Source organism: Rana temporaria, chromosome 5, assembly GCF_905171775.1.
Source record: "Rana temporaria chromosome 5, aRanTem1.1, whole genome shotgun sequence".
Lineage (NCBI taxonomy): Eukaryota > Metazoa > Chordata > Amphibia > Anura > Ranidae > Rana > Rana temporaria.
This window is the reverse complement of record NC_053493.1, coordinates 416,346,490-416,418,578: the sequence shown is the minus strand read 5'-3', so window position 1 is coordinate 416,418,578 and position 72,089 is coordinate 416,346,490. Positions and strand designations below refer to the sequence as shown.

At 44.9% G+C, this 72,089-nt stretch overlaps 2 protein-coding genes across 2 annotated transcripts; both read left to right on the top strand.

Annotated features, from left to right (window-relative positions):
- Positions 1-4,472: 4,472 nt before the first annotated feature.
- LOC120941644 (E3 ubiquitin/ISG15 ligase TRIM25-like) lies at positions 4,473-6,472 on the top strand. The gene has a single exon (XM_040355173.1). It carries the CDS (start codon positions 4,514-4,516, stop codon positions 6,086-6,088), a length of 1,575 nt encoding a protein of 524 aa, XP_040211107.1. The 5' UTR covers positions 4,473-4,513; the 3' UTR covers positions 6,089-6,472.
- A 44,308-nt stretch (positions 6,473-50,780) lies between these two features.
- Positions 50,781-71,493, top strand: LOC120941643 (E3 ubiquitin/ISG15 ligase TRIM25-like). The gene is made up of 2 exons (XM_040355172.1): positions 50,781-50,877; positions 69,369-71,493. Exon 2 carries the CDS (start codon positions 69,371-69,373, stop codon positions 70,940-70,942), a length of 1,572 nt encoding a protein of 523 aa, XP_040211106.1. The 5' UTR covers positions 50,781-50,877; positions 69,369-69,370; the 3' UTR covers positions 70,943-71,493.
- The last annotated feature ends 596 nt before the right edge of the window (positions 71,494-72,089 follow it).

Genomic DNA, 72,089 nt, shown 5'->3' with positions numbered 1-72,089 from the left:
AAAAAATTGCGAATTTTCGCTAATGCGAATGCGAAAATGATTGCGAATTTTCGATAACTGTGGTAGGAGAACTCTGATTGTCTCTGATGCAAAAGGGGGGGGGGGGCTTTGTGTATGTTTCTGTTATGAATATTTGTATGTTTGATATTATTTTTTTTTGTAAGAAGGAAAAAATTGCGCATACCTTAAAAAAAGGGGAGAGTACAGCAGCAACTCAAAAATGTTATACAACATAAATTAATACAAGACAGAAAATGGAGTCGCTCTACAAGAATAAAAAATATGTCTAGTGACAAGACATGTGGGCAAATTATAAAATAAGCAAGCGCAAATAACTTGTGAAATACACAGTGAAACAAATATATAAAGAAATATAGTCCCAATAATAGAAAAATAATCTTTCATAAAAATGTCTTTGATATGTGAAGTGAAAAAAAGTCCAAAGCATGCAGCATGAACGTGTTCAATCTTCAAGGTGTTTGATTGACAAACGGCTGTGACAGATGGATAGAGTAAAGAATCACCACCAATGCAAAACACTTTTTATTTTCTATTGTAAAATATCACGAATATTCTGAGCCAATCAGAGTGCTCCTTCCGCATTTGCCAAATATTCGCAATTATTTTGTATTGTAAAATATCACGAATATTCTGAGCCAATCAGAGTGCTCCTTCCGCATTTGTCGAAATTTCGCAATTATTTTGTATTGTAAAATATCACGAATATTCTGAGCCAATCAGAGTGCTCCTTCCGCATTTGTCGAAATTTCGCAATTATTTTGTATTGTAAAATATCACGAATATTCTGAGCCAATCAGAGTGCTCCTTCCGCATTTGTCGAAATTTCGCAATTATTTTGTATTGTAAAATATCACGAATATTCTGAGCCAATCAGAGTGCTCCTTCCGAAATTTCGCCATCAATATCGCATTCGCATTTTGAGAAATTTCGATACAATATCACGAATATTCTGAGCCAATCAGAGTGCAAAATATCACGAATATTCTGAGCCAATCAGAGTGCTCCTTCCGCTGTTGTCGAAAATTCGCAATTATTTTCGCATTCGCAATAGCGAAAATTCGCAATCATTTCATTTCGATAAAATATCACGAATATTCGAATTTAGCGAATATATCTCGAATATTCGACTATATATTCGAGATATATCGCGAAATCGAATATGGCGTATTCTGCTCAACACTAGTCTTCAGTCAAGTGCATTGACCGAACGAAAAGGGGTGTGGCAATTACTAGCACGATCGTCATGGGCGGGGATACGTGCGGAGCTTCTTGCATGCGCAGTGTATAAAGGGATATTGCGTGAGTGAGAACGTCGTTCGCAGTCGGTAGAAAACGTTGGGAAAACGATCGTGCAGTACGACGATACGAAACTTGATTTTTGGACTTCATGATCAGTGGATGAGTTTGTGGGTTAGATATGGGGAGAAAGCTAAGGCTTGACTGACATTATTTTTTTTTTGATAAATTTTGACTTGCAGAAATAATGGAGGCCTTCAGAGAACAGGAGTTCTTCACAGAATTTGTTCAAAGGGGGCCCCGGATGGCAACCCTCCTTTTTTCTAGAATTTTTCTTTCCCCAAAAAATAATTTATTCAGCCAAGATCTGGCATTGTAATGGTCCCCCCCCCCACCCCTAAAATAATCGACATATTGTTGCCACACAGCACGTGCACTTTGGGGGGCCAAGCCTGTATGGCCACAGGCTCACGGGCCACCACTGGAACATCAATGGCCTCATCACCAGGCACAAGTGTCATGTAGTTTGTTGAGGGTCTCTTTAGGAAATTGTGCAATATGCAGCTACAAAGTCTGACATGGTTCAGATTCTACTTAACAAACCTACAGTCCTTGTCTTGTTTGCACCGCCTGTATACTGCTGTTCAAAGTATATAGGGCCAAAGGGTCTTGTCAGGGCCGATCCTCCCTATAGGCTCACTATGCAAGCCACTTAGGGCCCCGCAAAGCTGCAAAGGGCCCCCCCAAATTACTAGAGGCCCCACCTGGTGAGAAGTCATTTTCGCCCCCTCACCCCGCTTCTAAACTCGCTGGCTAAGTCATTTCCGACAGCAGAACACTCCCTTCTCAACTTTCTTTAATGTGACATGTCACTGTCGTCAGTGACCCCTGCTTCTCATTTTTAATTTGCCATATCATTTTACTTAGGGCCCCAGGGAGGTCAGGATCGGCACTGGGTCTTGTAATGACCTGGGGGGAGTGGTCGCGGGGAAACTCATGCAATTTTTTTCAATGATTTTTATCCATATTGCAGGGACCAAACATTACATTAAAGCCGCTAGCAGTATTAAATTTATTTTTTCTTATAGTAATCTCATGTTGTGCAGGGACATTTCTAAACACGTGCCACTACTATAGACACCCAGCAGGTACGATATTTAAAGGAATTTTAGAATTTTTTTTTCTCTTTAAGCATCATTAATATCGCTGCTCCAGAAAAAAATACAGTTTTTAAACTTTTTTTTTCCATTGATACATGTTCCCTGGGGCAAGACCCGGGTTCTCAAAGACGTTTTCCAACAATAACTTGAATATTGGGCTTTAAAATTATTGCGCGAACGTTCGGTCCATTCAAAAGTTTTGGTGCGAACCGAGCGCGGGTATGTTTGGCTTATCCCTATTCCTGACTGGCTTGAGTCACTGAAAAAATCTACCACGAGAGCTAACAATCCTGCATGCCACAGACCCCCTTATCAAAATGAGCATGAAAAATATGCAAGGCTAGATTTAAAAGCAGCCTGACTTTGGCCTTTAACCAATTGCTGCCCACCTTATGCAAAAAGACGTCGGCAAAGTGGTTTCAATATCCTGAGTGGACGTCGTATGACGTCCTCAGGATATTGAGCCGGGGGGGCGCGCATCGCGGCGATTGTTGTTGCAGGGTGTCAGTCTGACACCCCGCAACACCGATCTATGTAAAGAGTCTGACAGAGACTCTTTACCACATGATCAGCCGTGTCCAATCACGGCTGATCACGATGTAAACAGGAAAAGCCTTTAATCGGCTTTTCCTCACTCGCGTCTGTTAGACGTGAGTAGAGGAGAGCCAATCGGCTGCTCCTCTGACAAGGGGGGTTTGTGCTGATCGATTATCAACAGAGCCCCCCCCGAGGATGCCCACACTGGACCACCAGGGAGGCCAGTAGACCACCAGGGATGCAAAACACATGTATGACACCCTAGACTACCAGGGATGACAATGGCAGAAATAATGGATGCCAATCAGTGCCCGCAATGGATGCCAATCAGTGCCCACAATGGGCATCACTGATTGGCAGGCATTGTTTGGCACTGATTGGCATCCATTAGTACAACACATACATTAGTGCAACCTATCAGTGCCCATCTATGCCCATCCGTGCCACCTATCAGTGCCCATTAATGCCGCCTATCAGTGCATCTGTGCCGCCTATCAGTGCCGCATATTAGTGCCCATTATCAGTGCCCATCAATGCCACCACATCAGTGCCACCTCATCGTTGCCCATCAGTGCCGCCTTATCAGTGCCCGTCAGTGTAGTACCATCAGTGCCCATCAGCGAAGGAGAAAACTTACTTATTTACAATGTTTTATAACAGAAACAAAAAAAAAATTCAAAATTTTCGGTCATTTTTTTTGCTGAAAATAAAAATCCCAGAGGTGATCAAATACCACCAAAAGAACGCTCTATTTGTGGGTACAAAATGATAACAATTTAGTTTGGGTACAGTGTAGCATGACCGCGCAATTGTCATTCAAAGTGCAACAGCACTGAAAGCTAAAAATTGGTCTGGGCGGGAAGGTGTATAAGTGCCCCCCAGTATGGAAGGGGTTAAAGGACAACTTCCTAAGGCCTCATTCACAGTTGAGTGAGGCTACCACATTGCTGTTTTTGTGCTTTTTTAGTGCATTTTTGAAGCGGCACCATTCATTTGAATGAGCCTCCCTTTGCTCCAAGAAAAGCCTATGTAACAAATTTTGATACTGTGCCAAGCGCCCTTGGCAATGCACATCTTGCACGTTTTTTATGTGTTTTGTCAGCAGCACATGCATGACTGCTACCCATGTTTGCGGTTACATTAAGAAATAATGTCACAGCAAGCATGTTGCATGTTTTAGCATGTTTTTTTGCGCATTTCTGCCACACCCAAGTGTGAACGAGGAATAAAAGTGAAATTGTCAATTGACATGGAAAATCTAAAACACTTTAGCATGTAAACACCTATTGGCACTGCATTACTATCTCAGTATTGCTTTTGTCTGAAGTTCTTATTTAAAAAAATGCAAACAAGTCTAATAGTCACAGCATGTGACCAAAACACTCCTGTGTATGGAAATATTACTTCATCTTACAGACATGCACTTTATTCACATACTTCCTGCAGATATCAATTGCATGACCAGTTCAGCCCCTCCCTGTATGGAAAAATGTGAGTTGCGTCCTCTGGTTTCTGAGTGTCGGAGACTTTAGTTTCGTTTCTCTCTTCTGCTGTCAGAAATGGCGTCTACTGATCTGAGACAGGAGCTGGACTGTTCCATCTGTCTGGAAATCTATAAAGATCCTGTAATGATGAGCTGTGGACACAACTTTTGCCGGGTCTGTATTGATCGTGTGTTGGATACACAGGAGGGGTCTGGAGGTTATTCCTGTCCTCAGTGCAGGAAAAGGTCTATGAGTCGTCCTACACTGCAGAGGAACATAACACTACGTAACATAGTGGAGACTTTCCGATCTACTCATCCAGATCAGAAGGAGACTGGAATCTCCTGTACACAATGTATTCACTATCCTGTACCGGCTGTTAAATCCTGTCTGCATTGTGAAGCTTATCTGTGTGATAATCACCTGAGAGTCCACAGCAAGGCACCAGAACATGTCCTAACTGATCCCACCACTTCCATGGAGAACAGAAAATGTTTGATCCATAAGAAGATCTTGGAGTATTACTGCACTGAGGACTCTGTTTGTATCTGTGTGACCTGCAGGCTGGATGGAGAACACCGGGGACACAAGGTGGAGACTCTGGATGAGGCCTCTGAGAATAAAAAACAGAAACTGAGAAATGTTCTGCAGAAACTGATGACAGAGAGAGAGGAGACGGAGAAAAGAGTCCAGAGTTTGCAGGATCGCAGGAGAAAAGTACAAGAAACATCAGAGAGAGTCACTGCCCTGTTCATAGAGCTCAGGAGACATCTGGAGGACCTGGAGAAGAGAGTCTGGAGGTACATCTCCAGCCAGGAAGAGCGGATCTCATTGTCTGATCTGATCCATCAGCTGGAAATAAAGAAGGAGGATCTGTCCAGGAAGATGGAGGACATTGAGGAGCTGTGTAACATGACTGACACACTGACTGTCCTACAGGAATCAGACACAGGGGACTTGTGTGATACTGAGGAGGGAGATAATGAGGACAGAGAGAGACATGATAGACTCCTCCATGATGGAGGGGATCTGGATGTGGCTGGAATCTCACACACATTACACACAGGGTTATCTGATATGATAAAAGGGGTAAATGTATTCTTCTATATACAGGAAGCGTCAGACATATTACTGGATGTGAACACAGCTCATAATAAGCTACAGATATCAGATGACATGAAAACTGTATCCTGGTCACATATAAAGCAGAATCGTCCAAAAACACCGGAGAGATTTCAGAGATGGTTGCAGGTATTAAGCAGTCAGAGATTTTCCTCGGGGCGACATTACTGGGAAGTGGATGTCAGTGAGTCAGGAGATTACAGCGTTGGGATGTGTTATCCTGGTATAAAGAGGAGAGGAGTGCAGTCAGGGATTGGAAATAATAACAAGTCCTGGTGTTTGCACAGGTATAGCGGTGGTTATTGTCTAATACATGACAATAAATGGATCAGCACATCTCCCGATCTCTCCAGTAACAGAGTCAGGATCTATGTGGATTATGAGGCCGGGCAGATCTCCTTTTATGATCTGTGTGACCCGATCAGACACCTCCACACCTTCACCACCACCTTCACTGAGCCCCTCCATGCTGGGTTATATGTATGGAAAGGTCGTATAAAGCTATCTGGGGGGTCAGGAGACGTGTAAAATGATCATATTACAGGAAATCTGAGCTGAATCTGGTGAAATCTGGTGAGAAATGTCAATATGGTTTATAGAATGACACAGTTTGTACAGATAACGTACACACCCTAATGACCCTGTGCGGTGCAGTTTTACTAGGCTTCAGTTTGTGAATGAAGAGGAAGCCCCTCAGCACAAAGCACTTCCCATTAATTCACTGTGCAGTGCAGCTGAGATTGCAGAGAAATGGACTGGCGTATTTTCTGTCTTCAGCCCCTTTCTCTGCCTCAAAAGTGAGTCATTAGGGGGTCTGTTAAAATCCTGATATTTCACCAAAGCCCCCGAACAGGGCTCCTTAAAAAAAAATATATTGTAAAGAAATAAACACATCCATGTTTTTATACAGTTTAAAATGTTTGCTTACATTTATTCATAAGAGTGTGAGAGTTTGTGTGTGTGTTTATATATATATATATATATATATATATATATATATATATGAAATGATATACTGTATATAGGCAATGCGTGTTGGAGCTTCCGGATGCACACTGTAATTCAATAGCTGCTCACACTCATATGTAGTAGAAGGCCTGCCTGATTTTAACTAATTCAAAGCACTGTTTATCTTCATGTGACATAGTTTTGGTAAAGCTATAGTAGATTTGGTTGTATATGTAGTGATCTAATATATAGTGTCCAATAGTCCGGTTAGATATTTAATATCTTAGATGTTTAGTATAATGACCATAAATTACGTTGTTCCGCAGCAACTCACACCAGGTTCTCCAGAGAACGCAAAATTTAATTAACTTCCAATAACATACAAAGTCCACAGACGAAACAAGAATCCAACAGAGTATAATTCAGAATCCCATCTTTTCCTAGACCTGTGCAATGTTCATCATAGAGTGACAAGACAAGACTCTTTGAATGCCAGCTTGAGTCCTTCAAAAATTGGACTCACACTGGAAGGGGGGGGGGGGTCAACCAAATGTTCCCATTGAATGAACATCCCACAAGTCTAATTAACATCAACAAACACTTCCTTATGTAAGGAAGTACCAGGCCACACACCTAGGTCATCTTAGATAAGATTAACACATCAAAGAGTCCTTTTGATACGTGTCGTTTGACCACTAACCCCTTTGATGTGTAACCTTGAATGCCTGTATGTAAACCTATATATACTGTGCCTTTCATATACCACAATATTTTACAATACCTACATATCTATTTTAATATTACAACATATTCCCCCACTTGAGTCGGTTCTAACTACTACAACTGACTCATAAATCAAACATTAAACGTCATTATGGTTTGAGGTATTGGATGCTTTACAACGGCTCATATGAAATATTAAGTTCAGACTGGTTACATCTCTCTTCACCAACCTCTAAAATATCTAAAATGTAGTGATAAGGTATATGTGTGCCCAGTACTCCAGTCAGATAATTAATGTCTTAGATGTTAGTACGATGACTATAAATTTGTTGTTCCGCAGCAACTCACACCAGGTTCTCCAGAGAACGCATTTAATGGATCTTCCAATAACATACAAAGTCCACAGACGATACAAGAATCCAACAGAGTATAATTCAGAATCCCATCTTCTCCTAGACCTGTGCAATGTTCATCATAGAGTGACAAGACAAGACTAGACAAGACTGCCAGCTTGACTGCTTCAAATATTGGACTCACACTGGAAGTGGGGGGGGGGTCAACCAAATGTTCCCATTGAATGAACATCCCACAAGTCTAATTAACATCAATAAACACTTCCTTATGTAAGGAAGTACCAGGCCACACACCTAGGTCGTCTTAGATAAGATTAACACATCAAAGAATCTTCAGCTGTCCCTTTGATCTGTGTTTGACCACTAACCCTTTTGGTCAGCAAACACCTTTTCATGTGTAACCTTGAATGCCTGTATGTAAACCATGCCATATATATATATATATATATATATATATATATAAACATAACATTTTAAATACCTACACATCTATATTAACCACTTCCATACTGGGCACTTACGCCCCTTCCTGCCCAAGCCAATTTTCAGCTTTCAGCACTGTCGCACTTTGAATGACAATTGCGCGGTCGTGCTACACTGTACCCAAACAATTTTTTTATCATTTTGTTCCCACAAATAGAGCTTTCTTTTGGTGGTATTTGATCACCTCTGCGGTTTTTATTTTTTGCGCTATAAACAAAAGAAGAGTGACAATTTAAAAAAAAAACACTATTTTTTACTTTTTTATTTAATAAATATCAAATTTTTTTAAAAAAAAAACGTTTTTTTTCCTCAGTTTAGGCCGATATGTATTCTTCTACATATTTTTGGTAAAAAAAATCGCAATGATCATATATTGATTGGTTTGCGCAAAAGTTATAGCGTTTACAAAATAGCTGATAGATTTATGGCATTTTTATTTTATTAATTTTTTTACTAGTATTGGCGGCGATTTGCGATTTTTTTTACTGTCACCGTGACATTGCGGCGAACACATCGGACACTTTTGACACGTTTTTGCCGCCATTCACATTTATACAGCGATTAATGCGATAAATATGCACTAATTACTGTATAAATGTGACTGGCATTCAAGGGGTTAACACTAGGGGGTGAGGGAGGGGTTAATATGTATACCTAAATTGTGTTCTAACTGTGGGGAAAGGGGGGTGACTGGGGGAGGTGACCGATGCTGTGTCCCTATGTACAAGGGACACAGATCGGTCTCCTCTCTCCCTGACAGGACGTGGAGCACTGTGTTTACACACAGAGCTCCACGTCTTGTCCCTGTAGCCGCCGATCCCGAGTGCCTGGCGGACATCGCGACCGCCAGGCACGCGCATCGGCATCTCGGGGACGCGCCGGGCGCGCGCGCGCTGCCGCCGGCGCGCTCGCGCGCCCCCCAGTGGCCGCAAGAATACAGGATGTCAAATGACGTCCTGTTGAATTTTCAGAGTAACCGTGGAGCCGTCATTTGACGATGGCCCGGTACTCTAGTGGTTAATATTACAACATATTCCCCCACTTGAGTCGGTTCTAACTACTAGAACTGACTCATAAATCAAGCATTATGGTTTGAGGTACTGGATGCTTTACAACGGCTCATATGAAATATTAAGTTCAGACTGGTTACATCTCTCTTCACCAACCTCTAAAATATCCCCATGAAACAGTTATTAGATAATATAACTTTAGACCATGACTGGAAAAGGATTCAATAAACAATATGTCACAGCCTTCAGCATATTATAAATAACTGATTCAACAATGTTTCAAATCATGATTAGAGTGATGAATTTCACTCACCCCTCTTATAAATTTAGGAAAACCACCCAACCTACTATAATGTATGTTATGCCCAGCCATTTGTGCAACATCACCTCAGATGTAAATATATTGATATCAATATGCATTATGTAATATGTACAGATGTTATAACATTATTCTAGATTTAAATGCTTCGCTCTGGTTTTAAGATTAAGTTCAAGAAATAAAACATAATAAAAAAAGCAAAATATATCGGGCAAAGGGAGAAAATGAAAAAATAGGGCGTTGGGTAAGTACATTGAAAATAAAATAAAAAAAAATGAAGAGAAAAAAAAATTTGAATGTTCAAAAAAAAGTCCATTGCTTGATGAATATTGAGAGAGTGTCCATGAATTCTTTATAATTTCTTGTATAGTGACATTGTCCATTCAGTGTCTCTCCCCCACTAGTCAACAATTACTCCAGCTATTCACATGCGAACGCGTATCTCCAGCAATGCACTGTACCTGAAAGACAAAAACCTCTCAGACAAAAACTCATTAGCAAGGACCTTAAACAAAGAACTATTTAGATGTTTACACTTTAAAGCTAATTCCCCCCCACTGCTATAGAAGTGTCATTTTCATTCAAAAACAGATCTGTACCATTCAACTGTTCTAATAGTGTGTAATATTCTATTTTCATCTTATCATACTCAATCTTCAGGTGGTCATATTTCTGTTTTAACTGAGGAAATGGTATCCAGGTCCTTTTCTTATTATTATTTTGGTCAGCTCTGTTTATCATGTTAATATCACCAATGTTTGACCCAGAGTTTCCCTTCTTGTTGTGATCATTAGATATTATCTTCTGATCTTTCTGTTCAGTGTTTGTCCTAAACAATGTGGCTACATCAATTCTGACAGCTTGCTCATTTGACCTTCTCCATAAATGATCTGCTCTCAATAATACATCTTTTAAATCATGAGGATTCGGGGTAACTAATAAAATATTTTGTTTGATATCTTCATGCAAAGCATCTAGCAACATACTGATATGTATCGGGCCTCCCCGCTCAAATGCAAGATTATTACCGACCAACAATTCCATAACCGTATATATCCTGTGCGACAATTCATAGGGAGATTCACCTTGCATCTGCTCAATCTTCCCATGAATCGTAACATCGGAACGCACTCCGTACAGAACACATAATAATTCCAGTAATATGTCCCTTGTCCTCAGAGGCTGAAGACAGATCTGTTTGATTCTCATCCAAAGACTATTCCCTATAGAATGTTGCAGTGGCGGTGCGTCCGTAGGGACGCAGGAGCGCCGCCCCCTCTGGCTCGCTCACAGCCAGTAAAATATACAGATTCATACACTGTATGAATCTGTATATTTTCGCCGCTGCCGCCCACTATTCAGCTGGCCGGATGTTGAGCGCCGGTCAGCTGAATAGCGGCAGCTGACTGGCTGTGTGGAAGTGCCTATCAGGGCCAGCGGCCCTGATAGGCTGTCCGAGTACAGCCCTGAGGCTGTAGTCGGCTTCCGGAAGCTCATCCTCGGGACGTACCGGCCGTACGCCCGAGGATAAGACTGACAGGCGTCTCAGCCAATCAGGTAACCTGATTGGCTGAAGCGTCATCGAGGGCGGGACGAGGGACATCGAGGGACGTAGAAGCCATAAAGGTAAGTGCCAGGGGGGGGGGTACTGGGCATGGTGGCTACAAGTGGGGGCATGGTGGCTACAAGTGGGGGCACAGTGGCAACAATTGGGGGCACAGTGGCGACAATTGGGGGCACAGTGGTGACAATTGGGGGCACAGTGGTGACAATTGGGGGCACAGTGGTGACAATTGGGGGCACAGTGGCAACAATTGGGGGCACAGTGGCTGTGTTTGATGGCATAGTGGTGACAATTGATGGCACAGTAGCTGCGTTTGATGGTATGGCACAGTGGCTGCGTTTTGATGGCATGGCACAGTGGCTGCATTTTGATGGCACAGTGGCTGCGTTTTGATGGCACGGTGGCTGCGTTTTGATGGCACGGTGGCTGCGTTTTGATGGCACGGTGGCTGCGTTTTGATGGCACGGTGGCTGCGTTTTGATGGCATGGCACAGTGGCTGCATTTTGATGGCACAGTGGCTGCGTTTTTATGGCACGGTGGCTGCGTTTTGATGGCATGGCACAGTGGCTGCGTTTTGATGGCACAGTGGTTGCGTTTTGATGGCACAGTGACTGCATTTGATGGCATGGCACAGTGGTGACAATTGATAGGTACAGTGAGGCTGCAATTGTTTTTTTTTTTTTTTTTCGTTTGCGCCCCCCCAAAATTTTTGAGCACCAGCCGCCACTGGAATGTTGCAAAACTCTTTCTACGTCAGATGCGTTGATATTGTACAAATCTATGACATTCTGCAAGTCACAAAACCATTTTAAAAATCTGTTTATATCATGGCAGGGAACCATTCCTATTTCTTTAAGAATTGCATCCAGTTCTTTTGGTTTCAAATGCTTCATTACAAGCTGAACTTCCCCTGTATTGTTGTTATTATGGTTGTTATAAACCGTGGTGGTCACAGTGGGTGCGGCTGGCAATGAATTATCAGATTTAATACGAGGTTCTGTTTCATTTGATAGAAAGTTTGTATTTTGCTGCAGATTGCTTAATCCAAGATTTGATGCACATCTGCATTCCTGAGATCTCATCTCTAATTCCATAATTCTTAATTTTAATCTCTCATTTTCCTCTGATAATTCATCACAACGTTTAGCTTTCTCAAGCAAAGCTCCACCAATGGTAACTGCATGCAATTTTAAATTTACTGTTTCAGTCTCTGATTGGTTTTGTAACCTCTGGCAAATCTTAAGGCTATTATCAACTGCATTCTGTAACTGCGCAATTTCCTCAACTTTATCATTCAAAGAACTTTCCATTTTTAAACAGCAAGACAACAAGCCCTGCACAATACAACCTTTTCTTTTACTTTCTGAAATTTTGCTATCAAAAGCACTTTCTTCTAAAAATTCCTTCATCATAGTCCACGTCTGCTTACATTTTTCTGGAATTTCATAAGGACCGCCATGACGCTTAATACATTTTAATACCCATCTGTTAACTTTATCAGAACTGACACTAGCTTCACACTGAGTAAGCATTTCGACTAAAGTACTAATAATTTAAAATAAAGGAAATATTTTACTCACCGCATTTGAAGCTCCACCTTGCCAGTTCTGGTCTTCTAGTACACAGCAGTCTTTTCTTTCTTCAGTTTCCAGTCTCCAGAGAATAATTCTGGGGTTCCAAACTTGTATAGTCTTGTATATCAGACTCTCTTATGTCACAACCAGACATTGGAGTCACCGCACAGCTCTTGGGTCTCCATCAGACTTCTGTCCAACTCACAGGATTTTTCGTCATCACCGACTTCCGTTACTAAGTCCTGAAAATGCGCTTCTGGTCACTTGAACGGCACCAATGTAGTGATCTAATTTGTCCAATAAATGTAGTGATCATGTATAGTGTCCAGTACTCCGGTCAGATAATTAATATCTTAGATGTTTAGTATAATGACCATAAATTACGTTGTTCCGCAGCAACTCACACCAGGTTCTCCAGAGAACGCATTTAATGGATCTTCCAATAACATACAAAGTCCACAGACGATACAAGAATCCAACAGAGTATAATTCAGAATCCCATCTTCTCCTAGACCTGTGCAATGTTCATCATAGAGTGACAATACAAGACTAGACTTCTTGAATGCCAGCTTGAGTCCTTCAAATATTGGACTCACACTGGAAGGGGTTCAACCAAATGTTCCCATTGAATGAATATCCCACCGAGTCTAATTAGCATCAATAAACACTTCCTTATGTAAGGAAGTACCAGGGCACACACCTAGGTCGTCTTAGATAAGATTAACACATCAAAGAGTCCATTTGATACGTGTCTTTTGACCACTAACCCCTTTGATGTGTAACCTTGAATGCCTGTATGTAAACCTATATATACTGTGCCTTTCATATACCACAATATTTTACAATACCTACATATCTATTTTAATATTACAACACCCTCTCCTGTACATACTACTCACCACCATCCACTCCGCACTTCTCTCCTGCAAATACTACCCACTGCCATACACTCCGCACTTCTCTCCTGCAAATACTACCCACCGCCATACACTCCACACCCCTCTCCTGTACATACTACCCACCACCATACACTCCACACCCCTCTCCTGTACATACTGCTCACCGCCATACACTCTGCACTTCTTTCCTGCATATACCACCCACTGCCATACACTCAGCACTCCTCTCCTGTACATTCTACCCACTGCCAAACACTCAGCACTCCTCTCCTGTATATACTACCCACTGCCATACACTCCTCTCCTGTACATACTACCCACCGCTGTACATTCCGCTCTATACAGTCACAATTTAACATTACTCTGATGTAAGGAGCTGCTAATGGGGAGACTCTGATTTAAGGGGGCTGCTGATTGGGACACTCTGATGTAAGGAGGCTGCTGATGGGGACACTCTGATGTAAAGGGGCTGCTGATGGGGACACTCTGATGTACGGGGGCTGCTGATGGGGACACTGATGTAAGGGGGCTGCTGATGGGGACACTCTGATGTGAGGGGGCTGCTGATGGGGACACTGATGTAAGGGGGCTGCTGATGGGGACACTCTAATGTAAGGGGGCTGCTGATGGGGCACTCTGATGTAAGGGGGCTGCTGATGGGGACACTCTGATGTAAGGAGGTTGCTGATGGGGACACTCTGATGTAAGGGGGCTGCTGATGGGGACACTCTGATGTAAGTGGGCTACTGATGGGGACACTCTGATGTAAGGGGACTGCTGATGGGGACACTCTGATGTAAGGAACTGCTGATGGGGCACTCTAATGTAAGGGGGCTGCTGATGGGGACACTCAAACTTTAAGTGGGCCGCTCTGGATGAAGTCCAGGGCCAATTTTTTGTCCCAGTCCAGCCCTGTGCATGTGTGAGGCAGTGTGATGGTGAGCAAAACCATAACTAAAATCATACAAAAAGGTATCAATGAAGTTGTTTGATGTGAATCAATCACTAAGACAATGACATATAGTCATAAAATCATAATAAATGGAATACATTGTCACTTCATTTGTGTCAATAATATATTGGCTCAGGTTGGCGGCAGCACAGGCGCACATATATTTTATTCAGTAAGTGAGTGCGATTGTAATAATAATAATATATTTTATTCTATAAAATTAATTTTACATTACAATACCTTTTTTTTAGTTTTTAATGGTTTATGTCTTGTCTTATGCCTCGTACACACGACCAGTTTTCCCATCGGGTAAACTTCCATGACAGCTTTTGGCCGTAAAATTTTTTTGATGAAAAGTTGAAAACCACGGCACTTGGGTACTAATCGTGATGCATCGCGGAATCGAATTGTGGACAGGATAATCGTAATCAAATTGAATCGTGACACCAGTGAAGATGCGCACCCCTAATAGAAGAAGCCATAGAGCCCCTTCCAGCCTTGCAAATGTGGCCTGTGCATCCAAGTGGTAATGACCTCCGGTCATGAAAGGATTAAATAAAAGGGGAAGCAATTCAAATGTAAATATAACACATTTTTATTGGGTGTTCTATGAAAGTATAATTATGGACCTAAACACATTTGTTTCCTTTTCCAACTATATATACTCTGATTAAACCAAGAGTCCTTTAGTAAAAATCAATTGGCCAGAAGTGAAGATCTAGTGATCGTCTCGCCCATTCGCTGACACACTTTTGACCAAGAGATTCCAAGCCTGCCCACCACGGCAAGGTAGACTCTTCTAGGGCAGGACCTACACTAACTACACTAAGCTACCCTACTGGATGCTAGTCATCCTTTTTCTAATGTTGGGTGTATGTTTGTAGTACGGCCTCATCCTATAATCTGTGTGTGCGATCTACTCTCACCTAATTTGGTTGTGTGTGCGTGTGCATCTGTCTAAAGCATGGAGCGGTCAGTTTATGTACATCTGGACGTCCTCTGTTTGTGTAGGTCAGTGCATGCCAGTCATTGTATGTTGTCCAGTGTGTGTCAGTAAATAAATGTTCGTCCTGTTTTTATCTGGGCATGTGAGTGAGTGAGTAAGTAACTTGTATAGCGCTGACAAATGCGAACCGAATCGCCTCAAGGCCAGGGCCGGCGCTACCACTAGGCGGATTAGTCAGCCGCCTAGAGCGCACTGCCGCCTAGAGCGCAGCTATGGCCAGTCACCTACTCATCCCCGATGGATGTAACCTTTGGAGCGGTGCGTTGCAGTGCGGTCCCTGTGTGGTGTGTCTTTAGGAGTGTGCACAGTACTGGAGCGGTCCGGAGGAGAGGGAATGTCTGCTGCCGGGGATAGTGCAGGGGCGCGGGGAGGGAACTTTCACATCAACATGCAGTACACACTGATAGATCCCTCCCCCGGCTCCCACAGCGGCAGAGTTGTTTGGCGGCTCAGGGCTCTAAAGCCGAAGAGCTGGGCCGCCTCCTTCACGGTCACTGGTCGGGACTCAAGAGTGGGTGTGGCCAGCCAAGGGATGATCCCACCTGTCACTGGGGGACGGAGAACGAAGTGGGCGGCCTCAGGGATGATCGCAGGTCTTTCTGGGCAGAGCAGCAGGTAAAAAAGAATGGTTCTAAAAATGCTGTTTTGTTTTTGATGAAGCCACTGGACTAGGAGAAATTGAGTTGAAAATTGCTGAGCAATTTTCAACTCAATTTCTCCTAGTCCTCTGCCCTGCTGTCACCCAGTCCTCTGCCCTGCTGTCACCCAGTCCTCTGCCCTGCTGTCACCCAGTCCTCTGCCCTGCTGTCACTCAGTCCTCTGCCCTGCTGTCACCCAGTCCTCTGCCCTGCTATCACCCAGTCCTCTCCTCTGCCCTGCTGTCACCCAGTCCTCTGCCCTGCTGTCACTCAGTCCTCTGCCCTGCTGTCACCCAGTCCTCTGCCCTGCTATCACCCAGTCCTCTCCTCTGCCCTGCTATCACCCAGTCCTCTGCCCTGCTGTCACCCAGTCCTCTGCCGTGCTGTCACCCAGTCCTCTCCTCCACCCTGCTGTCACCCAGTCCTCTGCCCTGCTGTCACCCAGTCCTCTCCTCTGCCCTGCTGTCACCCAGTCCTCAGCCTTGCTGTCACCCAGTTCTCTGCCCTGCTGTCACCCAGTCCTCTGCCCTGCTGTCACCCAGTCGTCTCCTCCGCCCTGCTGTCGCCCAGTCCTCTGCCCTGCTGTCACCCAGTCCTCTGCCCTGCTGTCACCCAGTCCTCTGCCCTGCTGTCACCCAGTCGTCTCCTCCGCCCTGCTGTCGCCCAGTCCTCTGCCCTGCTGTCACCCAGTCCTCTGCCCTGCTGTCACCCAGTCCTCTGCCCTGCTGTCACCCAGTCCTCAGCCTTGCTGTCACCCAGTCCTCAGCCTTGCTGTCACCCAGTTCTCTGCCCTGCTGTCACCCACGCCTCCGCCTTGCTGTCACCCACTCCTCCGCCTTGCTGTCACCCACTCCTCCACCCTGCTGTCACCCAGTCCTCCGCCCTGCTGTCACCCAGTCCTCTGCCCTGCTGTCACCCAGTCCTCTGCCCTGCTGTCACCCAGTCCTCTGCCCTGCTGTCACCCAGTCCTCTCCTCTGCCCTGCTGTCACCCAGTCCTCAGCCTTGCTGTCACCCAGTTCTCTGCCCTGCTGTCACCCAGTCCTCTGCCCTGCTGTCACCCAGTCCTCTGCCCTGCTGTCGCCCAGTCCTCTGCCCTGCTGTCGCCCAGTCCTCTGCCCTGCTGTCACCCAGTCCTCTGCCCTGCTGTCACCCAGTCCTCTGCCTTGCTGTCACCCAGTTCTCTGCCCTGCTGTCACCCAGTCCTCCGCCTTGCTGTCATCCACTCCTCCGCCCTGCTGTCAAAATTGTTGGCAACTATGCTCGCTGTGTACGGCAGTTCAATGAGGGTCAACAAACATCACAGGGGGTATAGACAGGGCTGGTGCTAGACTTTTGCGCCCTTTCTATACCTTATAGAGATATAGAAATTATATTTTAGCAGTATAGAAGTTTGATTTAAATTTTTTTTTGGGGGGGGGGGGGCGCAAGTAGCTGGTCTCGCCTAGGGCACAAAAAAGTCTAGCACCGGCCCTGATCCAGAGTCGTGCTGATCCTTTAGAAGAGATGGGTCTTCAGTTTTTTCCTAAAAGCCTGATGGTTTTCTTCCATGCGAATGGTCGTGGTTAGAGCATTCCAGAGCCGAGGTCCTTGGACTGAAAATCTACGTTCTCCCTTAGATTTGTAGCGGGCTGTGGGGATTTCGAGAAGGTTTTGGTTAGTTGATCGGAGCACCCGATTGGTGACGTAGGGTTTAATTTTCTCGTTTAAGTATTGCGGAGCGATTCCTTGTGCGCATTTGGCAGTGAGGCAGAGTGTCTTGAATGTGATCCGATCCTTTACGGCTAGCCAGTGGAGGGACCTCAAGACCGGGGCGATAGATTCCCACATTTTTTTACCTGTTACCAGTCTGGCTGCCATGTTCTGGATGACTTGTAGACGCGAAATCTGGTATTTGGGTAGTCCTAAGTAGAGGGAGTTTGCGTAGTCGAGTCGGGAATTGATGATTGTACCAACCACTACTGCTTTATCCTCTTCCGGGATGAAGGGGATGAGTCTACGTAGCATGCGGAGAAGGTGGCCAAACTCATCTTGCCTTCTGGTAAAAAAAAACCCGGTCCTCCCAATTTGAGGATGAAGGAATCACATGCTCTGTCCCATACCTCCCAACTTTTCAAAATGCAACCGCGGGACATTCATTCAATTTATTTTTCCATGCCATTAAAGTTGTTGAGGGGGGGGATGGGTTTTCGGTTCAACCGTCCCCACACACCCCCCCCTGTTTTTACCTGGGCACGTAGCCAAACTCATCTTGCCTTCGGTCAATTTTGGTCCTCCCGATTTGAGGATGAAGGAATTGCATGCTCCTACCCCCTTACTGTGCTCTCCTAACCCCCTGTTCTGTGACCTCCTAAAAAATGGTATTGGTGCATCCCTAACTGAATGTAAACAAAAGAATTGCCAGCAATAAAATTTGAAGATATATCAGCATGGGGTTCCCCCCAATCCATACTATGCCCATCAGGTCTGGTATGGATTCGAAGGAGAACCTCACGCCAAAATGTAAAAAATAATTATGTGGATTCCACCAAAATGAATACCAGAGATTTATCAAAGCATGCAACCTGGCAGGCTAGGAAAGGGAGGGGCGAGCGAGCGCCCAGTCCCCCACCCCCAACCATACCAGGCCACATGTCCTCAACATGGCGGGTGCTTTGGGGTAGAGGGGCTCCCCTCCCCCTCCCCCAAAGCACCTTGTCCCTATGTTGATGCGGACAAGGTACTCTGGGGGAGGGGAGCCCCCTACTCCAAAGCACCCCCACATGTTGAGGGCATGTGGCCTGGTATGGTTCAGGAGGTAGGCGGGAAAGGACACTCACTCGTCCCCCTCCCCCCCTTTCCTGGACTACCAGGCTGCATACTCGGATAAAGGTCGGATTTTGGACCCCCAAACCATTATTTTTTTTTTATTTTGGCGTGTGGTTCCCCTTAAAATCCATACCAGACCTGATGGACATAGTATGGATTGGGGGGAACCCCATGCTGATTTATCTTAAAATTGTATTGCTGGCAATTCTTTGGTTTTCATTCAGATGTCAGCGGGAAACCTGCCGACAGCTGATGAGTCATTAGTTATTTGGACACACAGGTCCCAGAAGACAGCGGGGACCAGTGACATCGCTCAGCGCGAGTCGCGCATGCACAGCAGGGAACCAGCAAATGAAGCCGTTTCCCTTTCCGAAGATGGCGGCGGCATCCGACATTGCGGGCGCCCTGGACAGGTAAGTGTCCTTATTTTTTAAAAAGTCAGCAGCTGCAGTATTTGTGGCTGCTGACTTTAAAAAAAAAAAATCCGCTTTAGTCTTGGTCTTCTTCCCTCACTTATTTTTTAGTTCTTTCATCTCTGCAAATTCCTCTTGCAAGTTCTTCTTGCTCACTGCGAGTTCTTTTTTCACTGGCAGTTCTTTCTTTTTTTTTTGTCTGTGCAAATTTCTCTTGCATCTTTGAACTGCGAGTTCTTGTTCCCTTACCACACCTTTTTTTAGTCGCTGATAGTTGTTTTTTCGTCACTGCGAGTTCTCCTTCCATGGCTGTGACTTTTTCTTCTATCTCCATGAGTGTTTCTTGATGCATTTTTTGTAGGCCTGACAATCTTTCTTTTGTCTCTATAAGTTCTTTTTCCTTCACTGCCAGTTCATTTTTAGTTTTTGACAGTTCTCCTTGCGTCTCTGCAAATTTTTCCCTCACTGACAGTTCTCCTTGCGTCTCTGCAAGTTTTTCCCTCACTGACAGTTCTCCTTGCGTCTCTGCAAGTTTTTCCCTCACTGACAGTTCTCCTTGCATCTCTGCAAGTTTTTTCCTCACTGACAGTTCTCCTTGTGTCTCTGCAAATTTTTCTTGCATCTTTGCAAGTTGTTTTTCCCTCACTGGTTCCAGGTGGGTTTGGTCCTCCCTGACCGCCTCGGTATCAGCGGTCTCAGTGGAAGTGACTGGAGGGGTCTCCCATTGTGGTTGTTCTTTCCCAGGGCCGCTGAAAAGCCAGGACAGCCAGCCCTGTTCTTCCCTAACTGTGAGTTGTTCTTTCCTCACTGCAAGTTCTTGTATCTCTGCAAATTTTTCTTGCATCTTTGCAAGTCGTTCTTCCCACACTGCGAGTCGTTCTTCCCTAATTGCGAGTTGTTTTTCCCTAACTGCGAGTTGTTCTTCTTTCCTCACTGTCAGTTCTTGCGTCTCTGCAAATTTTTCTTGCATCTTTGCAAGTTGTTGTTCCCTAACTGCGAGTTCTTCTTTGCTCGCTGCCAGTCTTTGCGTCTCTGCAAGTTTTTCTTGCATCTTTGCAAGTTGTTCTTCCCTCGCTGCGAGTTCTTCTTTTTTCCTCACTGCGAGTTCTTGCACCTCTGCAAGTTTTTGTTTAGTCACTGAGAGTTCTTCTTCCATCGCTGCAACATCATCCGTCAATGTGTGTCTTTTTTCCTTTATTATGCACACTTCAGTCAGCTGTGTTTGCGTTTTGTTGCTCTCAGTGATTCCTCTTTCCACATCTCTGCTTTGCTCCATCATGATGCGTCTTTTCTTGCAGTAACAAATTCTGTGGAGATAAAGAAAGAAATGTTATAAGAATGTTTCCATAAACCAGCAGAAATTTTCAGAATTAATACCGTATTTTCCGGCGTATAAGACGACTTTTTGGATGCAAAAAAATGCATCCAAAGTCGGGGGTCGTCTTATACGCCGGGTACGGTCTCCGTGCAGCTGCGATCGTCATAATTTCAAAGCTGCGTGCCGTCTTCTCAGCGCGTCCTCGCTGTCCTGTGATAGGCGGAACAGAAATCTTCCCAGCAGCGCCTCTGTTCTGTTTTCCGCCTATCACGGATGCCTTCTCATCCTCGGACGAGATGAGAAGGCATCCGTGATTGGCGGAACATAGAACAGAGGCGCTACTGGGAAAATTTGTGTTCTGCCAATCACAGGACACGCTGAGAAGACGGCGCGCGGCTTTGAAATCATGGACGCTCGCAGCAGACGGAGACTGTCACCGGCCTGCAAAACGTGAGTGATGGCACAGTGGGGGGGAAAGTGGGGACATGTAATGTGATGGCACTGTGGGGGCATGCAATGTGATGGCACTGTAGGGGCATGCAATGTGATGGCACTGTGGGGGAAAGTAATGTGATGGCACTGTGGGGGAAAGTAATGTGATGGCACTGTGGGGGAATTTAATGTGATGGCACTGTGGTGGCATTTAATGTGATGGCACTGTGGGGGCATGTAATGTGATGGCACTGTGGGGGCATGTAATGTGATGGCACTGTGGGGGCAAGTAATGGCACAGTGGGGGCATGTAATGGCACAGTGGGGGCATGTAATGGCACAGTGGGGGCATGTAATGGCACAGTGGGGCTTGGAAAAAAAGGGGGTAGTCTTATACAGTGAGTATATCCCAAAACCAAATTTTTTCCTGGAAAATTAGGGGGTCGTCTTATACACCGAGTCGTCTTATACGCCGGAAAATACGGTAGCTGATGCCACTTAAATCTGTGTTTGATCGAAAACAAAGCCACACGCCATCACCCCATTTGTTACTGTTACCAGCAGCCTCCGTTCATTCACCCCTCCCCCATAGAACAAAATGTTATGCCCCGTACACACAATCAAATTTTCCGTCGGAAAAACCATCGACGGAATTCCCCTCAAGCTTGGCTTGCATACACACGGTCACACAAGTTCTCTGAACTTTTGACTGTCAAGAACGTGGTGACGTACAAAACACTACGACGAGCCGAGAAAAGTAAGTTCAATGCTTCCGAGCATGCGTCGAATTGTTTCGGAGCATGCGTCGGAATTTTGCACGTCGGAATTGCCACGGAGGATCTGAATTTTTTCAGTCGAAAAGATAGAGAACCTGCTCTCAATCTTTTGCTGGCGGAAATTCCACCAGCAAAAGTCCGAAGGAGCATACACGTGGTCAGAATTTCCGACCAAAAGCTCACATCGGACTTTGGCTGGCGGAAAATCCGATCATGTGTATCTGGCATAAGAGGTGCATTATGACCAGTGAGGGGCTTGTGCTGCTAAACCCCGGAAAATAAGTACAGAAAACACACCGCTTCGGCCTGATCAACTGCTCGCCTATAGGAAAAGTGGTAAATATTGGGAGGGGGAGGGCTCATACAGTGGGTGATAGCATGAAGTGTAATGGAGAAAACCTATGAAGAATTTGCAATAACTTACATAACTATCGAAATGATGACGATGACTACTAGAAGACCGACTCCAGCTAAGATGCATGCTAATGGAAGGTAGCCATTTCTCTTCAGTTGATAGAAGGTCTTGGTGATAAGTTCCACACATAAATCGATTAATACTAATCCTGTATTATAAGTACTGGTCTCTGTTGTTGTTGTTGTCGTTGTCATTGTCATTGTTGGAGACATCATGGGGACCTCCTCAGTGGAAGTGACTGGAGGGGTCTCCCTCTGAATCTCCACATTGCTTTGGTCCTCGCTGACCGTCTCGGTATCAGCGGTCTCAGGGGAAGTGACTGGAGGGGTCTCCCATTGTGGTTCTTGGTGGCTTTGGTCCTCCCTGACCGTCTCGGTATCAGCGGTCTCAGGGGAAGTGACTGGAGGGGTCTCCCATTGTGGTTCTTGGTGGCTTTGGTCCTCCCTGACCGTCTCGGTATCAGCGGTCTCAGGGGAAGTGACTGGAGGGGTCTCCCATTGTGGTTCTTGGTGGCTTTGGTCCTCCCTGACCGTCTCGGTATCAGCGGTCTCAGGGGAAGTGACTGGAGGGGTCTCCCATTGTGGTTCTTGGTGGCTTTGGTCCTCCCTGACCGTCTCTGTATCAGCGGTCTCAGGGGAAGTGACTGGAGGGGTCTCCCATTGTGGTTCTTGGTGGCTTTGGTCCTCCCTGACCGTCTCGGTATCAGCGGTCTCAGGGGAAGTGACTGGAGGGGTCTCCCATTGTGGTTCTTGGTGGCTTTGGTCCTCCCTGACCGTCTCAGTATCAGCGGTCTCAGGGGAAGTGACTGGAGGGGTCTCCCATTGTGGTTCTTGGTGGCTTTGGTCCTCCCTGACCGTCTCGGTATCAGCGGTCTCAGGCCGGGTACACACGAACAAACATGTATGGTGAAAGCGGTCCGTCGGACCGTTTTCACCATACATGTCTGCCAGAGGGCTTCTGTACGATGGTTGTACACACCATCGTACAGAAGTCCGCGCGTAAACAATACGCGGGGCGTGTCCGCGGTGTCGCCTCGTCGATGACGCGGTGTCGCCGCGACAATGACGCAGCGACGTGGGCGGCCCGCCTTTAAAATGCTTCCACGCATGCGTCGAAGTCATTCGACGCATGCGAGGGACGGCGGGCGCCTGGACATGTACGGTAGGTCTGTACTGACGACCGTACATGTCCGAGCGGGCAGGATTCCAGCGGACTGTTTTAAAACAAGTCCAGGAATATTTGTCTGCTGGGAAAAGGCCCGGCGGGCAAATGTTTGCTGGAATTCGGCCCGCTCGCGCCCACACACGACCGAACATGTCTGCTGAAACTGGCCCGCGGACCAGTTTCAGCAGACATGTTTGGTCGTGAGTATGGGGCCTTAGGGGAAGTGACTGGAGGGGTCTCCCATTGTGGTTCTTGGTGGCTTTGGTCCTCCCTGACCGTCTCGGTATCAGCGGTCTCAGGGGAAGTGACTGGAGGGGTCTCCCATTGTGGTTCTTGGTGGCTTTGGTCCTCCCTGACCGTCTCGGTATCAGCGGTCTCAGGGGAAGTGACTGGAGGGGTCTCCCATTGTGGTTCTTGGTGGCTTTGGTCCTCCCTGACTGTCTCGGTATCAGCGGTCTCAGGGGAAGTGACTGGAGGGGTCTCCCATTATGGTTCTTGGTGGCTTTGGTCCTCCCTGACCGTCTCGGTATCAGCGGTCTCAGAGGAAGCGTATGAAGGGGTCTCCCTTTGTGTTTCCAGGTTTCTTTGTTGCTTCCTGACCGTCTTGGTATCAGCGGTCTCAGTGGAAGCGACTGAAGGAGTCTTCCATTGTGTTTTCAGGTTTGTTTGGTGCTTCTTGAATGTCTCGGTATCAGCGGTCTCCGTGGACGTGGGATCTGATGAAATAAAAACAAAGGAAATTAATTTAAATGTCCAAATAATGAGCTATAATGTTCAACAAACCAGTTTACATTCATGACTATAAATCTATTCCAAATGTCCCTCTGCCCCCATCAAAACTGTCCCCATCAAACAGCTCCCATCAAATTTGCCCCTATTAAACTGCCCAATCAAAATTTTCCCCATCATATTCCTCTACTGTAAATAGGTGTGTGTGTCCCCTCCCCCGGGCTCTGTATGTAATCAGAGCTGAGATTCTCCAGCCCCCTCCCCCATCACTGTGAATAAGAAGTTTTGTGTAACAATGGCAACAAAAGCCTGGCTGCCCTTTTCAAACATGGCGCCGGATGTGCATCGCGTCATTTCTGGTTCACAGAAAAAAAACGCGGCGCCCCATTGATGACACACATGATCTCCCAGGAGGCATTGCAAACCGGAAATGATGGCGAGAGGAGGAGGAGGAAGGGAAAAAAACAAAAATACTCAATTTACACAGAAAGTGCTGGGAAAAAAAAGTACCCAATTTGTTTCCAGTGCACAGATTAGTGAGGGGTGAGGAGGAGGAGGAGTTATAAAAGTGGGTGGAGCTCCGCTTTAAATGTAATATCATTGTATAGTGTGAGAAGTGATGATGAGATACAATACATCACATTGTAATCACCAGATGTCTCCTGTGTGGGGGGATTTCTGGGTATTATGCCACGTACACACCATCACTTTATGTGATGAAAAAAAACGTCACTTTAATTGACCGTGTGTGGGGGAAAACGTTGTTTTATGTCTTGTAAAAAACGACCAAAAAAAATTAAAGCATGCTTCAATTTTATGTGTCGTTTTTCAAATGTCGTTTTTTACTTCACAGAAATTGACCGTGTGTAGCAAAAAACGTCGTTTAAAAAGACGTTTTTACACCCGCGCATGCCCAGAAGCTAGTTATGAAGCGAGCTTCAATGGAAAAAGTGGTGAGAATGTAACCTCGCTTTGCTAGAACATTGTGAGAAAAACGATGGTGTGTAGGCAACTTCGTCTTTGAAAATTGAAGTTTCAAAAACGTCATTTTTTACTTCACAGAAAATGTCGTTTATTTTCATCACATAAAGTGATGGGGCCAGATTCACAAAGAGATACGACGGTGTATCTACAGATACACCATCGTATCTCTGACGTAAACTGGTCCTATCTATGCGCCTGATTCATAGAATCAGTTACGCATAGATAGGGCTAGATCCGACAGTGTTACACTGTGTTACACTGTCGGATCTATTTTTAAATTTAAAAATGGCGCCGGGGGCGTTCCTGCTGATTTACAAGAAATAATATGTAAATCAGCGAGATACGCAAATTCACGAACGTACGCGGACCCGACGCAGTCTTCTTACGACGTTTCCGTAGCGGCGTACCCGTCGTATACTTACCCTTTCTTTTATCAGGCGCAGCCAATGTTAAGTATAGCCGGCGTTCCCGCGTCGAATTTGAATTTTTTAACGTCGTTTGCGTAAGTCGTTCTCGAATACGGACGGACGTCGTTTACGTAATCGTCGCAACCACTGACGTCCTAGCGACGTCAGTGGGAGCAATGCACGCCAGGAAATTTTGCGGACGGCGCCTGCGCATTTAAATCGGCGCGGGAACGCGCCTGATTTAAATATGACACTCCCCTAGCCGCGGAATTTGAATTCCGCTGGGGGATTTATCTTATATATATATATATATATATATATTATGTATGTATATTTCTATCTGTGTGTATGTATATATATATATATATATATATATATATATATATATATATATATATATATTCTCCAGGAGGTAAAAAAAATATATATAATTTATAAATATATATATTTACACATTATATATTATTTACATTTTTTTTACCTCCTGGAGATAGAGATATATATCTACAGGAGGTAACAAAAATATGATATATTTTTTTAACTCCTGAAGATAGATAGCTATCGATCTATCTTCAGGAGGTAAAAATATATATATATATATATATTTAATATATAATTTTTATTTTTTTTACCTCCTGGAGATATATATAGATAGATAGATAGATAGATGTATTATATGGATATATGGGGGGTGTATTATATGTATATATGGGGGGGTGTATTATATGTATATATATATATGGGGGGGTGTATTATATGGATATATGGGGGGGTGTATTATATGGATATATGGGGGGGTGTATTATATGGATATATGGGGGGGTGTATTATATGGATATATATGGGGGGGTGTATTATATGTATATATATATGGGGGGTGTATTATATGTATATATATGGGGGGTGTATTATATGTATATATGGGGGGTGTATTATATGTATATATGGGGGGTGTATTATATGTATATATGGGGGGGTGTATTATATGTATATATGGGGGGTGTATTATATGTATATATATATACGGGGGGGTGTATTATATGTATATATGGGGGGTGTATTATATGTATATATATGGGGGGGTGTATTATATGTATATATATGGGGGGGTGTATTATATTTATATATGGGGGGTGTATTATTTGTATATATGGGGGGTGTATTATATGTATATATGGGGGGTGTATTATATGTATATATGGGGGGGGGTGTATTATATGTATGTAGCACCCTCTACTATAGGTAGAGTTGATACCTTTTCTTTATCGTACATCACGGGACACAGAGAAGCATAGTAATTACTATGTGGGTTATAGAGAGTACCTTCAGGTGTGGACACTGGCACGCCCTTAAGGCAAGAAGTTCCCTCCCCTATATAACCCCTCCCATACCGGGAGTACCTCAGTTTTTTGCCAGTGTCTAAGGTGTTGGTCACGAGTGAACATGTGCTCCAAGGAGCTCCACTGGAGGGATCCATATTGGATGTAAAAAGCCTCCATAAAATCCGGATCCGTCCAAAGTGCTTCTGAGCCAAAGTGGACGGTACCCGGGCCCCAGTTAAGAAGAACGGGGTTTGGCCTGTAATGCTTCTCTTTGAGAGCTGGATCCTGGTTATTCAGTACTTTGGTCAATTTCCTAATACCAAAAGTCTACTGACAGGGTGCGATATGGGTCCAGGGGTGTGGTGTTCCTGTCCATGGACCCCGGTCCCTGAAGGTCTATAGACGCTGCTCTCCGTGATGGGTGAAGATTGGACTGTCTGTTTATGCAGAGTCCTGCAGCGTTGGATCAGGTAAGTGAAGGTGCTTCAGGACTTGGTCCTAGGAGTAACCTTCCTTTATTTGAGCCATTATGTTTGCCTAAAGCTATCTGTCTGTGCTTCTCCTATATGTTGTGGGGAGGAGGGGTATCTCTAGTCAGGTAGTTTGCCCCTCCTGTGCAGGTTAAAAGCAGAAAAAGTTGTCCAAAATGTTTGGCTTCACTTGGCTTACCTGGTCCTCACATGGAGCTGCGGTGTTCCATCCTCATGCATGAGCGCGTAGCGTCATGCGCGCGCGACATTTATGTGTCTTAGGTGCACGCGCGCGCGCAAATGAACTTTTTTGTACGCTGCTTCGGTGCGCACGAATGTGCGCGGCGTGATCCGTGAGATGCGTGTGACGACATGTGCGCGCGTGCGGCTACGTGTGCGCGCGTAGCCTCATGGTACACGCCTAACAGCGGCGCTCGTGCGCATGCGCGCAGGGGGTCTATCTCAGCTGTTCTCTATGAGACTTGAGATTACAGGACAGAGCAGGTCAGGTGATTACACCTAGTCCTTATATGCTCCAGTCCACCTAACTGGTTCTGGCTGATGGTGGACACAGAGATCTTGTGCACATACTTTCAGTATTTGGTACTGGTTGTGGACAGTGACATCTGCTTAAGGCGCATAGTGGGCTCTGCACCTTGCCAACCATCAAATAGCAGCGTCAGTGCTGGTCTATAGGTTCGCAAGTAGTTGCAACTATTGTGAGTACCTCAGCTTTATCATGGCTAAAGGCTCAGGGACTAGAAGCAAAAAAGCAAAGGGATCGCCATCTGGCTCAGAGGATCTCGGGCATGCTCCTGGGGCTGCTCCTGATAAATTGGAGGAGGCCCAGGGTGAACCATCAGGGCTGTCAGATGCCTGTTCTGCCCTTGTCCCACCTGCTCCAGTTTTTGTGACACAGGAGGCTCTGGCCTCAGCTATGGGGGGTCTGGAGCAGAGATTAGCGACCTTGATTGCATCCTCTCTCTCAAGGGAAAAACGCACAAGGTCCCCCTCTCCCTCTGAGGAGTCCCTCGATTTGGGGCATGCATCCTCAGAAGAGGTTGATTTACCCTCTGGAGATCTGGCAGAAGGTCAGTTGGAAGTAGTGGACTCTGAGGATTCCACTTTGGGAGAACCCTTTTCGGCGTCACAATCCAAAAAATTGTTGGTCCAGTCCCTCACTGAGATGGTCCGTTCGGCCTTCAAGTTGCCACTTTCAGAGCCAGCTTCAAGTGCAGTCCCATCTTTAGGCTCCTTAAAGGGTCACTAAAGGAATTTTTTTTTTTAGCTAAATAGCTTCCTTTACCTTACTGCAGTCCTGGTTTCATGTCCTCATTGTTCGTTTTTGCTTTTAATGTTGCTGTAAATCCTCTCTGTTCTGGACACTTCCTGGTTGCCTCTTTCCTGATAACCACAGTGCTGGGAGATTTCTCACGGTGGTCACTAATGTGATTATTGTGTGTAAAACGAAACTGGATTGGTGCTGAGGAGTTTTAGACAAAGTATCACTGCTCTCTATTGGCTGACTGCCCTCTAGTGGCTCTCTGTACATCAGAGAACCAGCAAACAACAGCAAAAACGAAACTACACTGCAGGCACATTATATGATTGTTTTTTATCAATTTTTAATCATTTTTAAAAGGAATCAGTTAACTATTATGTCTCTATGCCCTGTAAACAATCATTTCAGCTAAAAAAAAAAATTCCTTTAGTGACCCTTTAAAAGCTCCTCAAGCTAATTATTCCTTCCCGGTTCACCCCCTGCTGGAAGGGCTTATCTACAAGGATTGGGAACATCCAGATAGATATTTTCTTCCTCCTAAGAAGTTTTCGGTTTTATACCCCATGGAGGAACAATTCACTAAAAAATGGGGCATCCCCAAGGTTGACGCAGCTGTGTCCTGCGTAAACAAATCTTTGACCTGTCCAGTAGACAACGTTCTGGTATTCAAAGATCCGACAGACAAGAGATTAGAGACATTATTAAAAACCTCTTTTGCTTCGGCTAGAGGAATAACCCAGCCTGCAATTGCGGCTATTGGGATTTGCCAGGCCTTGAAAGACCAGTTTAAGGGGGTCTTAAAGGAATTGCCGACACAACAGGCCCAGAATTTGGCTGAGTTTCCCAGAGCATTATGTTTTGCCATAGATGCTATCAAGGACTCCATTCAGCAGTCCTCATGTCTCACTCTCTCGCTAGTTCATATGCGCAGGTTACTCTGGCTGAAGAACTGGTCTGCTGAAGCCCCGTGTAAAAAATTACTGGCGGGGTTTCCCTTTCATGGAGAGCGTTTGTTTGGGGAAGATCTGGATGCTTATATTCAGAAAATTTCCAGTGGCAAAAGTACACTGTTGCCAGTAAAGAAAAGGTTTAGGGGTCCCCCCTCCTTTAAGAGATCCTCCTCTCCTATCCCTAGTACTTCCGGTACCAGGCAGTTCCGACGGCCTCCTGGACGATTCAATGCAGGTGGGAAGCCACAGGGCCAGCCTCAGGCTTCCAAAAAGCCTTGGAACCGTAAGCCACAGGCCAAGCCAGCATCTAAGTCCGCATTATGAAGGTTCTCCCCCACTCAGCGGGTGGGGGGAAGGCTTCAGCTGTTTACGGAGGCTTGGCTAGACAGGATCCAAGACAGGTGGGTCCTCTCTACGGTCTCCGGGGGCTACAAGCTGGAGTTGAGCGAATTTCCTCCACCGCGCTTCTTAACCTCGAACGTCCCAAAGGACCTCGGCAAAAGAAGGTCCTTAGCATTGGTCTTAGATCATCTGTTATCCCAAGGGGTAATCAGAGAACTGCCAGTGGAAGAACAAGGTTTGGGGTTTTATTCCAATCTCTTCACCGTCCCCAAACCAAACGGGGATGTAAGACCCATCCTGGACCTCAAGGCCTTAAACAAGTTCCTAAAGGTCCAATCATTCCGGATGGAATCGATCAGGTCAGTGGTGGCCTCCCTGCAAGGAGGGGAACTACTAGCGTCCATCGATATAAAGGACGCATACTTGCACGTTCCTATCTTTCTCGACCATCAGAAGCTGCTTCGCTTCGCGGTAAATCAGCGCCACTTCCAATTCGTGGCCTTACCTTTTGGTCTGGCCACCGCTCCTCGTGTTTTCACGAAAGTATTGGCTCCACTGTTAGCCTATCTAAGGTCTCAAGGCATATCCATAGTAGCCTATCTAGACGACCTATTGGTGGTAGACCGGTCAGTGGCCGATCTAAACTCAGCGGTACACAGAACCGTAAAATTTCTGGAGTCCATGGGTTGGGTTCTCAACCTGGACAAGTCAGCCTTAATGCCTGTGCAAAGGCTCGAATATTTGGGTCTACTCATAGACACAAAGCTAAAAAGGGTCTTCCTGCCCCAAAGGAAATTCGAGGCTTTAAGAGAACTAGTTCAACTAGTCAAAGCAAAGCGTCAGCCTCCCATTCGCCTCTGTATGAGGTTACTGGGAAAGATGGTAGCCTCGTTCGAGGCCGTTCCATTTGCGCAGTTCCACTCAAGGGAGCTTCAACATGCCATTCTGTCCGCTTGGAACAAAAAGGTTCAAGCCTTGGATCTCCCTATGTCTCTCTCCCGGTCAGTCCGGCAGAGCCTTTGTTGGTGGCTGATTCCCCGGAACCTGCTAAAGGGGAAGTCCTTTGTTCCCGTGACATGGCAGGTTGTGACCACGGACGCCAGTCTGCTAGGCTGGGGTGCAGTCCTGGGAGGTTTGTCTCTCCAGGGGAAATGGTCAGCCTCCGAGAGGTCTCTACCCATAAATCTGCTGGAAATTCGAGCAGTCTATCTAGCCCTGTCAGCTTGGTCAGACAGGTTGAAGGGTCTTCCAGTCAGGGTTCAATCAGACAATGTCACTGCCGTGGCATACATAAATCACCAGGTGGGCACAAGAAGTCGTGCAGCCCAAAGAGAGGTGAATCGAATCCTGACCTGGGCAGAGAAATATGTCCCATGCATATCTGCAGTGTTCATTCCGGGAATAGACAATTGGCGAGCAGACTACCTAAGCCGCCAACAGGTGCTTCCGGGGGAATGGACTCTTCACCCCGACATCTTCCAGAGCATTTGTCGGAAGTGGGGAACACCAGATGTCGATCTCTTTGCCTCGAGGTTCAATGCAAGGGTGGGCAACTTTCTGTCCCGGACAAGGGATCCACTTGCTTACGGCACGGATGCACTGGTGTTCCCATGGGACCAGTTCTCCCTAATGTATGCGTTCCTCCGCTGCAATTATTACCCCGTCTTCTTCGCAGGGTAAAGTCGGAAGGAAGACCAGTGATTCTGGTGGCTCCAGCGTGGCCCAGAAGGGCCTGGTTCGCGGACATTGTAAGGATGTCCATGGGGCAACCGTGGTCCCTTCCGCTTAGGCCGGACCTATTGTCCCAGGGGCCAATATTCCATCCTTCCTTACCGTCTCTCAATTTGACGGTTTGGCTATTGAGTCCCATATCTTAAAGAAAAGGGGTCTCTCTAATGCGGTGGCATCTACTTTGATTAATGCCAGAAAACCGGCATCCAGACTTATCTATTACCGAGTTTGGAAATCTTATGTGGCCTGGTGCGAGACCAGGGGTTGGCATCCCCGGAGGTATCTCATTGGCAGAATTCTGGAGTTTCTGCAGTTAGGGGCAGACATGAAGTTGGCCCTAAGCACCATTAAGGGCCAGATCTCGGCCTTATCGATTTTTTTCCAAAGGCCACTAGCTACACATTCCCTGATCAAAACCTTTTTGCAAGGTGTGATCCGGCTTAGTCCACCAGTCAAGATTCCCTTGTGTCCATGGGATATGAATCTGGTCCTTTCTGTCTTACAGAAACAACCATTTGAGCCCTTGGCTCATATTCCTTTGGTCCTTCTGACCAGGAAGGTGATATTTTTGGTAGCCATAACCTCCGCTAGGAGGGTTTCGGAGTTGGCGGCCTTGTCTTGTAAGGAACCGTACCTTATATTCCATAAGGATAGAGTGGTCCTACGGCCCCACCCGGCTTTCCTACCTAAAGTTGTTTCAAAATTTCATTTGAATCAGGATCTTGTTCTCCCGTCTTTTTTCTCAGAACCTAGTTCTGTAAGGGAGAAGTCTTTGCATACGCTAGACGTATTAAGAGCAGTTAAGATCTATCTTAAGGCTACTGCTCAGGTCCGGAAAACTGATACATTGTTTATCCTGCCAGAAGGTCCCAGATGTGGGCAGGCAGCGTCGAAGTCCACTATCTCCAAATGGATTCGGCAGGTCATTACTCAAGCCTATGGCTTGAGGGGAAAGGTTCCCCCGTTTAAGGTTAAAGCACATTCCACTAGAGCGGTGGGTACTTCCTGGGCAGTGCATCATCAAGCCTCCATGGCTCAAGTCTGCAAGGCCGCGACATGGTCGTCTGTCCATACTTTCACTAAATTTTATCAATTGGACATAAGATTGAATGAGGAGAGATCGCCTTTGGGCGCAGTGTGCTGCAGGCTGCAGTTTGATTCCTCATGTCTGATGGCGCCCGGCTTATTTCTTGGGGTCTCCCTCCCCTCATAGCATTGCTTTAGGACGTCCCACATAGTAATTACTATGCTTCTCTGTGTCCCGTGATGTACGATAAAGAAAATATGATTTTTATAACAGCTTACCTGTAAAATCCTTTTCTTGAAGTACATCACGGGACACAGAGCACCCGCCCCTCTTTTGGGGTATTTGGGACACTTATTGCTTGCTACAAAACTGAGGTACTCCCGGTATGGGAGGGGTTATATAGGGGAGGGAACTTCTTGCCTTAAGGGCGTGCCAGTGTCCACACCTGAAGGTACTCTCTATAACCCACATAGTAATTACTATGCTTCTCTGTGTCCCGTGATGTACTTCAAGAAAAGGATTTTACAGGTAAGCTGTTATAAAAATCCTATTTTCTTCAAGTTAATCCCAAAAACTTTAGCGGCGCACAACAATTATTATTATAGAATAAACTATACATAGATTTTGCAATTAAATAACATTTATAATCATATGAAGTTAATAACAAGAGTTCCCCTTTACATCTAAATCCCCGGAGTTCCCTTACACTGTAAGGGGGGGACTCTGCAGACTCTGATAAGGGAGAACTCTGGGGACTCTGACATAAGGGATGCTCTGAGAACCCTGATTTACCTTAGTGTACTCACTCAGAGACAGAAGAGGGAAGGGGGAGACTTCAGTCACAGACAGGGATGGATGGTGAGCTCACTCACCCCTTGGCAGTCAGCACCTCTCATCCAGATGTATCTGAAGCTGCTGGACTTCAAATTTCCCATCCCCCACTTTACTTTTCTGAGGCACAGCACTGGGGATTGGAAGGTGGGCAGACACAGAGGGGTAGGGGCAGGAGGAAGAGGAACAGATCGAGCCCTCTCTCCTCTCATGTCTGTATGTGGGGGGGGTTGTTAGTGTTGGCTTTGGGCAGTGTGAAAGAGAGTGTAACAGACAAGGTTAGACAACTGCAGCCATCAACCCTGCTGGGAAGCCACAGTCTAGTCTGAATAATGTGTCCGGGTTTCAGCCAGTTTGAAACCCAGACACATGATTCCAAAACCGAACTGTCCGGGTGAATCCTGGACAGGTGGCAACCCTAACCATAGGTAGGTGCTAGATGTGTAGTGTTTGAGGCTCTGTCGGTGCAGGTAAATTTAGGCAGGCCTGTGCTGAAAGCTATGCCTGTTTGTTTTTGATCTGTTGGCAGGGAGTGGTTAGTGTATGTAGCAGTGGGTGTGACTTATATGTATAATTAGGGGGTATGAGGGGTGTATTATATGTATATATATATATGGGGGTGTATTATATGTCTATTGGGGGAAGGAGTGTATTATAAGTATATTTGGGGTGTATGGGGGGTTTATTATATGTATATTTGGGGGGGGGGGGTATTATATTTATATATGGGGGTGTATTATATGTATATTTGGGGGAGGGGTGTATTATATGTATATATGGGGGGGGTGTATTATATGTATATTTGGGGGGGTATGGGGGTGTATTAAATGTATATATGGGGGATGTATTATATGTATATATTGGGGGGAGGGGGTGTATTATATGTATATATTGGGGGTGTATTATATGACCTCTGCCGGGTTAGCCCCCCCATATAAAAAAATTTGACTTTTTTTATGCAGTTTGTTAGATCAGGTTAGATCAATCATTGTTTGCGTTAGATCTCACACAGAGGAAGCAATATTGACAGTTATTTGCTGGGGGGGCTAACCCGTCATCAGCCCCCCCTTATCAAATTTTCTGGCCAAAAATCATTCAGGCTAATAGATATTCGTTAGATCCGGTAAGATCAAGTGGTTTTAATGTTAGATCTCACAAAATTAGACACTTATTAAGTAATTAATGAGGGGGGCTGGCCCCCCTTATAATTTGTTTTGGCCAAAAATCATTCAGGCTAATAGATATTCGTTAGATCCGGTAAGATCAAGTGGTTTTAACGTTAGATCTCACATAATTTCCGAGATATTCCACATAACATTTTTTATTTTAGGTGGTACATATAGATGGACATATGGACAGGTTTGCCCCCCCCTTTATCAAATTTTCTGGGCAAAAATTATTCAGGCTAATAGATATTCGTTAGATCCGGTAAGATCAAGTGGTTTCAACGTTAGATCTCACATAATTTCCGAGATATTCCACATACAAATACAGATATTGGGTGTACATATGGACGGGTTGGCCCCCCCTTATCAAATTTTCTGGCCGAAAATCATTCAGGCTAATAGATATTCGTTAGATCCGGTAAGATCAAGTGGTTTTAACGTTAGATCTCACATAATCAGAGACTTATTAAGTGATTAATGAGGGGGGAAATCATTCCGGCTAATAGATATTCGTTAGATCCGGTAAGATCAAGTGGTTTTAACGTTAGATCTCACAGAATTTCCGAGATATTCCTCATAAAAATAGAGATTTAAGGTGGTACATATGGACGGGTTGGCCCCCCCTTATCAAATTTTCTGGCCAAAAATCATTCAGGCTAATAGATATTCGTTAGATCCGGTAAGATCAAGTGGTTTTAACGTTAGATCTCACATAATCAGAGACTTATTAAGTGATTAATGAGGGGGAAAATCATTCCGGCTAATAGATATTCGTTAGATCCGGTAAGATCAAGTGGTTTTAACGTTAGATCTCACATCATTTCAGAGATATTCCTCATAGAAATAGGGATATTAGGTGGTACAGAAGGTACATATATCTGCAACTGTCTCTGGAGGGTCTCTGGAACCGTCTTTGGATGGTTCTCTAGCAAATGCCTGTAGTCTCTCCTCACACCTCTGTTCATCTTCCTGCCTCATGGTGATCTCCCCTCAGACCAACAAGCTTAAAGAGGAGTTCCACCCAAATTTGGAACTTCCTCTTAACCCACTCCTCTCCCCCTTACATGCCACATTTGGCATGTAATTTTTTTGGGGGGGGGGAGTGCGGGCTTCAGGAAGAGTGGGACTTCCTGTCCCGCTTCCTCCTTCCTGTAGGCGACTAAGCTTAATCGCCTACAGGAAGGGGCTGCTGTAGGCGATCGCCTAGGACACGTCACAGGTCCTAGGCGATCTCCTGGCCAATTACGCGGCGCCGCGCCGCTCGCGCATGCGCAGTGCCGCTCGCCCATGCGCAGTGGGTGCCCGGCCGTGAAGCCGAAAGCCAGCAGCTACACTTTTTGTTGCTGCTGACTTTTAATAAACATACAAATGGCTGGAACTCCCCTTTAAGTCTTTAGCTAGCCCCCCTTCTTGCAAAGCAAAAGTAGTAGCTCCGCCCCCTGTAGAAATCAATGGTGGCATTTTGTGATGAGACTTCAAGTCCTGTGGTCCTCTGCTGCCGCTTGATTGGCTCCCTCACCCTGCCAATATGGACACAGAGAAGAGAGCATAGTGGGCGGGATGCCGGTGAATGAGTGCCGCTCGTCACTCAAGGAAGAGGAGAGGGAGGGGGAGACAGGCATGATCTCCCTCAGTGAGTGCCTGTGTCAGTGTCTATTCAGTCCGACGGTTGCTGGCGGGAGGTGCGGGACCATGGGTGACAGAGCAGCCCCCTGCTACACACTCCCCCCAACAAAGAACCTTTGGTCCACTAAAGGAGGAAAAGAGTCTATGACGTGTTACATGCTTTTGATATACACACGGAAAAAAATAAAAGTTTAGTGTGCACAGGATACCATACAATTTGCATCTGCATATAACCCTGGCAGAGAAACATCCCACCAATTACTATAGGAGGGGAGGTTGTCCTGCCTCGCTGTTTTCATCTTCAGCAAGGGGTACAGACTGAGATCTAGTCACTGGCTGGGATCTTTGAGGGGCCGTTGGTGTGGACTGTAAATCTGTCTGTGGTGGCACATGAACTGCTTCTGACAGAGGCAACAGATGATTGCGATACCAAGTGTTCAGCGGGCCTGTGCTTCCCTCTGGCCGGCTTTGATATACTGGGAATCCTGGCAGATGCTTGCAAATGACATAGGGCTGTGACTTCCAGTGGTCAGCCAACTTGTGATTTCCATGGACACCCAGGTTTCTCAGCAGTACCTTGTCATCCGGCTGTAGGTCCTGCACTCGTACCTTGAGGTCAAAGTCTACTGGCAGCCGGGCCCACCGTCCGAACATCAAACTATAGGGAGAGTAACCTGTGGCTTAAAGGGGTTGTAAAGGTTTGTCTTTTATTTTCTAAATTGGTTCCTTTAAGCTAGTGCATTGTTGGTTCACTTACCTTTTCCTTCAATTTCCCTTCTAAATGTTTTTTTTCTTTGTTTGAATTTCTCACTTCCTGTTTCTCCTCAGTAAACTTTCTACCATCATCCGAGCGGTGGAAAGTCATTCAGAACAGCTTACTGAGGAGAAACAGGAAGTGAGAAATTCAGACAAAGAAAACAAAGAAAAAAAACATTTAGAAGGGAAATGGAAGGAAAAGGTAAGTGAACCAACAATGTACTGGCTTAAAGGAACATATTTAGAAAATAAAAAACAAACCTTTACAACCCCTTTAATTGGCGTTGTTCAGGGGTCATGTCCTGGGGAAAAAGTGTGGGAACTCCCACCCAAGATCCACTCCCCCACCAAGAAAAAAAAATTATACGCTTATATGCATAATTACTAAACCGCATGTTTTTTTTCCGATCCACTGTACCTTAGTAATCCTTTATGTTACTGGCCGCTTCTTGTATATGGATTCATAGGGTAGTGTGCAGGTATTCCGTCACTTCCTCGATGCCGCAATGTCTCCTGGGAGCTTTTGTCATTGTTCCCTGGAGACATTGCAGAGGTCTGCCGCGAGTTATCGCGGGATTTAGAAAGAAGCAAGTTCTAAATTCCTCCGCAATGTCTCCTGGGAACAACGACAAAAGCTCCCAGGAGACATTGCTGCATCGAGGAAGTGACGGAATACCCACACACTACCTGATGAATCCATATACAGGAAGCGGCCAGTAACATAAAGGATTACTAAGGTTCGCCCTGCCCCTGACAGTGACTCGAGCTGGGCAATCGCCGCTTAGTGAAGGATTGGCTCGGGCGGCTCAGCTGCTCTCGGCTGCTCTAGTTCTGCAAAGGGAACTGAGTTCCTGCTGTGAAAAAAGTGCAGGAACTCCGTTCTCACGCGTTCCCGCAGGACTGGAGACCTGGCGTTGTTATCAGCATGCATAATAGCCACTATATGCTTGCTCCAGTGCTGCTTTTGTTCTGAATTTAGAGTTCCGAGCATATACAGGAGAGTTCGATTGAATTTCTCTGGTTGAGGATCTCCTTGAGGATAAAACGGGGTGGTTTTAGACTTCCTGATGCCCAACAGGACTAAAAGTCTCTTGATAAGACTACTCTCAAAATCTCTCCCTTGATCAGAGTGGATGCATTAGGACAGACCCTAGTGCACAAAGAATTTCTCCACGAAGATCTTGGCCATGGCCGATACTTGTTGGTCCCTCGTGGAAAACGCCAGGGCATACCGAGTGTAATGGTCAGTCACTACCAGGATATTTCTCTGCCCGCTAAGATCAGGCTCCAAGAACAGAATGTCAATGCACACAAAGCTCCATGGGTCCCTGACTCTGAAGATGGCCCGTTGGGCTAGCTCGGTGAGGCAAAGTCTTTCTTTGGATAAATCTGAAGCAGGAGTGGCAATAGTCCTCAACTTCAGCCCGCATGCAGAGCCAGTAGAACCGGTCCCTCACCAGGTGAAAAGTCCTCTTGGGCCTTAGGTGGCCATAGTTGTCGGGTAGGGCAGTTAAAGCGGTAGTTCACCCCCCCCCGACACATTTTACCATCGAGACAGGCATTGTAGCGCGAGCTACAGTATGCCTGTCCCGATTTTTTTAACCCCGGACTCACCTAGTAATCGGAGATCGTATTTTTCGGCTCCCGCGGGGAATGGGCGTGCCTATGGAGAGGAGGGATGATTGATGGCCGGCCCTGGCACGTCACTCTCCCCGAAGACAGCCGGAGTAGGTCTCGGCTCTTCACGGCGCCTGCGCACAGGCTATGCGCACGCGTCGTGAAGACCAAGCCTATTTCGGCTATTTCCGGAGAAGCGTGACGCGCCAGAGCCGGCCGTCAATCATCCTCCGTCTCCATAGGCACGCCCATTCCCCGGTATCTTCAATCTACGAGAACAAGGTGAGTACGGGGGTAAAAAATTCGGGACAGGCATACTGTAGCTCGCGCTACAATGCCTGATTTTATGGTAAAATAAAAAGAATTTTTTTTTTTCGTCGATAGGGTGAACCCCCGCTTTAATACTGTCTCCCTATGTTTTTCAGGTTGGAATAGCTGCAATTTTTCTTCAGAATCATCAGAGGGGCCCCTTCGGTAGACCAACCCTTGGTGCACCAGAAACCGTTCCCACTCTCTGTGTAGCAGACGGGTTTCCTTTGGGGAGTCAGTGAGGAGCAAGTCAGGGCGTTGGTTCTCCAAGGCCTTCAATGCCAAGCTACAGGGACGGTCCTCCAACTGGTCCCTCCGCAGGTCTTTGACAGCTTCGAGCAGACCTTCATCTCTGACATTGCAAAAACATCTGGGGACACCAGCGGCTGACACTCCAACGTCTTCGGCCCTGGGTCCTCCTCCAGCTTGATGTTCTGCTCCTTGACATAAGGCTCGTACCACTTCAGGTGCCAGATGGGCCTATTCTTCTGGAGGGTCTCTGGAACAATGGGGCCTTCTTGACAAAGCATCAGCGTCTTATTTAAGGTTGAAAATAAACCCTGATAGAGTAGCTAATCATTTGTGACCCGTGGTGTCCAACTTGGTGGTAGTGAGGATGTAGGTGAAAGGATTGTTGTCGGTCTTGATCACGAACTCCGCTCCATACAGGTAATCCCTCAGCTTATCCACCACCGCCCTCTTCAAGGCCAGGAACTCAAGTTTGTGCATGGGGTAGTTCTTCTCGTTCCGACTCATGTAGGCAACAGGCCGTAGATGGCCATCATGCTCTTGACATAGAACCCCCCTAGCCCATCTCGACTGGCGTCAACAAGGCCGTCTTTAATATGGTTTGGACCCTGGGCAAACATTTTTTTTGGGCCCCCCCCAATGTAATTTTGCTCTTCACCCCAACATAGGGTGAAAGTATTCTTTAGTAAGAGGATTGCTATTGTTTTGCTTATTTTCCTATTTAGGCCTTTTTTTATGGTGGAGTAGCAATGTATTGCTTGCACCAGTAGCAGCAAGAGGGCAGGGAAGTTGACATTGAAAACAATATTTTTTCATTTGCAGCAGCATTAAAGTGCGCCATATTCTCATAGAAGTTACGATGGAGTATCTCAGGATACTCCATCGTAACTCCCTTTTTTGGCCCGTGTATCTATGCGACTGATTCTTAGAATCATTTTCGCATAGATACACTTAAGATCCGCCATCTGTAAGTCACTTACACTGGCGGATCTTAAATGTAATGACGCCGGCCGCCGCTAGATGGCATTTACGTGAAGGACTTATTTGCGTATGCAAATGATCCTTCTACGCTGATTCCCGAACGAGTTCACGTCGCGTAACCGTCGCTAACGTCGTTTGCGTAAGCGGAAACTTACTCCTGCTATATGAGGAGTAAATTTCCGCAAGTCCCACGTAGGCCATGTTACGGATGGCGTCGGGTCCGCGTCGTGTTTTTTCGTCGGGTACGTCGTTTTACTAAGTTGTTCTTGAATACGACTTTACGTCAATGACGCACACATCGGCGTCATTGACGTTTTCCGCCGAGAACTGGAGCATGCGCACTGGGCTTTTTGAAGCCCGGCGCATGCGCAGTTCATTAGAATCGGGGGCGCGCTTAATTTGAATACAAGCCGCCTCCTTGGAGATCCGCCAGGCTACGCCGGGGCATTTACACTCCGCCGTCCCAACTTATGGAGCAAGTGTTTGGGAAATACAACACTTGCTCCTGTAAGTTGGGACAGCGGAGTGTAAGTGCCTTAAGCGCAGCCCGCGGATTTTTAGAGAGAATATGGGCCAAAGTGTTTGTAAGCCCAAAAACTAACTTTACATTAATAGCGTCCTGCATTTCCTGTATGCAGTGGCGGCTGGTGCTCACATCAATTGCAGCCATTGTGCCCATAAAACGCAGCCACTGTGCCCATCAAACACAGCCACTGTGCCCATCAAACGCACACAGTGTACGCATAGCAAGGGGCGGGGCCAGAGCATCAGTGGAGCCTCAAGGCCCCGCCCACCCATGGCCCGCTCCTCGATCAATAAAATACAGCACTAACACTGTTAAACTGTGCGCGCGCCGCCGACGCCGATGAAAGTGACAGACTGTCTGGCTGTGTGTGGGGATCAAGGCCGATTTGCAGGCAGCATGCGGGCTTAACGGACAGCTCTGCTTTGGGCCTCAAACAGTGACAGGGCCCTGGGTAGCTGCCCCGTTTTCCCTGTGGTAAAGATGGCCCTGGGAGTCAAAGTGTAGCTCGTACGGCTTGGTTGGATCTGCATAGACCAGGAGTGGAGCGGTTGTTAGGCTTCACTTCAGCTGCCTAAAACCTCTTCACACTTCGGAGTCCATTGTTACTGAATGGACTCTCTGGGTTTTCTGGGTCCTCCAGTTGGTCTGACAGACTTCACCAGATCAAGGTCAACATTTCAGCGAATCCCTTGACAAATCTTCTGTAATAAGAGCAGAATCCTAGAAATGACCTAAGCTCAGTCACGCTGGTAGGCCTCGGGTCGGTGGCCACATCGTCGGCAGACACAATGTGGCCAAGGTAGTTGACTGAGTGTTGATAAAACTGGGACTTTTCCAGAGACAGCTTCAACCCCCTCATCATGCAGTCTCTTCAGGACCTTCTCCAGATGCTCTTCGTGCTCTTCCAGCATCTTGCCAAAATCAATGATGTCGGCTAAGTACACCAAACAGGCCTTGATGCATACGGTAGAATTTAAAGATCCCCTATGGGGTAATGAAAATGGCCTTCTCCCAATCCTCAGGGTGCATGGGAATTTGGTAATACCGACTCTTTAAATCCAGCATGCTAAACCATATCGCTCCTGACATGGCATCTTCTATCCTTGGGGTGGTATATTGGTCATGAATGGGCCTTTAGTTTAGCGTCCGGTAGTCAATACACAGCCTCAGTGACCCATTCTTCCTCCGTACCACCACTATTGGGGAAGCGTATGTATTCTGGGACTCTCGGACGATACCTGCCCTCTTCAACTCTGCCAGTTGTTCACGCAGATCCTCCAAGTCCCCTAAAGGAATACATCAAACTCTTTCTCTGAACAGCAAATTGCACTTGAAGAGATGGATCCTGTGATGCATTTGCCTATATGTCTCAGTCTAATTCTCCCTGCTTGCCCTGTGTAATTCTGTCCTCGGCTACCAGGTTATTGACGTGCTAATGTCCCCTCACTATTTCTACAGGTTAATTGATCTATTGTGTTGTGTGAAGGAGATCTGTGTTTAAGTGGCTTGTGTTAATTATTCTGATTGCTCCAGTGTGGTAATTATCTCTCTATATGCGGGGTCGAGCGGTTCTAGTTAATGTATTCAGTACAACTAGTAATCAGCGTCCTTGATGTCATTGTCTAAAGAAAATGTGTTTTCAGCATTGGCTCCGTCGTGTCTGCCTAATCATCTGTATGGAAGCCCCAGTGTGAGGGGGGGCGGAGATTTGTCATTGTAACAGTTTTGGAAATGACATATAAGCTGTGTGATATAACATTAAAGTCTGTCTTGTTCTAGCAGTAAGCCTGGACTAATGTGTGGCTTAATGGTTGATCTCAGGAATATTCCTCCTAGTGGAATATTGGGTGATGTTCTTATGGAAGAAGGGAATCTTTGACGGGGATATCATACCGATACCGTCACAATTGGTTGGTAGCAGTGGGATTTTCCCTTCTATTCCCCTTCACACCCGGATTCCAAGCAGACACTGGAAGAACTACTGGAAGTTCGTGGAAGGATTGCTAGCAACAAAACCAAGCGGGTCATCATAGCAGAATCAATGGAGATAGACCAGGAGGACGGGATTGCAGCAACGCCAGCAGTACAAGAGATGGAGACACCAGTGATTCCGGAGGAGGAATCGCCAGCCAACAAGCTAATGAGAGAGAAGCTAGCATGGTTCGGCCCGAACCCAACAACGGATGTGGTGCTGAAAGTGATGGACCTGTTAGCGAAGGAGGCTAAACAAATAAGAGACGCAGAGCTACAGGAGGATAAACAAATAAGAGACGCAGAGCTACAGTTAAAACTGGCAGCAGTCCAACAAGCAGCCGCACATCCTCCAAACAGTGAGTACAGCACAGCAGACACAAGGAAGATCCCGTTTAGCGCTTTTAAAGCTTTTGATGAAAAGGACTGTGAGATTGATAACTACCTGGCAGATTTTGAGCGACAATGTAACCTGCACCGAATAGCTAGAGGAGAGTGGGTTGCAATATTGTCAGGCAAACTGTCAGGCAAAGCTTCTGATGCTTTCCGGACCGTGCCAGATCAGGATATCCATAGCTACGCCCGAGTTAAAGAAGCGCTCCTGGCTCGTTATGCAGTAACCCCAGAGTCCCACCGACAGAAGTTCAGGGACTCACGCAAAACCACGAAAGACTCTTACGCGGAATGGGCATGCCATTTGTCCCTGTCGGCCTCTAACTGGGTTAACAGCAGCCAGGCCACCACCGCAGAGGACATTTTGCAACTAATGCTCCTGGAGCAATTTTACAATCACATCCAGACGGATGTCAAAGATTGGGTGAGAGATCGCAGGCCCATGACTCTACCAGAGGCCGCGAAGTTGGCAGATGAATATGCGGATACTCGCAAGACAAACCAGGTCACACCACGGGTACAACCTCCACGACCAACGGCGCCCTCACACCCACCAGCCGCTAGATACCAACCACCTAACAGACCGATGACATCTAGCCCTCGCTATCCACGCCAGGAGGACAACGAACAACGCTGCTTCCGGTGCAAACAGCTGGGTCACTTCAAGCAGAATTGCCCCATGAACGACAACACCAGGTCAAATTGGTCTCAACCCGGGTACCGCCCACCAGCAGCAGCCCATTGTGTAGACTCGGCTTGGGATCTCCAGGAGCTGGGTCCGGAAGAACCATCGGACACCATTTACGAAGTCCTCACGGTACAATCTGGTATTACGGACAACAGGGAACACCATTGTCAGCTGGTCATGGGCGACAGCCCTGAGCCGGAGGGGCATTGGAGGGAGCGGCGCAGAAAGAGGCACCGCCGGCTACCCCCCAAGAAGAAGAGGTCCTGGAAGCCGTATAACAAGCTGACCTGGGAGGAGAAGAAGCGACTGGAGGAGAGGGAGTCGCAGCGGGCGTCCCAGATGTGGGCCGAGATGTTCGCCAAGGGCCCACCGGTGGCCCCTTACACCACCACCCAGTTCCTGATGATGAAGGACCACGTGGAGAGCCTGCAGGACATGAGCAAGCAGGAGCTGATCCGTGAGTACATGGAGCTGGAGGAGTGCATAAGCCGCATGGAGGAGGAGAACAACCACCTGAGGTCACAGCAGGCTGACCCCCCCCAGGCTCCATGAACTGGAGATGGAGCTGGAGAAGCTCAAAGAGGAGAACTGGCGGCTGCGGAGGGAGCAGAGGGTGGCTGACCCTATGGGGCCCTGATTCCCCCCCCCCGAACTCTGAGCACCGGTGCTACAGCATTTCAACAAATATAACTTTTTATTTTTATGAATCTCCTGTGACTGTCACTTCAGAGCCATAACCTGCCCCTCCCATAGCGGGACACCTAGATGGCGGCGCACAGACCCATTCGCCGTCTTCACACTGACTTCTGGTGACTTTGCAGATCACACAAAGACTTGGGGACTGACCGGCGTGTGATCTGACGACCCGGTGGCATACCTGAGTCTGAAGCAGTTGCCAAGGGAGGTCAGTCACGCCAAACGGAGTTAACCTCGGACTAAAAGCTCTGAACCCGTCAACCCTACTGGACCAGGGAAGGTCCAACCGGGTTTGCCGTAGCAGGGAGAAAAAGGGGGGCCATTGTGATGCATTTGCCTATATGTCTCAGTCTAATTCTCCCTGCTTGCCCTGTGTAATTCTGTCCTCGGCTACCAGGTTATTGACGTGCTAATGTCCCCTCACTATTTCTAAAGGTTAATTGATCTATTGTGTTGTGTGAAGGAGATCTGTGTTTAAGTGGCTTGTGTTAATTATTCTGATTGCTCCAGTGTGGTAATTATCTCTCTATATGCGGGGTCGAGCGGTCTAGTTAATGTATTCAGTACAACTAGTAATCAGCGTCCTTGATGTCATTGTCTAAAGAAAATGTGTTTTCAGCATCGGCTCCGTCGTGTCTGCCTAATCATCTGTATGGAAGCCCCAGTGTGAGGGGGGCGGAGATTTGTCATTGTAACAGTTTTGGAAATGACATATAAGCTGTGTGATATAACATTAAAGTCTGTCTTGTTCTTACAGTAAGCCTGGACTAATGTGTGGCTTAATGGGCGATCTCAGGAATATTCCTCCTAGTGGAACATTGGGTGATGTTCTTATGGAAGAAGGGAATCTTTGACGGGGATATCATACCGATACCGTCACAGATCCGGTATTGGGCACTTTTTGCACACCCCACATCACAAGTGCCAGATCTTTCCCACTCCTTTAGCTGGGGCCTTCTGTTCTTGTACCAGGCGCTGGTAGGCTTGTCTCAGCATGGGGTGCACACTTGTAGTTGAAGTGCTCGGCTCCAGACAAAGAGGTGTCAACAGCCTTCTGAGAAGATCAGTATTGGTCCCTATGACAAGAGAACTCTTACTGGCCCCTGGTGGGCGAGGACCAACCACTGCCAGAGTGTCAAAAGTCTTGGCTTTCCCAGCCAAGGAGGGATCGAAGGTCAGCTTGACCAGTAGATAGCCATCATAGGGGGGAGTTCTGAGTCACAATGCTCCATATCTCCAGCTCTTACAACATCTGCAACGGCAGGTGCTTGAGGTGCCTGTCATAGAAGTCTCTGTAGAGAAGGGTCACTTAAAGAGGAAGTAAACCCTGAGGGGTTTTACTTCCTCTTTTGCTACAGTAGGTGTTTGTGATATTGTGTTTTTAGCACGACAGCATCGCGCTGATTCTCGGCGACATGGTGCCGAGATCTCGCCGACATCTCGCACTCACTGGAATAGTGACAGCACATCCCAGCAAGCGCGTCATAGAAGGGACGGGAGATCCGACTTGGATTCCCGCCAATTCTACACGTGTGCGGCGTTTGTTATGAATCCTGAGGGGGAAGTCCCCGCCTGATTTTAAATAAAAATCCGGCATGGGTTCCCCCCTCAGGAGCATACCGGGCCCTTAGGTCTGTTATGGGTTGTAAGGAGAGCCCCCCTACGCCGAAAAAAACGGCGTAGGAGGTCCCCCTACAATCCATACCAGACCCGTATCCAAAGCACGCTACCCGGCCGGCCAGGAAGGGAGTGGGGACGAGCGAGCGCCCCCCCCCCTTCCTGAGCCGTACCAGGCTGCATGCCCTCAACATGGGGGGGGTTGTGTGCTCTGGGGCAGGGGGGCGCACTGCGGCCCCCTCACCTCAGAGCACCCTGTCCCCATGTTGATGAGGACAGGGCCCCTTCCCGACAACCCTGGCCGTTGGTTGTCGGGGTATGCGGGCGGGAGGCTTATCGGAATCTGGGAGCCCCCTTTAATAAGGGGGCCCCCAGATACCGGCCCCCCACCCTAAGTGAATGGATATGGGGTACATCGTACCCCTAACCATTCACCTGTAGGAAAAATGTCAAAGTTAATAAACACACCACACAAGGGTTTTTAAAACAATTTATTTTTCTGCTCCGGAGGCTCCCCCTGTCTTCTTTATTAGCTCTTTTACCAGGGGGGGCTTCTTCTTTGACGTCTTCAGGTGGGTGGGGGCCGCCGTCTGGTTCTCTTCCACCGCCGGGGGGGTCGCTTTTAAAAAAGCCCCCACCCCCCGGCGGGTTTCCTCCGGCGTCTTCGGCGGGGGGGCTTCTTCTTCCGCTATCCCGACGGGTCTTCTCCACTATCCGGGGGGTCTTCTCAACTCTCCGGGGGTCTCCTTCTATGTTCGCCGCTCTCCGCTGTTGACTCGGCGCACCCCGGTTCTTCCTCTCGCTGTCCGGTGCCTTCTTCTTCCTTGCTGTACGTCTTCTTCTCCTTCCGTGCTGTGTGTTCTTCTTCCGTGCTGTGACGTCATGTTCTTCACTTCTCTTCTTCTCCCGATGTTGACACGTCGCCTTTCCTCGCTGCAATGACGGGTGCGCGGCTTGCATCGGATTTATATAGACCTCACAATCCCATCATGCTCTGGTACCTACCCATGTGATACCTACCCACGTGGGTAGGTATCACATGGGTAGGTACAGAGCATGATGGGACTGTGAGGCCTATATAGGTCCGATGCAAGCCGCGCACACGTCATTTCAGCGAGAAGAGCCGGCGTGTCAACATCTGGAGAAGAGAAGAAGATGACGTCACAGCCCGGAAGAAGAAGAATACGTCACAGCACGGAAGAAGAAGATAGACGTTCAGCGCTGAAGGAGAAGGCACCGGACAGCTGGAGGAAGAACCGGGGTGCGCCGAGTCAACAGCGGAGAGCGGCGAACATAGCAGAAGACCCCCGGAGAGTGAAGAAGACCCCCCGGATAGCCGAAGAAGACCACCCCGGATAGCGGAAGAAGAAGCACACCACCCCCCGCCGAAGACGTCGGAGGAAACCCGCCGAGGAGTGGGCGCTTTTATAAAAGCGACCCCCCCGGCGGTGGAAGAGAACCGGACGGCGGCGAAGAGCGGCCCCCACCCGAAGACGTCAAAGAAGAAGCCCCCCCTGGTAAACAGAGCTAAAGAAGACAGGGGGCGGCCTCCGGAGAAGACTAATAAATTATTTTAAAAACTCTTGTGTTGTGTTTATTGACTTTAACATTTTTCCTCCAGGTGAATGGGTAGGGGTACGATGTACCCCATATCCATTCACTTAGGGTGGGGGGCCGGTATCTGGGGGCCCCCTTATTAAAGGGGGCTCCCAGATTCCGATAAGCCTCCCGCCCGCATACCCCGACAACCAACGGCCAGGGTTGTCGGGAAGGGGCCCTGTCCTCATCAACATGGGGACAGGGTGCTCTGGGGTGGGGGGGCCCCGCAGTGCGCCCCCTGCCCCAGAGCACCCAACCCCCCCATGTTGAGGGCATGCAGCCTGGTATGGCTCAGGAGGGGGGGGCGCTCGCTCGTCCCCACTCCTTTCCTGGCCGGCCGGGTAGCGTGCTTTGGATACGGGTCTGGTATGGATTGTAGGGGGACCCCCTACGCCGTTTTTTCGGCGTAGGGGGGGCTCTCCTTACAACCCATAACAGACCTAAGGGCCCGGTATGCTCCTGAGGGGGGAACCCATGCTGGATTTTTATTTAAAATCCGGCGGGGACTTCCCCCTCAGGATTCATAACAAACGCCGCACACGTGTAGAATTGGCGGGAATCCAAGTCGGATCTCCCGTCGCTTCTATGACGGCTTTGTCTCTATCGCGGCAAGCCAGCTCGGCGCTGGCTCCCGCGATGGGGCTCGTAGGTGCTCAATCTCGCCGAGAAAGGGAGCGAGATTGACACAATATCGCGTGCACCTACTGTACATGAACAGCCTGCAAATGTAAAGCATAATGGGTTATTATGGGTTATTATGCATCGCATATTAGCCCATTTTGTCACAGTGTGACACTTACTTGCAAAATAATCCAGCGATGTCCCCACTGCAGGAAGCATCCATCTTCTGTCTCCTCTTACTTCCGGGGTGCGGACTCCGGCGCTGTGATCCGCCGGAGCTGCATGATGTCACTCCCGCGCATGCGCACGAGAGCTGCAATTCATAGCACAGGCTGGGGAAGAAACGGCACTTAAGTCCTGTACACATGGCCCAGATTCTCGCCAGGAAAAACACAGTGTACAGACACCATTCAAAAGAACCGCCGTTCTTTTGAATGGCACGAACGTGGTGACGTCATCGACTACGACGAGCATGCGCTCGTCACATTCGATGCCGTCGCCGCCATTTTGCTTCACCCTGCCTATGCCTTGGAAGCTACCGCACATGTGTCAAAGTCATTTCGAGCATGGGCGGGTTTCCATGGAGAGGTAAGTATACACACGCTCGGGTTTCTCAGCACGAAAACACTGCCGAGAATCTCACGACGAGAGAGACAGGTTCTCTATTTTTCTCGTCTAGATTCTGGGCAGTTATCTTGATGAGAAACCGCAAAGCCTCGTACACACGGTTTACAAAAAAGCTCTGCCAGCAGTTTTCTTGCTGGTTCTTGCCGAGAAAACCGTGCGTGTGTACGAGGCTTAAGTTTAGTTTCTTCCCCGCGCATGCGCCGTTAACATTTGCGGTGGACTACAAGTGAAATAACTCCTAAACCCGTCCATATGTACCACCTAAAATCTCTATTTTTATGAGGAATATTGCAGAAATTATGTGAGATCTAACATTAAAAACACTTGATCTTACCGGATCTAACGAATATCTATTAGCCTGAATGATTTTCGGCCAGAAAATTTGATAAGGGGGGGCCAACCCGTCCATATGTACACCCAATATCTGTATTTGTATGTGGAATATCTCGGAAATTATGTGAGATCTAACGTTAAAACCACTTGATCTTACCGGATCTAATGAATATCTATTAGCCTGAATGATTTTTGACCCAAAAAATCGATAAGGGGGGCCAGCCCCCCCTCATTAATCACTTAATAAGTCTCTAATTATGTGAGATTTAACGTTAAAACCTGTTGATCATACCGGATCTAACGAATATCTATTAGCCTGAATGGTTTTTGGCCAAAAAAATTGATAAGGGGGGGCTGATGACAGGTTAGCCCCCCCAGCAAATAACTGTTAATATTGCTTCTTCTGTGTGAGATCTAACGCAAACAATGATTGATCTAACCTGATCTAACAAAGATCTAACAAACTGCATAAAAAAAGTCAACATTTTTTATATGGGGGGGCTAACCCGGCAGAGGTGCAGAAAGATGGCCTGTGGGTGTTACTACATTATTGCTAATTGCTCCTAAAATCCTCCCCTAATATAGACTACTATATTAAGAAACTCAGAATTCTGACTTTGAACCTCAGAATTCTGACATTTAATCTCAGAATTCTGAAATTTAATCTCAGTATTCTGACTTTGAAACTCAGAATTCTGACTTTGAAACTCAGAATTCTGACATTTAATCTCAGAATTCTGAAATTTAATCTCAGTATTCTGACTTTGAAACTCAGAATTCTGACATTTAATCTCAGAATTCTGAAATTTAATCTCAGTATTCTGACTTTGAAACTCAGAATTCTGACTTTGAAACTCAGAATTCTGACTTTGAAACTCAGAATTCTGACTTTGAATCTTAGAATTCTGACTTTAAATCTCAGAATTCTGAGATTTAATTTCAGAATTCTGACTTTTAGCCCTGGTTCACACTGGGCTGCGGGAGTGAAGCCGTGCGAGTTCAGCTGAACTCGCACAGCTTCACTCCCGCTGGCAGTCCCAATTTCGGCCGTGATTTAAGAGACAACTGTGCAGGTTTCTGCACAGATGTCTATGTAAATCGCGGCCCGAAATCGCAAAAAGTAGTTCAGGAACTACTTTTTGAAATCGGTGCGGCGTCGCACCGATTAGGACGGTGTCATTGCCGACAATTGCCGCCGATTTGAGATGCGATTTCACATGTGGGGGGGGGGGAGATTTACTAACACTGGAGGGTGAAAAATCTGGTGCAGCTGTGTCTAGTAACCAATCAGCTTCCAGGTTTTATTTTCAAAGCTTTGTTGAACAAGCTGAAGTAAGAAGCTGATTGGCTCCCATGCACAGCTGCACCAGATTCTGAGTGCTCCAGTTTTAGTAAACCTCCCCCCATAAGTAATGAAAAAGTTACGTCCCAATCAAACGTAACAATCGCTCTGCTCCATGTAAGGCGTTCGGCTGTCAGAGCTGAAGAGGTCAGGAGACGCCCCCCTGCTGGTCACATGACCCCACATGACATCATCACATCGCCCATGTGGCCGGTCACATGACCAGGACGTCTTCCTGGGTCCTCCCCCCTCTGGAATGCAGCATGTGCTGTGTTATATATATCTTGCAGAGTTGGTTGTCGGTTGCATAAGACATCTGTGCATGGTGGAGGTGAGTGCTCTGATTTTTAGATTGTAAGCTCCATGAACAAGGCCTTCCTGTTCCTTCTGTATTTTATTTCTTTATATTGTAAAGTGGTGTGCAAACTGTTGGCGCTGTATAAAAATAATCGCACTATTTGCTGGTTGGAGTCGCTGCGTTTTCTCGCCTTTGCTTGGGGTTTGTCATGTTAGGCGAACGTTTAGCGATCGATTTTTGCGCAGGCGAACAAAAGTTCTTTGAAGTTTATTGTGAGCGTTCGCCGTCCGTCTTCTGCTAGTACAGCTCACGTATGGCCGCTCTGGAATCGCAGAACAGCGAGCGTTTTGGATCAATAAGAAACTATTGTGTTGCGCTGATAATCAAGTAAAAAATTGCATACATATATATATATACCATATACATAAATAAGAACCCCATACACCTCAAATCAGGGAGGTATATGTGCAAAAGATAAACAAAAAACACTCAAAAACTATAATGTGAAAAAATTCAAATAGAACCAGCAAAAATAGTTCATGGAAAAAACACAGTTCAGTACATAGGCTAATAGGAGACAGGTGTGAGATCCACAGTCCTCTGGTTTGCAGCTGTCATTATAGCAAAAAAAAAAAAAAAAAAACACCTTTCCCTTCTGGACTCCCCGATTAACACAGGATATCAGCCGCTCATAAGGAGAAAAGAAAGATATATGGTGCAAATAACGTAATAAAATGGGAAATGAACCCTGCAATACAATGATTGCACTCACGGAACCTCGATGGTAAAAAGGCTCAACTGCAATCAGTCTTATTTATGTATATGGTATATATATATGTATGCAATTTTTTACTTGATTATCAGCGCAACACAATATTTTCTTATTTATTCACTTTGGTTTTGTGCACCTCACGTGTCTGCAGCTTATCTTTAGTATTTTATATGGTTTTAGTAATAGCGCTGTAGTACCTTTTTACATAAGCGTTTTGGATCCTATTCATCTTAAACTGTACCCCAAGCGCAGCGCGATCTTTCCAGCTTGACGAAACGCGAGTGTAAAATCGTTTAGGACCCGTTTGTACTGGGCGATTTCGCTACGATTCCAAAATCGTGCAGTGTAAAATCGTTTGGGTGCTATGCAGTATTTGCAGCGTGACAGAATTGCACACCAAAACGCACCTTTAAAAACAATCGCGTGAAGCTTGTCGCCCCCCTGAGCCCTCATTTGCATTGAACGCGGCTTTGAAATCGTGCGACTTCATCTGAAATCGCACAATTTCAAAGCCACATTTTAGTGCGTTGTGTGTGCTTTTTTTTTTTTTTTTTTTTTTTTTTGCGACTTGAAAGCTTCCTTTGCGGCTTAATGCACAGATGTCTATTGAAGTCGCACCCGAAAATGCCAAAAGTAGTGCAGGAACTCTTTTAGCAAATCGGTGCGGCGCCGCAAAGTCGGTGTTGCACATATTGGAACTGTGCCATTGCCAGCAATAGGCTGGGATTTGACCTGCCAAATCACTTCAATGTGAACCAAGGGCTTAGGCTGCATTCACTTTTTTTTTTTTTGTGTGGCAGGAACGCACGCGAGTTGCACATCAGAGGGCCCATTAGCTTCAATGGGCTGCCCTATGCGTGTTTGTCACCCAATGAAAGTTCCTGCTCCTTTTCGAAAGGCGCAGCAGAATCGCATAGCGTTTGGGGTGACAGTAGCCCCCAGTTCACACCGAACACAGCTTTTGAAATCGCACTACTTCAGCGTGATTTTTTTTTTTATTTTTTTTTTTAAATCTGACTGTGTCGTAAAGAGAGACCATGTTCATTAGGCCTTTAAGCTTCCATGTGTTTAATGCTTTATGGTGGGTGGTCTATGGTAGCATGGGGTTGCCAAGTAATGGTATGGATGTGCCTTGGCCGACTCCACCCCAAAGTTGGTGAATTTTGATCCCTGAACTAACCAGTCTAATCCTAGATGAAGTAAGCAAAATTAATGATACAATCTAATAAAAGGGAAACCTGCCTCTTCTTCGCTCTTTGGGAGATATCGTTTCGTTAACGCAATGCAAAGTCTTTTACAGCGCCACAGGAAGGCCGAAAGAGCTCTATTGATCTTTTGAATGTCCTTATGCTTGATTAGTATTGGCATAATTTGCATTGGGTACAACAGACATGAGAAGCTGACCATTTTAAAGAGGTGGCATCTCCCGAGGAGCGATAATGGAAGGTCCATCCATGCTTCCAGTTTGATTATTTTGGATATCAGAGGAGGAAAGTTTAGCTGATAGATGAGGGTTCTCTGCCTATGTTCACTCCTAAGTTTTTGATGTGGTATGGCGCTATGGGGAAGGGTGAAGAGGTCATTCAGAGGCCTTTGCCACTCTTGAGGAGTAGGGATGAGCCGAACATACCCAGGTTCGGTTCGCACCAGAACGTTCGAACAGACCGCGGGTTCGCGCAAACATTTCGAACCCCATTGAAGTCTATGGGACTCGAACGTTCGAATTCAAAAACGCTAATTTTAAAGACCAATATTCAATTTAATGTTGGAAAACGTCTTTCAGAACCCGGGTCTTGCCCCAGGGAACATGTATCAAAAAACTTTTAAAAACGGACGTTTTTTACGGAGCAGCGATTTTAATGATGCTTAACCACTTGACAACTGGGCACTTAAACCCACTTAATAACCAGACCAATTTTCAGCTTTCGGTGCTCTCACATTTTTGAATGACAATAACTCAGTCATACAACACTGTAACCAAATGAAATTTTTGTCCTTTTTTTCCCACAAATAGAGATTTCTTTTGGTGGTTCTTGATCACCTCTGCGGTTTTTATTTGTTTCGCTATAAATGAAAAAAGAACGAAAATTTTGTAAAAAAATGAATTTTTCTTCATTTCTATTATAAAATTTTGCAAAAAATGATTTTTTCTTCATAAAGTTGGCCTAAAATGTATACTGCTACATATCTTTGGTTAAAAAAAAAATGTTTTTGGATATTATTTAGTCTGGGTGAAAGTTATAAGGTCTACAAGCTATGGTACCAATTACTGAAAATTTATCAATTTGATCACATCTGATGTACTGACAGCCTCTCTCATTTCTTGAGACCCTAACATGCCAGAAAAGTACAAATACCCCCCAAATGACCCCTTTTTGGAAAGAAGACATTCCAAGGTATTTAGAAAGAGGCATTGTGAGTTTTTTGAAGTTGTCATTTTTTCCCACAATTCTTTGCAAAATCAAGTTTTTTTTTATTTTTATTATTTTCCCACAAAAGTTTCATATTAGCAGGTTATTTCTCACACACAGCATATGCATACCGCAAATTACACCCCAAAACACATTCTGCTATTCCTCCCGAGTATGGCGATACCACATGTGTGAGACTTTTACACAGCGTGGCCACATACAGAGGCCCAACATGCAGGGAGCGCCATCAGGCGTTCTAAAGCACCCAGACCAATTCTAACATTTCTCTCCTACATGGAAAAATCATCATTTATTTGCTAGAAAATTACATAGAACCCCAAAACATTATATATGCTTTTTTAGCAAAGACCCTAGAGAATACAATGGCAGTTGTTGCAACTTTTTATCGCGCATGGTATTTGCACAGCAATTTTTCGAACGCATTTTTTGGGGAAATAAAACAGTTTTGTGCTTTTTAAAAAAAAAAAAAACATTAAAGTTAGCCCAATGTTTTTGCATAATATGAAAGATGAAGTTACGCCGAGTAAATAGATACCCAACATGTCACCCTTCAAAATTGCACACGCCTGTGGAATGGCGCCAAACTTCGCTACTTAAAAATCCCCATAGGTGACGTTTTAAATGGTTTTTACTGGTTACATGTTTTTAGTTGGAGAAGAGGTCTAGGGCCAAAATGATTGATCGCGCTCTAACGTTCGCAGCGGTACCTCACATGTGTGATTTGAACACCGTTTTCTTATGTGGGCGGGACTTACGTGCATGTTCGCTTCTGTATACGAGCACGCGGGAACAGGGGCGGTTTAAATTTTTTTTTTTTTTATTGTTCATTTCACTTTATTTATTTTAGTTTGACACGTTTTTCCCCAAAAATAAATGTTTTGATTACTTTTATTCCTATTACAAGGAATGTAAACATCCCTTGTAATAGGAATATAGCATGACAGGTCCTCTTTACAGTGAGATATGGGGTCAATAAGACGCCTCCCATAAGAACGATCAAGAGGCGGAACAGCCGCCATGATCATTCTTATGGTGTAGAGAATCGCCGGCTGAAAAAAATTATATCTGAATGATGCCTGTAGTTGCAGGCATCATTTAGATATCCCTGCACAAAGTCAAGGACGTCATATGACGTGGGCGGGAAGTGGTTAAAACGCATTTTTTTCAGAGTATCGCGCGCGCGTGGGGGGAGGGGGGGGGTATTGCAGAGTATCGCGCGGGGGAGGGGGGGTATTGCAGAGTATCGTGCGCGCGGGGGGGGGGGTATTGCAGAGTATCGCGCGCGCGGGGGGGGGGGGGTATTGCAGAGTATCGCGCGCGCGTGGGGGGGGGGTATTGCAGAGTATCGCGCGCGTGGGGGGGGGGGGTATTGCAGAGTATCGCGCGCGTGGGGGGGGGGGTATTGCAGAGTATCGCGCGCGTGGGGGGGGGTATTGCAGAATACCGCGCAGGGAAGGCAGAGTATTGCACAGGGAAGGCAGAGTATTGCAGGGGTTAATGCAGGGATGGCTGAGCAGGGATGGATGGATCTGTGACTGCAATAGTCACAGATCCATCCCACACTGCTGCTGCCATCCGCGCTCTCCTCTCACACTGTACCGATCGGTACAGCGAGAGGAGGGAGGAACCGGCGTCATCAAATGACGCCGGTTTGTTTACCTGTGATCGCTCCATCATTGGACGGAGCGATCACGTGGTGAACGGCCGCTATCAGCGGCAATTCACCGTGATCTGTGATGCGCCGGGTCCTCTGGACCCGGCAGTCACGAAAATTCCCGTGTGCGCGCCATTTCTGGGAGGACGTTGCATAACGTCCACCCCCAGTTAAGCAACCACCTTGCCGCCGTTATATGACGGCGGCTGGTGGTTAAGTGGTTAAAGAGGGCTTGGCAACCCATCATTGGCAACCTTAAGCCAGCAATGGCGACTACTTGCGTCTCCAGAAATATGGAGTATTGGTTGAACCAGCTTAACCACTTAAGGACCGGACCAATATGCTGCCTAAAGACCCAAGGTGTTTTTACAGTTCGGGACTGCGTCGCTTTAACAGACAATTGCGCGGTCGTGCGACGTGGCACCCAAACAAAATTGGCGTCCTTTTTTCCCCACAAATAGAGCTTTCTTTTGGTGGTATTTAATCACCTCTGCGGTTTTTAGTTTTTGCGCTATAAACAAAAATAGAGCAATATTTTTTACTTTTTGCTATAATAAATATCCCCCAAAAACATATATAAAAAATTGTTTTTCCTCAGTTTAGGCCGATATGTATTCTTCTACCTATTTTTGGTAAAAAAAAATCGCAATAATCGTTTATCGGTTGGTTTGCGCAAAATTTATAGCGTTTACAAAATAGGGGATAGTTTTATTGCATTTTTATTTTTTTTACTACTAATGTCATTTTCACAGCAAAAAATGCATTTAAATTGCATTGTTTATTGTGAAAATTACAGTTGCAGTTTGGGAGTTAAACACAGGGGGCGCTGTAACATTTAGGGTTCACCTAGTGTGTGTTTGCAACTGTAGGGGGGTGTGGCTGTAGGACTGACATCATCGATCGAGTCTCCCTAATAAAAGGGATCACTCGATCGATACGCCGCCACAGTGAAGCACGGGGAAGCCGTGTTTACATACGGCTCTCCCCGTTCTTCAGCTCCGGGGACGATCGCGACGGAGCGGCTATAAACAAATAGCCGCGCCGTCGTCCCGGATCGCTCCCCGCTGGAACCCGACCGCCGCATGTCGCGGGGGGGTCCCGATCGGACCCCCGACCCGCGGAAAGGCAGGGACGCCAATGTGCCTGTACGTGCCATTCTGCCGACGTATATGTACATGCGGCGGTCGGGAAGGGGTTAAGGATCGTATAATGGCTGATTCTCCAAAGCAAGAAATCCTAGACTCCTTTTCAACCCTGTCAGCAGCTGTAGCCTATCAGAATGACGGCAAGATCTGCGGCCCTTACTAATTCAGTTAGGAGGGCGCTGTGGTTAAAAACCTGGCCGGGGGACACAGCATCTAAAAACAAGCTGTGTGGAGTACCCTTCCAAGGGGATTTATTGTTTGGCCCCGATTTAAGATGCAGTGCTCGACAGAACTGCAGACAAGAAGAAATCTTTCCCTGTTAAGAAGAAAAAGCAGACAGACAAATGTTTTTTTTTTTGTCCTCAAAGGGCTCAAGAACAAAACAAGCCTCAAGAGAGTAAGAAAGGTTGGTCAGGGCAGAAGGGAAAGGGCAAAGGTAATGTCGTTTTTCCATCCTCCTGCAGCAACCAGCAAAACGCAATGACAACCGGTTGCAGGTGGGGGGAAGACTTCAAAGTTTTCTCCCTTTTTGGGCAAGCATAACAGAAAATCAGTATATTCTCTCTATGCTGTTCCAAGGTTACAGAATAGAGTTCTCGGACCCTCCCCCAGAGAGGTACCTGTTGACAAATCTGCCAAGAGATATAGTCCAGTCCCTAGCAATGAAGAGCCTATTGAAGGATCTGATGAACCAGAGGGTTGTAACTCAAGTACCACAGGGGGAGCTTTATCAGGGGTTTTATTCACACGTGCTCATGATAAAAAAGCCATCCGGAAGTTTCAGACTCATTCTCAACCTGGAGTCGTTGAACAGATCGGTCCTATACAAAAAATTCTGTATGGACTCAATCTTCACGGTCAAAAATCTTTTGACAAAGGAGTGCTTTATGGCATCAATCAACCTGCAAGATGCCTATCTGCATATCCCCATAGCCCCTCAATCCCAAAGATTTCTAAGGTTGGCGGTAAACATGGGGGAAAAATGGTCGCACACCTCCAATTCAAAGCGATCCCCTTCGGCCTTTCCTCAGCTCCGAGAATTTTTACAAAGGTCATGGCAGACGCCCTCGCCCCTCTTCGCTTACAGGGGATAGCTGTGATTCCATACCTGGACGACCTGCTCTTTTTTTGCCCCCCCCCCCAGGGAGAAGTTGTTGGAGGAGCTCGCAGTCATCTAGAAGCATTGGGCTGGATCATAAATATGGAAAAATCTAATTTCAACCCAACCCAAGAAGCACAATTTCTGGGGTATCAGATAAGCTCAGTGGAGAAAAAAAAAATTCTCCCAGAAGACAAACTAAAGATCCTAAGGGGCGTAGCCTCCTTACAGACAAATCAAGAGCTATCAGTCAGACAAGTAATGTCAGCTCTGGGAACCCTTACCTCATCTATGCCAGCGGTGCAGTGGGCAAGGCTTTACTTCAGACCGCTTCAGAGTTTCCTCCTGAAAATTTGGGATCACAGGACAGATTCTCTGGAGGCAAAGGTAAAAATCCCCATCAAAGTAAAACTGTCGCTTTGGTGGTGAAGTCTGGAAAACCTTTCAGCAGGCCTGTTATGTTTCCAATAGAAAGAGTGGTAACGACAGACACCAGCCTATGGGGATGGGGGCACACCTGGGTCAGAACTATGCTCAGGGTGTTTGGTCCCGGTCAGAAGCAGAAAAGTTCTCCAATTGGAGAGAACTAAGGGCACTGGCCTTAGCTTTGGATGCCTTCTCCGCAGACCTTCAAGGTGCCCATGTTCAAGTCTTCTCGGACAATGCCACTACCATAGCCTACTTAAACAGGCAAGGAGGAACAAGAAGCAAGTCACTTCAGCTTCTCGCCTCAGACATCCTAAACTGGGCAGAAAATAGTTTCCTGTCCTTAGCGGTCCACCTCAAAGGCACTTTAAATATAGTGGCGGATTGTCTAAGCTGAAAACGGATTCAGGAAGCAGAATGGACCCTAAATCCGGAAGTTTTCACATTGATCACCCGAGCCTGGGGCCAACCACAAATAGACCTATTTGTGTCAGAAAAAAATACGCAACTTCCTGTCTTTTTCTCCATTCACAGAAACGACAGTTCCCAGGGAACAGATGCGTTAATACAGCCTTGGAAACTCCAGCTGGCTTACGCCTTCCCTCTGTTTCAACTAATTCTGTTTGTACTGAGGAAGATTCAGAAGGAGAAGGTGGAAGTAATCCTAATTACTCCATTCTGGCCAAAAAGGGCTTGGTTTACCACCATTCTTCGAATGGCAGTCAGGCCGCCTTGGCGGCGGCCACTCCGGCAGGACTTGCTTCTACAAGGTCCGATATGCCATCAGGAGGTAGCCTGTCTAAGCCTCACGGCGTGGTATCTGAGAGGCAGTTATTGATACGAAAAGGTCTGTCTCGACCACTTGTGTCTACCTTACTTTCCAGTAGAAAAGTGGTTACCAGGAAGAACTATGCTGAATACTGGAAGGTCTACAACTCCTGGTGTCACTCGTCTAATAGAGTGGTGAAAAATCTTGTGTCAATTCTGGAATTCCTTCAGAATGGAGCAGAAAAGGGCTTGTCAGTCAGTAAACTTAAAGTGCAGATAGCCGCATTGGGGGTTTTTCTGGAAAGGCCTATATCTTCAGATCCATTAGTGTCAAGATTTTTCAAGGCCCTTTCTAGGTCCAGACCAGCACCCGTGCGACACTTCCCCAGTTGGGATTTGTCGGTGGTTCTTCAATCATTATCTAAGGAACCCTTTGAACCGCTACAAGACATTTCTCTGAAGTACCTTACTCTCAAAACTGTGTTCCTAGTGGCAATTACGACAGCCAGAAGAATCGGTGAGCTGCACGCCCTGTCAATAAAGAAACCCTTCCTATTGGTCTATACAGACAGAGTTGTACTAAAGACTGATCCAGCCTTTCTACCAAAAGTGGCGTCCACTCTCAATCGGTCGCAGGAAATTGTCATGCCAACCTTCTGCCCTAATCCAATTTCACATGTTGGATGTGAGAAGAACCTTACTACATTACATTGAAGTGACCAAGGATTTTCGCGTTTCAGACTAATTATTTATAATTTTTTCAGGAAAAAAGGGCCTCCAAGCGTCTAAGGGGTCAATAGATAGATGACTGAAAACCGCTATTCTGGAAGCCTACTCCCAAGCAGGGCTATCTCCCCCATTGGGGATTAGAGCACACTCTATTAGACCTCAGGCCACTACATGGGCAGAAATAGCTGGTGCCACCCCAGATCAAATCTTCAAGGCGGCTACGTGGTCAAGTTACCTTACGTTCGTCCGTCATTACAGACTGGATCTTCTGTCGGCAAGCAATCAGGCTTTTGGCAGAAAGGTCTTGCAGGCTGTGGTCCCTCCCTAAGTGGGTAAGTCTCTGTTATCCTCTCAAGATGCTGTCCTGAAAGACGATAAGGGAAAAGTCAAATTAGACTTACCGGTAACTTGTCTTTCAGGACAGTAGCAACCCGCCCTTATTGTTTTGAATATTATGCTGTGACTAACCATACTGATTATGTGTTCCAGCTTGGGTCGGAGGTTTCTCTACTACTACTACTACTACTACTACTACGTGGAAGGAGCCTCCCTTTTAAGAAGTTTGGAGGTATGTTTCCTGTGAAGTGGGTGGAGCCACGCTCTCAAGGTGCTGTCCTGAAAGACTCATGGAAAACAAGTTACCGGTAAGTCTAACTTGACTTTTTTAGTTTGATATTGGTCTTTTTTGTTGGTGATTCGAAAGTAAAGTTGCGTGTCATCAGCATAAGAGTGGTAGCACAGGTCCTGTTTGCTGATAATTTTGAGGAGTGGGCAGAGGTAGATGTTGAGTCCTTGAGGGACTCCGCATGTAATGGTCCGTGTTTCTGACATGAAGCCTCCTAGTTTCACCGTCTGCGATTCCTTTTCTAGGAAGGATGCGTACCAGGGTAAGGCTGAGTCCGAGACTCTGGCTACTTCTTTGAGTCGAGTGAGCAGGGTGTTGTGGTCTACCATGTCAAAAGCTGCACTGGGGTCCAGCAGCACTAGGAGACGGAATTCTCCATCTGCTGCTTCAAGGGCGTCATCCCATATCTTGAAGAGTGCCGTTTCTGTCCCGTGACCTGGGTGGAAACCTGATTGTAGCGGGTCTAGGAGTTCGTGGGCGTCCAAATGGGGTTGTAGCTGTTGTACTACTGCTTTATCCATGATCTTGGAGATGGTATTAAGGCTTGTTACCGGTCTGCGATGGTTTGGGTCTTTATGGTCGAGGTTGGGTTTCTTTAGGAGGGGTTTAATTATGCCTTGCTTGAGGGAACTCGGAACAATACCTTATTTGAATCATTGGCTTATGTGTGTGTTATGGTGGGTGCCAAGATGTCGGTACTTTCTTTCAGGAGTTTTGTAGAAATGGTGTCATTTGGTGATGTGTTGTCTCGGAGGCTTCTGATGATGTTTTTGGTGGTAATTGGGACCAGCGAAAAATTTGTCGATTGCTGACTATTTGTTTTGATTTCTTCTTCTTGCTTTGTCTGAATGGGGTTGGTTGTGTTTTTTCTGTTGAATTATAAGACAAATATTTTTGGTTTTGTCAATAAAAAAAAAAATAAAAAATAAAAAAATAAAAAAATAAAAAAAAAATCGGATAGTTCATTACAGAATTCTTGAGTTTCGCTTGCTGGAGGCTCTGAGGTGGGGCTCATAGTCTGAGCGACTAGTTTGAATAGTTCCCACGGACGGTTTAGGGTTTTGAGATGGTGTTTAAGAAGTGTTCTTTTTTTTTTTTTTTGGGGTGTTTTTGCTTTGAAGATCGCTTTTGTGGTATTTCTTGGGAAGTTTGTCATAGGTAGAAGTCTTGCCTTTCTGCAGTTAAGGCTGGAAATGAAGCTGGCCTTGAGTACTGTCAAAGGTCGGATCTCAGCCTTATCGGTACTCTTTCAAAGACCGCTTGTTTCGCATTCCCTGATCCGGGCCTTTATACAGGGGGTGATGCATATTCATCCGCCCGTTGGGTCACCCTTGTGCCCGTGGGACTTGAATGTAATTTTGTCTGCTACAAAACAGCCTTTTGAGCCTTTGCGCCGTATTCCCTTTGTCCTTTTGACAAGAAAACGTTTTTTCTGGTCGCTATATCTTTTGCAAGAAGAGTGTTAGATTTTAAATGTATTGATATTATGTTATAAAGGTCTCTGAAAAATTTGTTTAAACATGGTAGCATTTGAAGGTTTGTTAAAGACAAACGAAGGTCAGTGTATGACGACAGAACAACTGGCCATATCTATTCTTAAAGTCCTATGTCAAGGATAGGGGAGGAGATGTTACTTAAATATACATAGCGAGCGTTAGAGCTCATCGTAACCTTGTTTGGAAAGCTAGATTTGTGCTTAGTTAGCTGTTAAATTAGTATATAAGAACCTGTGTTGAGCATAGTGGAGAGGGATCTCCAGGGTCACCCCTGGACGGAAGGGACCTCAGGGTCACCCCCGACCCGACGGGGGAAGGGACTCTGCTGATGAGATGGAAGTTGGAACCAACCTGCTAGGAGGGACTCTAGCCAGCAGAATAGATGTAACATTTAATTCCTGTTTCTGTGATGCCTACCTGCCATGATGTTTGACTAAGCTGTAACAACGTAAGCATTAATCCGTTTGCTGTCATATCGTTGGAAGAATAAAACATTGTAATAATGAAGTAATCCAATGTCTGAATATTTTGGAAGCAACGCCTGGATAGGAAGAGGTTTTTGACACATTGCATGATACGTGTTAGAGGCATATGTCCACTATGTCCTCTGTTCTATCTCTGTCACCTCTTCCCCCCTGCCCCCCGGCATCTAACAATGGCGAGCCAGCCAGGACTGGTCATTTTTTTTCCTAAAGCCTTGACTAAGGGGAAATGAAGTCAAAAATGTTCTTTCAAGTCTTGAAGAAAAATACGACCAAAGAACCTAGCAAAAAAGGCGTTTGTTTTCCAACAGAAGATGAGAAGGCTCTAAAACACAGGGTGAGTTTTTATTTGTTTTCTCACCTGTCAGAATGCTTGTAGCTTAAGAGCAGAAGAAAAAAAAAACGTACAAGGCTTACACAGGGCTACTGAGCCAAAGCTATTTTGGACAGAAGGTTTCAAGATATCATGCAAAATCCATTGAGGACTTTTCTGGTTATGGAGAAAAATCGTAGACGTTTACGTACGTGAAGAAAGCTGCCAAATAGAAGCTTCACGTTATTTTTTTAAGGCCACCATTGTAGTCACACAGGCAGATGTACACTTTGAGTGAGCTATTATGGATTTTGATGTTTGAACTGTCCAAGAATACACTATACATTATACATTCCTTTCGCATACACAAAAAGGAGAAAGACATTATTTTTTTACGCACGCATCTTTACATTTGTTTACTTGAGGCTACTTTACAGCTTAAATAAACATTTACACTAACACATGAGCCAGAAGGAACGGAAAAAGAACAAAAATAAGAAGGCGAGCCACGATCAAGAGAAAATTAATTCTTCAAAGAAAATAAGGACATTACTCTTCCAAGATAAAGCAACGGACGAAGATACAGCAACATGAAAATGCAACAAGAAAAATCACCAAAGACAATAACGAATGAAAGAAACTAAGACAAAGTTAAAGGACATTGCATCTCTTGTTTTTTTTAAGTGTACACAGGAAAATCATTCTAAACAAGGGGTAAATATGTTTTTTATATAAGTGGTTTAACATGGGATTGTTAAAAATCTCAAGGTTCAGAAGTATATCTCAGTAATATTCGGGAATTGATATATATATATATATATATATATATATATATACAATGCAGGCATGTAAACAATAGTGGGGTAATTAATTAATTAATACCAGAGTGTAAGAAGTTCTTTAATAAGGAAATTAAGTTTAATGCTGCATATATATGTTCGGGAATATTTTAGCCTAAAACAACAGAAATGTGTTATTGCATGTCATTCAAAGCACATACAGGGGCAGAAGTTTAAAGGAAAAACTATTGATTAAGATTATGTAAGAACTGTATAAAATTCAGTTAATGGTAAACAACAAGGTATGTTAGTATTTAACAAAAATCCTACAGATTTGGCTGTAGAAAATAATAAGTTAAGGATTGAGTAATTTTACAAAAGTTTCCAAACTTGGGTTTGGTTATTTAATTAAAAGTAGTAAATTGTTCTAAAATACTAAAGTTTACCCAGGAAAAATATTAAAATATGAAAGTTTTGTTCAATCCAAAATTAGCAAATATTGATGAGAAAACTATTGTTAAAAGTTTTTTGAGAAATTGAGTATTTCTGATAAAGAGTTGGTTGGAGTAATTTTCTCGAGGAAACGCAGGTCGGTTCATGCGCAGGGGTCAATCTGGGTTTCATGAGATTGTTCCACTAATTTTTTGTCATTAATATAATCAAAAGTCATATTATAACATTATGTACATGATTTTTAGCAGATGTACAAACCAAATATGCTTTAAAATTTTTAAAAAAGGTTAAAAATTGTACAAACGATAAAATGAGATTGGTTGAAAATTGTATAGTGAATGATAGCTAAGACTGACAGTGACAGATCTTTCTCTGAGAGTGTGTCATTAACAGAGAAATGGAGGTAGAGTTACGAGGCAGATGGTCAGTCATGACAAGAGTTTTTCAACTCTATGGATATAAACACATTTTAAGTGTTTAAACTTTTTTCAGAAATCTGAAATAAAGGTTCATGGATGGAAAAAAATATTTAATAAGGTATTACTAACCTAAGTAATTGTTTTGAAAAATACGTGGGTTTTTGCACCATTTGTTTTAAAGAACTAAGGTGTTATTTTTAAACATGAGGGTGTCTACACAAGGCTTTGATTAAGCTTTTGTCTATAGTGACAACTGGATGTTAAAAAGTAAGGTCAATTGAAACTAAAATTATGCAGTGAGATAAGCCACAATTATACAAATTAATCATGCAAAAGTTACTTTTTAAATTTTTCAGTGGATATTTATTGAGAGGGTTTTTGTGCTTTTATTAAATGGATCCAGGAGGCACAGATGAAACTTTCTGAATGTCTGTCTACACTGAAAAAGTGATCTTAAGACTTGTTTGTTTAGCAGTCAGAGTGACAGGGCATGTGGTTCAAATTAACCATACTGTATAAAGTCCAACCTAAATGTTCTTTTGCAAAATTAAAGCAGTTATAAGTAAAGTATAGTAAAGAAAAATACAATAATCTGATAAAAATATTACTTTTACAAAATATAATTAGTCACAGAATAAAAAGGGGGACGATGAAAATTTTGTCTCAGTACAGACTGATAATGAAGATAAAATTCATTGTAAAAATAATTGATTCCAACAATAATGGATAGAGTTATTTTTAAATGAAAATATTTATTTTTGCATATCCAGGTACCTGACAGATTGACTGACAAATTGATTAATTGATTTTTTGTTTAAGCTAATGAAATTTTTTTTTGAACTACTCATTATTAGAGCATTTTTGTCATCAAACTTCTGAATATTATTTTATTATGTTTATAGAGCAATTCAAAAGGCAAAGAGTGATCTGATACTATAAAGTATTGAGAGATTTGCAATCTATGTAGATTGAGTATATTAGATTGTTTCACCTGCTGAAGGAGTATACAAGTATGTTTTTTTCCTTTTTAGTTAATTTTTGATAAAATTAATTGAGGTAATTCTAGGAAAAATAATATATTTTTAATGAAAGCTAAGTTATGAACTTTGTCACATTCCATTGGGGTTGTTTTCAAACCATGGAATCAGATAATGATTTTTTTCATTTTTATAGGACAGGTGATGAAGGACATGTATGCAATTTTAGTATTTGATAAAGTTATTGTTTCTTATCATCTTTAGTACCCAGATATTATAGAACGCTACAATAGTATTTTAAAGTCTAAATAGGGTAAGATGATTCAAGAAAAGGTAAATACTAGGTGACTTATTTACCTGTTATATTTTTGGTTTAAAACCTTTTCTAAAGTAAGGGTTGGTTACATTTTTTTGAGTTAATGACAGGATGAAGAATGTCTGTTCTTCTATGTTTTTTTTAAATTAGCATATGTAGTTATTTTCAATCTGTTGAATAGGACAAGTACAAGTATAGGAATTTCAGAAGTTTGTTCACAAAATATGGCTAGGCCTTTGCTAAATTTGAATAGAAATTATGTTTTGAATAAGATTTCTACCTTTTATGAGTATGTTTCATAATTTATTCCAATTTATTAGGAATCATAGTTCTAAAGGTACCAGGGATGTCAATACGAATGCCAACTGAAATATCAGATTTCAATTGGGAAGGTTATTTTATTTTTTGTTTTCTTTCATGACCATGAAACAAGCGCAACTAAAATTCTATTTTGGTTATTACTTCTATTTTTTTTTTTCAAAATTATTTTTTTGATTATGTTATCAAGGATCATCATTTTTGGATGAACTTCAATGATTTATTCATATGGACTTACATCAAAAGTGACATATTGATCGATTTATCATTATGTAAGGGGGAGTTGGAATGTAATTCTAATATAGAAATTTTTTGAATTTTTTGAAATATGGAAAAATAGTTGTTATATTTTGGTTTCTAAATCTTTTATAAGAATACATATTGATACACATAAAATTATTATTTCACATAGAATTAATTTTTATTAATTTTTATAGAACACATAACTTGGGAAAGTTGGATGGATAGTTTGTTATTACAAGAATGTATAACAAAATATACATTTGAAGTATTAATATAGTTAAAAAAACATACAGGCTTATGTGGAAGAAAATATTTTTTTTTAAAGTATCTAAACAGAATTATTGTTAAATTTAAATAATATGGAACATTGAAAAAATAATTAAAAGAAAGAGTTGCTTGCTGGTCATGGATAGATAAATAAATTATATGGATAGGTAAATAAATTAGATAAATAAATAAAATAAAATAAATAGATAAAAAAGATAAAAATATAAATAGAAAGACAGATAGAATATATAAAAATATGACAATCAAATAATGGGAAAGTTATGTTTTTATGTATCCACAAACAAATAGATTATGTATTATGTTTATAATTGTTCAGTGTCTAGGATAATGTATAAAAAACTTATACTGAAGAAATTTGGTTATTGAAATTTCAAAAGAAATGAAAACATTGTATTTATTAATTAATATTATAGAGAAATATAATTTGATACATCAAAAATATATTTATTTCTTCTTTATGATAAAATATAAAATAATTATATGATATGGTTGAAGTTATACGAAGTAAAATTTATGAAGGTAAAGGAAGAAAAATTGTAATATTACATAATTTAGATGAAGAATAAATTAAAATTAATTAATAATATAATAATTTATAATTTCTTAAAGGAATGAAATGGTTAAATATTTCACAGGAATATCTCCGAATTTTGGAAAAAGTTTATGTACAATATCTGAAATGTTAAATTGTATTGTTTGTATTGGAAACAAGTGAATCAGAAACCTTTATTTAAGATGAATGCACTTATTTTGTTTGTTAATTACAGTGCATTAAGGGGGAATTGTTAGATTTTAAATGTATTGATATTATGTTATAAAGGTCTCTGAAAAATTAGTTTAAACATGGTAGCATTTGAAGGTTTGTTAAAGACAAACGAAGGTCAGTGTATGACGACAGAACAACTGGCCATATCTATTCTTAAAGTCCTATGTCAAGGATAGGGGAGGAGATGTTACTTAAATATACATAGCGAGCGTTAGAGCTCATCGTAACCTTGTTTGGAAAGCTAGATTTGTGCTTAGTTAGCTGTTAAATTAGTATATAAGAACCTGTGTTGAGCATAGTGGAGAGGGATCTCCAGGGTCACCCCTGGACGGAAGGGACCTCAGGGTCACCCCCGACCCGACGGGGGAAGGGACTCTGCTGATGAGATGGAAGTTGGAACCAACCTGCTAGGAGGGACTCTAGCCAGCAGAATAGATGTAACATTTAATTCCTGTTTCTGTGATGCCTACCTGCCATGATGTTTGACTAAGCTGTAACAACGTAAGCATTAATCTGTTTGCTGTCATATCGTTGGAAGAATAAAACATCGTAATAATGAAGTAATCCAATGTCTGAATATTTTGGAAGCAACGCCTGGATAGGAAGAGGTTTTTGACACATTGCATGATACGTGTTAGAGGCATATGTCCACTATGTCCTCTGTTCTATCTCTGTCACCTCTTCCCCCCTGCCCCCCGGCATCTAACAAAGAGTCTCAAGAGTTGGCAGCTTTTTTCTTCTAAAAAGTCATATTTAATTATTCACAAGGATAAGGTGGTGTGGCGTCCTCATCCAAACTTTTTACCTAGGGTAGTGTTGAGGTTTCATCTGTTCCAAGATGTTATGCTGCCTTCCCTTTTTATCCGGAACCTCGTTGTGTGGACGAAAGGTCTTTAAATTCTCTGAATGTAGTGTAGTGAGGCCTATCTGAAGGCAACCGCTTAGATCCAGAAAACCAATGTTTTGTTTGTCCTGCCAGAATGCCCTAGAAAGGGACGGGCAGTGTCAAAATCTACTATTTCTAAGTGGACTCGGCAAGTTGTTCAAGATTTGCAAAGGAAAGTTCTTATTCAAGTTAAGACGCACTCTACCAGAGCAGTTGGTGCTTCATGTGCAGTGCATCATCAAGCCTCCATGACTCAGATTTGCAAGGCCGCTACTTGCTCTTCAGTCCATATGTTCACCAGATTTTATCAGGTGGATGTTAATGGGCGTGAGGATAGCGTCTTTGGACGCAATGTGCTGCGGGCGGCAGTATAGGTCCTCACGTCTGATGGCGCCCTGATTTATTTTGTCTCCCTCCCCTCAGACGGCATTGCTTTTGGACATCCCATATAGAAATTACTAAGAGCCTCTGTGTCCTGTGATGTATTTCAAGAAAAGGATTTTACAGGCAAGCTGTTATAAAAATCCTGTGTTTTTATATTTCTAGATTTAAAAGCAGCCCGGAGTTGGGTAAAAGTAAAGTTGTTTTATTGACTCTGGAAAAATTATTTATTTTACACAAAACATGTAAAACATATCATGTAACCAGTTAATAGAACTGCATTTACTTTCTCAGTGTTCTGTTGTTTTGTGATGTTCTCCTTTTCAAAAAATGCAAACAAGTCTAAAGCCTCATACACACGATCGGATTTTCATCGGACAAAGCGTAGGACTTTTGTCCGCAGTGCGTTGGCCATGAACTTGTCTTGCATACAAATGGCAAAGAATTTTCGACCAACAAACACGAAAATATGGTGTTTTTTTCCCCAGCTCTTTAGCGAGACCCTTTGGGCAACTTCTGCCAATGTTGTTTTATGGTTAGCCTTGTCTCTGATCGTGTGTACGAGGCTTTACAGTCACTACAGCGTGTGACCAGAACACTCCTGTGTATGAACATACCACTTCAACTTTATAGACATGCACTTTATTCACATACTTGCAGATATAAGTTGCAAAACCCTGTGCAGAAAAAATGTGAGTGGTGTCCTCTGGTTTCTGAGTGTCAAACTTTCAGTTTCCTTTATCTCTTCTGTTGTCAGAAATGGCGTCTGCTGATCTGAGACGAGAGCTAGACTGTTCCATCTGTCTGGAAATGTATAAAGATCCTGTAATGCTGAGCTGTGGACACAACTTCTGCCAGGTCTGTATTGATCGTATGTGGGATGCACAGGAGGTGTCTGGAGGTTATTCCTGTCCTCAGTGCAGGAAAAGGTCTAGGAGTCGTCCTACACTGCAGAGGAACATAACACTGCGTAATATAGTGGAGACTTTACGATCTACTCATCCAGATCAAAAGAAGACTGGAATCTTCTGTACACAATGTATTCACTATCCTGTACCTGCTGTTAAATCCTGTCTGCATTGTGAAGCTTCTATGTGTGATAATCACCTGAGAGTCCACAGCAAGTCACCAGAACATGTTCTAACCGATCCCACCACTTCCATGGAGAACAGAAAATGCTCCATCCATAGGAAACTTCTTGAATATTACTGCACTGAGGACTCTGACTGTATCTGTGTGACCTGCAGGCTAGATGGAGAACACCAGGGACACAAGGTGGAGACTCTGGATGAGGCCTCTGAGAATAAAAAACAGAAACTGAGAAATGGTCTGCAGAAACTGATTGCTAATAGAAAGCAAAGAGTCCAGAGTCTGCAGGAACATAAGGCAAAGGTACAAGAAAAATCAGCCAGTCTAACCGAGAGAGTTACTGCCCTGTTCATAGAGCTCAGGAGACATCTGGAGGACCTGGAGAAGAGAGTCCGCAGGAACATCTCCAGGCAGGAAGAGCGGATCTCGCATGCATTGTCTGATTTGATTGATCAGCTGGAAATAAAGGAGGATCTGTCCAGGAAGATGGAGGACATTGAGAAGCTGTGTAACATGACTGACCCACTGACTGTCCTACAGGAATCAGACACAGGGGACTTGTGTGATACTAAGGAGGGAGATAATGAGGACAGAGAGAGACATGATAGACTCCTCCATGATGGAGGGGATCTGGATGTGTCTGGAATCTCACACACATTACACACATGGTTATCTGATATGATAAAAGAGGTAAATGTATTCTTCAATATACGGGAAGCTTCAGACATATTACTGGATGTGAACACGGCTCATAATAATCTACAGATATCAGATGACATGAAAACTGTATCCAGGTCAAACATAGAGCAGAATCGTCCAGAAACACGGGAGAGATTTCAGTGGTGTATCCAGGTGTTAAGCAGTCAGAGATTTTCCTCGGGGCGACATTACTGGGAAGTTGATGTCAGCGAGTCAGAACATTACAGAGTCGGGATGTGTTATCCCAGTATAGAGAGGAGGGGAGACCAGTCACTGATTGGAGATAATAAGAAGTCCTGGGGTTTGCACAGGTATAGCGATGAGTGTTCTCTAATACATGACAATAAATGGATCAGCTTATCTCCCGATTTCTCCAGTAACAGAGTCAGGATCTATGTGGATTATGAGGCCGGGCAGCTGTCCTTTTATGATCTGTGTGACCCGATCAGACACCTCCACACCTTCACCACCACCTTCACTGAGCCCCTCCATGCCGGGTTATGTGTAAGAAAAGGTCGTATAAAGATCTCTGGGAGGTCATGAGATTTTTACTTTGATCATATTACCAAAAATCTGAACTGAATCTCATGAAATCTGGAGAGAAATGTGACCAGTTTGTACAGATAACCTATTTCTTCAATTTGGTGGATCTGGAAGATCTCGGCACAGGAGTCTCCTCCATCACGTCCACAACCGATAAGACGGGGGAGGGGATTGGAGGTTTAGTTATACAATCCTGTGTGTACAATCTCCTTCAGATCTACCATCAGCTGTGTAGTATTTGTACCTGCCTGATTTGAACTAAATCTAATTTTAACTTGACATTACATATTTTTGGTAAAGCTAAAGGAGATTTGGTAGTGTGTGGTCAGCTTTAGATTTACCAAAAATAAAGGACACACATTATCTGTTCATATTGTATTCAGGAAAGTACTGGCACTACATAGTTGATGGTAGATCTAAAACAGATTGTACAATCAGATTGTATGGTCAACATTAAGGGTTATGTTGGGTTGGGGGTTAAGGTTAAATTTAAAGAGTCATATTTGAGGAACATTAAGGGCCCTTTCACACGGAGCGGATCAGTAATGATCCGCTCCGTGTTTCCGCAAAGCTCAGCAGGGATCCTCCGTAAAATCCCCGCTGAGCTGGCAGCTGAAAGGGCGATCCCCGCACACTGTGCAGGGACCGCCCTGTGTTTCCTCCGCTCTCCCCTATGGGGGATCGGACGAACACGGACCATATGTCCATGTTCATCCGATCCGGCAGACGAAAAATAGTATTTCTTCCGTCTGCAAATGCGGATCTTTGCAGAGGTGGACAAATTACGGGTGTCAGCGGATGTTCATCCGCTGACACCCTTAATCACATAGGGACCCATGTATGTCCCGTTTTCATCCGCAAATGGACGGATGAAAATGCGGACATACGGTCCGTACGTGTGAAAGGGCCCCAAATGTTATCACACTAGGGTAGCCTTGCGTTCTCTTCCCTTGATATATTATATTTGAGGAACAAGGTGTTAAATATTAATTTTAAGTGTTTAAAGTATAACTAAAATTTTGGAACATGTGGGAAGGAATTAAAGCCCCTGTCAGATTTTTATTGTCTGTCCCCCGTTGGGGAGACTCACCCTCTCCATTTGTCCTGTTTATTGATATTAAAGAGTGAGAGAAAAAATGTAAAATTT

What these genes read in the sequence shown, in the direction of transcription:
- LOC120941644 (XM_040355173.1), top strand. Translation starts at nt 4,514, where the DNA reads ATGGCGTCTACTGATCTGAGACAGGAGCTGGACTGTTCCATCTGTCTG.
- LOC120941643 (XM_040355172.1), top strand. Translation starts at nt 69,371, where the DNA reads ATGGCGTCTGCTGATCTGAGACGAGAGCTAGACTGTTCCATCTGTCTG.